General features: G+C 38.8%; 4 protein-coding genes, 1 long non-coding RNA gene and 1 other non-coding gene across 13 annotated transcripts; 5 read left to right on the forward strand and 1 right to left on the reverse strand.

Annotated features, from left to right (window-relative positions):
* The first annotated feature begins 7,376 nt into the window (after positions 1-7,376).
* On the forward strand, positions 7,377-10,316 carry LOC122042922. 8 transcript variants are annotated; one of them, XM_042603322.1, is made up of 5 exons: positions 7,377-7,502; positions 7,594-7,680; positions 7,944-8,583; positions 9,741-9,885; positions 10,134-10,316. In XM_042603322.1, exons 3-5 carry the CDS (start codon positions 8,019-8,021, stop codon positions 10,138-10,140), a joined length of 717 nt encoding a protein of 238 aa, XP_042459256.1. In that variant the 5' UTR covers positions 7,377-7,502; positions 7,594-7,680; positions 7,944-8,018; the 3' UTR covers positions 10,141-10,316. The 8 variants fall into 8 exon arrangements, with proteins under 8 accessions (XP_042459256.1, XP_042459258.1, XP_042459255.1 ...); XM_042603324.1 differs by having other exon boundaries at positions 7,424-7,468; positions 7,559-7,684; XM_042603321.1 differs by having other exon boundaries at positions 7,424-7,468; positions 7,559-7,680.
* Positions 10,267-11,169, forward strand: LOC122044183 (probable carboxylesterase 8). The gene is made up of 3 exons (XM_042604712.1): positions 10,267-10,302; positions 10,396-10,455; positions 10,690-11,169. The coding sequence occupies exons 1-3, from the start codon at positions 10,267-10,269 to the stop codon at positions 11,167-11,169; spliced, it is 576 nt and encodes a 191-aa protein (XP_042460646.1).
* Positions 11,170-14,113: 2,944 nt separating this feature from the next.
* TRNAL-CAA lies at positions 14,114-14,197 on the forward strand. The gene has a single exon. It is a non-coding gene; the product is annotated as a tRNA-Leu (tRNA).
* A 6,455-nt stretch (positions 14,198-20,652) lies between these two features.
* On the forward strand, positions 20,653-21,276 carry LOC122044184 (agamous-like MADS-box protein AGL62). The gene has a single exon (XM_042604713.1). It carries the CDS (start codon positions 20,653-20,655, stop codon positions 21,274-21,276), a length of 624 nt encoding a protein of 207 aa, XP_042460647.1.
* Positions 21,277-25,143: 3,867 nt separating this feature from the next.
* Positions 25,144-25,626, forward strand: LOC122042936. The gene is made up of 3 exons (XR_006129403.1): positions 25,144-25,171; positions 25,268-25,334; positions 25,611-25,626. It is a non-coding gene; the product is annotated as an uncharacterized LOC122042936 (long non-coding RNA).
* A 1,730-nt stretch (positions 25,627-27,356) lies between these two features.
* On the reverse strand, positions 27,357-44,886 carry LOC122044185. The gene is made up of 3 exons (XM_042604715.1): positions 44,424-44,886; positions 27,537-27,985; positions 27,357-27,488 (listed from the first exon to the last, which is right to left on the reverse strand). The coding sequence occupies exons 1-3, from the start codon at positions 44,884-44,886 to the stop codon at positions 27,357-27,359; spliced, it is 1,044 nt and encodes a 347-aa protein (XP_042460649.1).
* Positions 44,887-72,089: the final 27,203 nt, after the last annotated feature.

The raw sequence follows: 72,089 nt of genomic DNA on the forward strand, positions 1-72,089 counted from the left end.
GAGTACTATCAAAAGTAGCTAAAATAAAAGTTTCTCTTTCTTCAAGTAAATGTTGGATAAGTCTTCCAAGTGTAGTGGATAATAAGGGGATGGAGTCTACTTCGTGTATCCATAATTGATGCAAAAACCCATAAGTCATAAGTGAATCTGGAGTAATAAGTCTTCCTCTATAATTTTTTCTTTGAAACTTTTGTAGATGCTTATTGGCTTGTCTAATTAAGTATAGAAGTTGGCATCTACAACCCAAGTCTGTAAGTTTAGAGCATTGTGGAAACTATTTTGTACATGGGAGTTTGTTTGAGTATTTTTCTATGTAAGTAATCATTATCCCTGGGGTAGGGTTCTGATGAAACCAGTTAAAACATCTTCAAGTTCCAAGAAAGTTTTATACGAAGAAGTGTCTCCCAAGGTATGTAAATACAAAGTGATGTCTTCTGGAAGGACTTTTAAAGAGAAGAGATTATCTTTCTTCTTCTAGCCCTGTAGTATTTCTAAAGATTGATAATGTAGTGGTCTAAGTGGTACAGAAAGGATATCTGTATCTTGCCTTGGACTTGTAGTAGAAGAAGTAGCCGCCATTAAATAAGTTTTGTCTTCTTGTATTTTGGTATCCAAGTGAAGTGATGGGCTTATTATAAAGTTGGGGCCCAGTTTTTCTCGTAATAAGTCATAGGCTTCATTAAGTGAATAAAACCCCTTATAAGGTGGTTTATCTTCTTCTGGAAGTAAAACTTTCACTTCATCTCAAGTAGTATAAAGGTCGGCATAAGGCCCAGAGAAAATAGCATAGCATGAGAATTTCTTCCCAAGTGGTTTTTGAATAGTTGCAAGGAAGTAATTAGAGAGAGCATTGATAATGGTTATCTTTTAGCTGGCTATCTCAGGCGAAGTAGGAATATTCCAAATATTGTCAATTAAGTACTGTTGTATGCTATTAAGTTGAACTCGTAGAGGAAAGTCAAAAGTATTTCCCTTACGGGAGAATTGAGGAAGTTCTTGATTGCCAAATTCCATTGTCTTTTGGTAACCATAAGTGCGATCTCTCTTTTGTATATCCATGGCTACAAGAAATACTAAGTTAGTAATCGTGATAAAGTATCAACAAGAGAATTAGCACTGTCTTTGATATGTACCCACTAAATTTTAAGTCCTTTATTAAGAATAGCATCTGTAAATTTTACCCAACCTTTAGAACCTAATCCTTTTCACACTTCTTTTGTCTGTTGGCTATATTTTACTATAGCCTCACAATCAGTTCTTATAGTAATTTCAGGCTTATTACAAATAAACAACAGGAAAGCTTCTAAACAGTAAATTACTGCTAGTAATTCAAAATCCAAAGATGTAAGTCTCTCCCTTTCTTTATATTTTCTTGATGCATATCTGCATAATTGTTCTGAAGTTTTTGGGCCATACTTAGATTGTTTACTAAACAAAGCTCATCCCCATCCTATTTCACGACCATCTATTTCAATGACTAGGTAATCAGTGTCTAAGGGTAACGTTAACTGGGGTAATTGGCGGACCATTACGTTGATTTGTTTTACTAAGTCAATATCTTGTTGATTAAAATATCTTTGTCCTATTTAAGACATTTTATTATACAAGGGGCCACTAATTTTTTTTAATGTCTTTTAAATAGGATCTTGCATAATTGAGTAATCCTAAGAAAGATCTAAGTGTTTTGATGTCTTCCATTTTATCTGAAAATGCTAAGATTTTGCTAGTTATATGGGCTTGAAGTGTTATCTTACCTTAACCAATAAGACTGCCTAAGAACTCAATATAAGGAACGACTAGTTTCATTTTTCATCTAGAGACAATTAAGCCATGTTTTTCGAATAAGTTGAAAATCATATGTAAATGTGCATAATAAGTTGAAGTGTTATCTTTTGTTTCAACCTGAACCAAAGTTTTAGCCCATGAAATTATCTACATTTTGATGGTTCGTAACTCCAAACCGAGCCAAAAGTTATGGCGGTTTAAAGTTTGATCTACAATATGGGTGGAGGGTGTAACGTGGCCATTGTTGAGAGGCATGGTCGTGCCTTTTAGCATGGCTAAACCATGTTATTCTCTGTTGAACCCTGAAGTAAAGTTGTATATCTTAAAGTTAGCTACATTTTTGTATAAAGAACAACCCAAACTCTAATCGAGCACAAAGTTATAACTATTTCAAAATAAGTCTGCAATCTACCCAAATTTAACACAACTTTATTTTTGGAGTGACACGACCTTGATTCTATACCACACGGCCGAAGAGGCACTACCGTGCCAAAAGGCATGACCCCTCTTTGATTAGGCTCTGGAAATGTAGCACGGTCGTGCCAAATGGCACGACCACGTCTTGATGCAGCTTTGGAAGAAGCACATGATCGTGTTGTTTCACACGGCCTAAGCTTGATTGGCCACTGGTGGGAGGCATGGCCGGACCCTTCTTTGCTTCAGGAGAGAGCACACGGTCGTGCCTTTTGGCATGGCCAAGTTGCTGGTCTTCTCTATATTCACTCCCATGTACATTTTTGTTCCGTTTTCACTCCAAATGACGTCCTGTCAATCAAAATATACAAAAAGCATATCTCCGAACAAATAGAATGGAAGTATGACATAATAATAAAAATAGGGTGCAATAAACATAGATTATACTTATGAAATATAAATAGATATGCGTCAAAGAATGCATAAAAGTATATAAAATTTACACATATCAGAGGACCAGACATTAGGCAGGAAGTTCTAGTTACAGCTAGGCAATGAAGTCCTAGTAGGTTGGTTGAATCAAGGGGTAAGAAATCTTAGTAGGTCAGTTGGATCAAAGGATAGGAAGACCTAGTGGGTTGAGAATTGGACATCAAACGTATAGACTGTCCGCTTGAGGGGGGGGACCTGTGGTCCTTCATTTGAAAGGGGGAGGGGGGGTTGAGGTTGCAAGGTTGTAAATATAATCCCACATTAAAAACACATGAGAAAGATTATAGATTTATAAGAGAAAGATATCTCCATTGGTATGAGGTCTTTTGGATAGAGCCCAAAATAAAATCATAAGGGTTTAGACCCAAAATGGACAATATCATATCATTATAGAGATATCTAAATTCTTTTGGTCTTAACATTTACAACTTGCTTGTATAAAGAAATCGACTTCTAGGATTTTGATGGTTTGATTTGAACAATATGATTAAAGAAATTTAGTTTAGGGTGAGCAAATAACTTGATTAGATTGTGTAGAGTCTAAGCAAGTCAAGGTTAACTTAAAATTTGGATGTGAGTAAGAAGTCCAAGTAGCATCAGATATAGGTAGTGGAAGTCCTAGTTAGGAATCAGAAAGTGGAAGACCTAGCAGATCTAGGCAAAGAAAGGTCTGGTTAGGAACTAGATAATGGAAGTCCTAACGAAACTAGACAGTGGAAGACCTAGTTGAGAACTAGGCGATAGAAGACTTAGTTGAAAAATAGGAAAACCTAGTTGAGAACTAGGCTAAGTTCAAGAGGGTTAGCTAGGAGCTAAATGCTTAGTAGCGGAAGTCTCGATGGATTAGTTGGGAGCTGAAAACTTGGCAAAGGGAGAAGTCTTAGAGGAGTAAACTTCAACCAAGTGAACCTAGTACATTAGGTAAAATCAAGTACTAGGTTTTATATTTTTGCTTGTTGCTTGTGTGTTTTACCTTGCAGGAAGCAACAGCTAGACAAAGGTTCGGATGATTGATTGGACTAGTTGGAAACTAGTTCGGGCGATCAGAACCATGGTCCGATCGATCGAAATCTATGTGATCGGGTTGGCACAAGTTGACCCTCAGATAATTTTTGACTGGGCTCCAAGCAACTAGAAGGTGTTCTAGTCGATCAAAAGGTCAAGACTTAGTTCAAAGAGGATCAAGCTTGTAGTTGATTCAGCGGAAGTTCAGTCGATCAAAGGAGAGTCCGGTAGACCGGAGGAGTGTTGATCAAGCATTATATAAGGGGAGTCGAGGCAGCCTCTTCCATCATCAATTACAAGTAATCATTCTCATTCTAAGTTCTTAGAAAGTGCTCAAGTCTGCTCATGTGATCTTGGAAGCAGGAGGAAGAGTGTCACGACATCCAAGGTTTCCAATTGAACACGAGTTTGTTGTTTCTTATTTACTTATATTGTCTATCCTTCTTTTATACTTTTTGATTGCCTTACAAAACTTGTAAAAAGTTTCTCCTTTTTTCCTAAAAGGAGAAAAATATTAGTGATGGCGTTGAGAGTTAAACTTGGACGAAGCATCCCAAGGGGTGTGAACCAAGTACAATATTATGTTTTCCTTGTGTGTTTTTTATTATTGATTCTTTATTATTTTCGTTGTGTTTCTAACTAATTATAATAGAAAAGAAAAAATTTGATGAAAAGACGTTATCGCTATACCCCTCTAGCGACAAATAGATATTACATAATTATCTATTGTTGATCTAGAAATACAGTAATACTTTGCCCTCAAACTTTCAAAATCCCAATCTCTTCAAACATCCTTGAAACCCTCATTTATAGGGTTGTTGTCGAGCTGATTTCTACCTATCAAATGGTTGATCTTACCTGTCAATCAACTACTCTATTGAATCCAACTATTGTACCTGCAAAATGACTCTTTCTAACTCAGTTTGGCCACTATTAGTCGATTATTAAACCTTAGCATTTGAATGATAGTAGGTCAATTGAGTTTTCAATTAATTTTTAAACCTTTTGTTCACTACTACAGTGTTATCAATCAACTATTAAACCTCATTAATTGACAAACACTAACTGTGCATCTTCATATCTCATGGGAAGCGAGAAAGGATTGAAAGGTGAATCCAAATATTTAACCCATAAACACCGAGACGTAAGGGATGTAATCTAAACTCTTATGATGATATTATTGGCTATCACAAAGCCTAATGGGTTTATGTCGATTCGACATTGCAAAGTAGGAGATCCTAGAGGACCATCGAACATCATGATAGGAGCCTCCTTAAGAAAGTGGTCCTTTTAGTAAAGCTACCTTAAAAATAAGTATCGTGTATAAATAGGCATGCAGATATAATTCTAAAAGTTTATATTAGTTACCTTAAGATAGACCACATGCATGCGAATAAATATTAAAGTAAGAGAATGAATAGTATACAAAGTGTCAATAGTCATTATAGTGAAATTAAAATTTTAGAATTGCTCCTCAAGGTTGAATTTCTCCTCAGACTTCTTGTATTTTCTTGATTTAATTTGTTTTCTTTCTTTCTTAACTCTTATAATTTTCAATTATCTAAATAATCTACTTCATGATTACAACTTATGCTCGATTTTACAATCCTTTTGAAATCGATCTTTTATTATTTGATAATAACCATACACTTATATTTTCACCTATCAACCGTCAGCTCAACAATTAATTGATTAAATTCCATTGTTTCACTGATCCAAATTACAAATCCGAAATCCCAAACAAATTTTAAGGTTTTGAGTTTATCAATCAACTAAATGTTTCCATCAATAACTCATCCACTGGTCAACAATTAACTCATCCACTAGTTAAATGGATTATAATCCTAATCAATTGGATTTTCAACTGCCCTAACGATTAAATCTACCTAAATTTTGTTTACCCTTGCCCCCTTGTACAACTCACTCAATTCTCATAACTCACCATAAAAGTCGTCTGATCATCAAAGTTTGACTTTGCCTTGAGGTCATCTCCCATAAATCTTCTAATCTCTCGAGTACACCTAAGCCCTAGGTTCTTCCACGTACCATCCTTCACACTTTGTCTACATATAGTTCTCCTTCTTCAATTGTTGTTTTCAATCCTCCTCATCATGTGGTCCCTCAGTAGCTTCAGACAACCTTCTCCGATCTCTTCAAACTTTAAGCCATAGAGATCATGATCCAAAATTGTTATAATTCACCTCAGTATTTCTAGTTCTATGATCCCTTAGTTGTCTCATACAACTTTTTCCAATATTCATAAACCTCTAAGCTATTGAGTGTCTCACCTTTGCATCCTGAGTCATCATCCATATCATCACCCGACTTCATCTAACACAAGCTCTTTAAATTCTGTGTGTATCTACCCATGCATCCTTATACACTCAAACATATATATCAAAACTCAATGTTGCACCAGACGATCACATCACCGTTATTTTAATTTTTACCTTATTTAATCCAATGCAAGAGAATTAATATTGCAAATATAAGTCAATTTTATGATGTAGAATATGAGATAATTAATTATTAAAAGTGATTAATCATCTATTTTAAAAAAGGCACAAAATTAGAAAGATTTTTCTTATTTTCGTTATTATTAAAAACCTTCTACGCTGAAAAAACAAATCTTGAATGTATTTTTAATTATTACGCTTCTTAAAATATAGTGTCAGTGGATTCTCACCCAACATAAACCCCATTGAAACTATCACCCTGCCGTCCAAACTTTGTCAAAATTTTCACTTCGCCTCACATAAATTCTGAATATTAATTTTCCCTGCAGAATTTTCTAATTCAATCTCTATAAGGAATATTTTGGATTCATTTATGCACTAATCAATTGTAACTTTTCGATTTATCTTTTCATAGATGATTATAAGATCAATCATGTGAAATCGTTGGAATGACGAATTTCATCTTTTATTATAATTTAAAATTCATTTCAATCGTTAATGGCACAAGAGACGGTGAAGCGGAGGCATAATTGGTACTTTTTCTAAACTACAGGGGAGAAGTTAAATTTTGATAAATTCTAAGAGGTAAACCAAAATTGTTTTAAGATAAGTAAATAAATAAAAGGCGTTTTTTTATTGGAATTGTGAAAATGAAGACATTCTTTTTTTCATTTATTATCATAACAGTCCATTTCACCTGTGTATAATTTATTTTAAATAAATTTTCTTTTTTTTAGCACGATTATATGAGTTATAATCATAGTTGCTGTGTAACTACTATAAAATTAGTAGATATGATATAATATAATGTTGTATTGATAAAAATATAATTTGTAACGGTTATAATATGATATTGACCCATATTAATTAGATATGAAACATTGATATTATAAGAAATATGGAAATTAGTTGTTATAACACACTATTAATGAAAGTTGAAATGTTATTATAATATAATATTAACTAGAGTTACAGATGAAATATTCATATTATGACCATTATAATTTATATTTGCTATAATGCAATTTATTAGTGTTTATTTGTGTTACTAAACGTTCATATTATATTAATTATAAATCATAATTATTATAATATATCAAAAATAAAAATAATATTTTTTAAAAAAAATATTGATGTGGAATTGAATATGTTTTTAATAATAAATTAAAAAAGCGTCTTGGGATAAAATAAAAATGAACAAACTTTTCATTTATTTATTTTTTTAGGTTTTAAGGTTAATCCCAATTGGAATCGACGATAATATCTCGATATTAAACAAAAAAGGAAGTCGTTTGATGCCGTCGTCTTCTGTCGCCGTACGAGTTCTAATTTCATTTCGGCCAAATTCTGGTTAGTTTTTCCCATGTTCGATGCGCTAGCGTCATCAACCCTGGAATTCTTCTCAGGTAGCCCCCTAACTCGTCATCCTTATCCGCACCAGCGCCTCTCCCTTTTCCAGCTCGTGGACTTTGTGCCGGCGAAACGAATGGGAAGTTGTTGCCCTAATTTCGATTCGATCTAGGGTATTGTGAGTATGGATGATCTTCTCCTTTTTGGTTTGTATGTCATATTATAAATTCTAAGTTGCATAGCTGATGTAGCTTGGCGTCCAAAGTCGCCCCTTTTTGCTCATGCCTTATGAATTACGCAGGAAATCAGTTTATTGTTGTCACCGTTTTAAGCTGAACATATGTGATCTCTTCTTGCATGCTTTGGATGATGTTTTGGTTTGGAAAAAGTTGGACTTTTTTCTGCATCGAGCTTTAGTATTCTCAATCTTTCGGAATGCAGGTGGATAAAATTGTTGAAGCATAGGTAGTTTCAGATTCTCACATTTGGTTGGTGTACTTCATGTAAAATCTCTTTATGACCGGTATAAAGCTCCTAATTTGTGACAAGAAGGCTGAATCCGGCATGGCCATGGATAGGAATAATTCAACAGAACGAGACATTGCCTTGGATCTAGAAAGTTGCATGAATTCTGTGAAAAAAGAACAGGAAGGAGTAAAGGATATAGGAATTCTGAGTAGCTTTGACATTGATGCATTTTTAAAACCGGAGAGAGATGGGCAATCGGAACATAGTCGATCTAGCTCTTCTGAACATTCTTACACAGATGAGGAGGCTTTGGTTGACAAGAGGGTTGAACCAGAGGAAAATGTAAGCCTTTTGGAGAAGAAAATTGAACTTGAGAAGCCAAAAAAGAAAGGGCGCAAGAAGCCACCTAAGCCACCTCGTCCTCCCAACTCTCCGTCTCTTGATGCTACTAACCAGAAGCTGATGAAGGAGATCGAGGAAATTGCAAGGTTGAAGAGAGAGAGGATTCAACGAATGAAAATCAAGATGAAGAATGCTAAATCAACACATTCTAATAGCAGCCTTTGGGCCTTGCTCGTCACCATTCTTTTCATCCTTGTTATAATCTGGAAAGGTTTGATTCATTTTTTATTGCCACTAGATAATTTGTGGATTAAGTGCTGATATTTGTAATTTGAAATAACAAGGCCATTGGAAACTGATAGCCAATTTTCATGCTTCGTGATAATGTGGATGCACTGCCACTGTTTTAAATTGTATTATTGTCATTGATTGTATACACTACTTGTACAGAGCACAATTTAACTATATCCTATGGCTTGGCATTCTGTAGCTTAGCGACCAAGGCATATCGGGCCCAACTATTTTTTGGGTCACTACAGTTAAGCCTTTTGTCTTCTAAGCCAATTCCTCCGCATTGATGCTTGTATTTGCATCTTCGTTTTCCATCCTGGTGTTTGTATGCAGCTGGAGTTGAATGATGCAATAAGGGAGATTACTTTTCCAAATATTAAAATTTTCCCTCTCACAAACATTCTACGCATTCTACATTCAATTGCATTTCAACACATACTTTTGTATCTTGACATTTAATATATGTAATATTTAGCCTTTCTTCTATCTCACCATATTTTATGGTTTATAATCATTTTTAAGAAATCCTTGATGTTAAGTTTGATATACCTTCCAGTTGCATTATTTCAGTCTTTATAGTGTTAAGCTGATCATAGTCTCCTTAATGCTTATCAAGTTTGTTCTCTCCCATGTTATGCTTGGTGAGCTTGGTCTTTTTTGTTCGTCTTAAAAATTATTGTCAACCTCATGTTTCTTCAGATTCATGCAGAATCAAGTTGGACTAGATTGGACCCTAATTATTTGTGAAAGTTAGTGAATGTTAACTAGCTTAGTTTCATTTCAGAAGAATTTATGCTACTTTGTTCACTTCTTCAGAAGATAGTTATTGTGCATTAGCGACTTCACATTCAGGTTTATTATGGTAGTTTTAGAATGTGATTACTTCAGATTCACACATAATCTTTACGGTTTCCTGTTGTGTATCATATTTATTGCATATCTTAAATTTTTATCTTCATACCTGAAATGTCTTGCGATTTCCTCCTTTTACATCTGCCATTAATCTGGCTGATTTTTTTGGCAATAAGTGCCTGGATTAGTGTGCACATGATAGAGGAAAAGCATGTTATTACGACAAAAGGCATCAATTAGTTATACTAATGTCATTTTTGTGCTTGTTCTGCTCTGAACTCACAGGAGTCTATTCTCGAGGAAGCTACAGACTCGGCTTCTATGGTACACCTGAATCATCAGCACAAAGTAGAGGTGGATTTGTTTCCATTCAGTTTTACAAGAACGTATCGGCAAATCTTCATTCTCCGGCCTCATCAGCTTCCCCCAAGTATGTTCCCTAATCTTGTCTGTCAGTCAAACTACTTTATTAAAATGGGAAATAAGAGACAGCTTGCTAGTGCAATTTCTCTTGCTCTCCTGCAATATCAACAAACTTCTTTGCTCCAGACATGCAATTGTAGAATGCTAAGGATTTGCTTTCTCGAATCAACAAAATATCAAATCTTTGTTTCCTGTCTTAATTGCTCATTATATCTTTTCAAAGTTGGTGATCTTCGTGCTTTTTTCTGGTTGCAGTAACTAGAACATTAGTCATGATGGGTTGCAGATGGAAAAGCTATCAGGGAAGCTTTGAATAACAAAGTCTCAGAAATCATTTACATTCTTGGTGTTTTTTTCTTAGATTCAATAAGTCAAACTATGTACAGAGATGGACAGAAGTAGCCTCTTTCTTAATAGAACAGCCGTGTTTATGAAACAGATGCCTCGGAAATACTTTTGTGCATGACCACCACACACTTTTGTTAATGTGTCTCTTAACTCTTATCATACATTTTAGGTGGTTGCGAATGATAAACCTTTCTTTAAGGTGGTTGTGCATGATCGCCACACACTTGTAGTATGTAGAATTTATTTTAAAAAACTACTTAAAATCAGTAACTATCTAATGTATAATTTTTTTTTCTAAACATGCTCATGTATATAGCAATTCATGTTGATATATATATATATAGAGAAAGAATTGTTATCCTACGGATCTATTGCTGTGGAATGCTACAGATTTATTGATGTAGTAAAATTGCGTCATATTTTTTTCTAAAAATATCTGCATCATTTTTTCTCCCTCACCAAGGGCGCCGTCCTCCGATGCCGCCGACTTGACTCTGCCCGCGACACTGGTATTCGCCTCTTCCTCCCCTCACCCTCTTTGCCTCCCACCGGATCCAAGCTCTCGGTCATCGTCTACATCCACAGTGGTGGATTCATCATCTTCCGCGTCGCTTCCTCCCCCTTCCATGGCCTTTGCTCTCGTCTCGCGGCTGCCCTTCCCACCGTCGTCCTCTCCGTCGACTACCACCTCTCTCCGGGGCACCGCCTGCCCGCTGCCTTTGAGGACTCCCTCGACGCTCTCTTCTGGCTCCGAGCCCACACCCTGGGGGCCTCTGCGGAGGGAAACCTCCCCTTCCCGCTCATCGAATGCGTCGACTTCTCCCGCTGCTTCCTCATGGGCGACAGTGCGGGCGCGACCATCGCCTTCCACGCCTCTCTCCGTGTGGCAACGATCCAGGACTCCGTGGCCCCGCTGAGCATCACCGGCTTGGTGTTGGACTAGCCTTACTTCGAAGGAATCGAGCAGACTAATTCCAAGGAGAGGCTGAAGAATGGCAAGATCCTATCTTTGACGGAGAACAATTTAATGTGAGAGTTGGCGTTGCCGGAGCACGCCGACAACTGGGACCACGAGTACTCCAACCCGTTCAAGAACGAAGAGAAGCTATTCGTCGGACTATGTGATTTCCCACAATGCTTGGTTAGAGGACACACATGTGATTCCTCGCCTACGGAGCCCTGTCCTCTCCACGCCCTTTCCTCCCTCGTCGCGACATTAAGGCTCTGTTTACTTGGGAGAGTGGAAAGTAAAATTAAGGAAAAGTTTCCACGGTGGAAAAGTTTCCGTCGTTTACTTCATTAAAATTTTCCGAAGGAAAAGTAACGCAATCCATCAGCGGATAATTTTGGAGCCAAAATTGATCACCTCAAAATCGGACGGAAAACAGCGGATGGAAAAAAAAATGACGCATGTACCCCTTTTGCATTCACAAAATTACATTATATACCAAAAAAAATGACGCATGTAGTCTTTTTAACTCACAAAATTACACTATGTACCAAAAAAATGACGCATGCACCCTTTTTTATTTACAAAATTACATCACAAGTATTCACTTTCCTCTATCAAGGTAAACAAGTGTGCAAAGGAAAAGATTTCTTCACCCTTTCTTTTCTCTTCCTCCAAAGATAACTTTCTATCGTTGATTCTTTTCTTTTCCTCATCCACACTCTAGAGTAAACATAGCCTAACTCTCGCCGCACCCTCCTACTAGGGGTTTGGTGGAGAAAAATAAAAGGGGAGAAAAAAAGATTTTACCACATCAATAAGTCCGTAGCATTCCATAGCAATAGATCCGTAGGATAATATTCTCTCTCTATATATATCTAAAATATGTATTTCTTTTCAAATTTAGAGCATTCTCTCAGTGCAAGTAACTCAGAAAGTAAAATTTAATCTTTTCAAGTATCCAAGATATCTAAAATAGGTTATTGTGCTTTAAATTTGGACACAAGTTATGAAAATAGTCTTATTTAGCCTTTTTAGATAACCTATAACATTTCAAGCATTTAAAAGTCTAAAATTATTATTGTTTTTTTGCTTTAAATGTAAACACGAGTTGATTTACAAATTAATTTCTAAATTTAAATATAGATCTTTGAGATCACTAAAAGGAAATACCTTTGATAGGTTAATTTAATTATATGTTTGTACAGTATTTGACTTATAAAAGGCAAAATAGAAGATTCTAGATATTCAACAATGCAACTCAATGCTCTATCGATAGCACGTGGTACCATGCTCATGCGATGTGAATGTTGCACAAACATTGCAAAATGTTATGATTATGCAAAAGCATAAATCGTTGAACATTTTAGATGCTCGCAATCTTATTATTGCTATGCAATCAATGTTGTGTTCGCAACTTGCTTGGCCACAATACATAAATTTTTTTAAAATTTTTATAATTTAAATATTCAGCTCTTCGAATTGATTAATTTTGAAGATGATTAATTTAATTCCATGAAAAAATTTTATTAATCATCAGGATAAATAAAAAAGTGCTCACATAGGTTCATCCAAACGGCTAATGTTTATAGGTTTATCATCACAATGAAAAAAAATTCTATAATATATCACAGTTAAAATTCATAATATTTGATTAATCATTTAAAAAAAATAACTGATAGCCCCGGAGATTCCCCAATGCACAACCTTAATTGGACATGGAATTGTAGGCATGATATACCAATTGACACAACTTAATGTAAAATCATCATTATAGAGAGCGATTTTGAAAAAGTTTATGTGAACAAGTTTAAAGCTATTTTAAAGAATACCTAAAATATTAAAATAGGTATCTATGACTTAAAGAAATCTCCAAGAGCATAGAACAGTAAGGAAGAAAAATATCTTAATAGGTATTTCACAACTAAAGAAATTAATCATTCTCTTTATGTAAAGAATACCTAAAATATTAAAATAGGAAAGGAATACATGACAAACAAAGAGCTGCACGAGAATGGTTTTTTTTTTTTTTTTTTTTTTTTTTTTTGTTGATATAAGGATGAATAGGATAAGAAGGAAAATATATTAGATAGAAAATTAGGATTATAGATATTGAGAAAATTTTAATATATATATATATTTAAAATAGTATGAACATTTACTAAACATCCAATAAATACCTCAATTAAGAGATATAAGACTATAACAAATATACATATTAATAAAGAAAAAAATTAAAGAAGACTTAGATAGTAATATAAATAGTAGTTCGGTACACAAAACCCCATTAATATGAGGTCTTGAAAAAGAGCTGAACTATATTAGATTTATTATACATAGTCTTATTCTTTATTACAAGAGATTACTTTCACAACTCAAATATATAAACTCCATATCACACAATAATTTTATCGTTATATCAAACATCTTTTTAATAATAATAATAATAATAATAATAATAATAAAATAAATGATATAAAAGGATTTATATGTTGACAATGACAATTTCAAGATGGAGGTCTAAGGAATTATAGTAAATGTCCTCACATTGAGAAGTGAAAATAATAATAAATTTAGTCAGTCTCATTGACTATCTTTAAGATGATTAATCCGATCTCATGAATTTTTTTATCGATCATCTAAGTAAATCGACCTCATATGGAGAAACAAGCACTCTATCTATACATTTATCAAAGTTGATGTATGAGATAATGTTAAAATATGACTCCTTACATAATAATAATTCTATCGAGAAATAGTGCCAAGATGAGTAGCTCTTGTTAATCAAAATGATGTACAAAATTCCGTTTACAAGAAGATCAGCCGTTTCGTCAAATGGTCCACAACTGAATCATCCTCACTGATTTAATGGTTATCTTGACTGTTCTTTTAGATAATATATATTCATATAAAATGTACGTATTAAAATGAAACAAAAGTCAGGATGGCCGAGTGGTCTAAGGCGCCAGGCTCAAGTTCTGGTCCTCTAACGAGGGCGTGGGTTCAAATCCCACTTCTGACATTATTTAATTTATTTATTAATTTTCTTTTTACAAGCAGAGCGATCTCGATCAGCTGCAGCATCATTAATTTGGACACAAGTAGTCTTAGCCATTTTAGATAACCTAGAACATTTCAAGCATTTTAAAGTCTAAAATTATTATTATTTTTGCTTTAAATGTAGACACGAGTTGATTTACAAATTAATTTATAAATTTTTGAGATCACTGAAAGGAAATACTATTACTAGGTTAATTTAATTATATATTTTTACTGTATTTGACTTATATAATGCCAAGTAGAGCGCTCTAGATATTCAACTCAATACTCCATCGATATCACGTGGTTTGTAAACTCATGATTCTAAGTCCCAAAATGATTCAATAATGTTATATTTAAATGATTTTACATTTTAAGATATCATAATTTTTAATTCAGATAGAATTATGAGATCCATAATATATTAAATCAAATTTAATATCTATATTTATTATTAGGTATAACATGTAACAGTCTAATTTTAAATTAAAAAAATAATCTTTAAAGTAGTTTCCAAAGTTCCTACTTTATATTTGAGATTAGTTTTTTTGTCTTTTGTAAAGTTATGATTTCGTCTTTTATCGAGTTAGAGACTATTTAAAATATTTATTTAAGATGATGTTTGACCATTTTAATCATTAAATTTTTTTTTCCTTTTTAAATATTTATTTTCTTATATTCTATTGGTATTCATGTTTGAATTAATGAAATCAATAATTTTTTTATGCATTGATCTTTAAATTGAGTCATCTTATGATATTTTTTTTTATGCCAAGGGTCCCAAACCTTAAAAATCTGATCTACCAATTCAATTTTTACCAATTTGATCTTGATCAAACTGTATCATGATGATAAAAGGTGAATACGCTCGCTCCCAACGTCTTCGTCAATCTGTTCAATGGTCAACACGGAAGAGATAAATCACGAACGACTATTAATCTTTGGAATAATGACTAGGACAAAGGTTGATCCTACAAACTATGTGTGATACCCATGCTCCAAACTATGTGTGATACCCATGCTCCAAACTATGTGTGATACCCCTGCTCATGCGAGTGAATTGTTGCACCACAAACATTATGATTATACAAAAGCATAAATCGTTGAACAATTTAGACCGTCTCAATCTTGCGACTTGGCCCATGCACAACCTTGCTTGGACAGGAATTATTGGCATTGTATATTACCAATAGACACAACTTAATGCTAAATTAGGGAGATTTTGAAAAAGTTTCTTTGGAACAAGTTTAAAGCTATTTAAGTCAGAAAGGCAGGGAAACTACCTTTAAAAGCTATCTATGACTTACAGAAACCTCCAAGAGTATAGAACAGAAAGATTAATAGGTATTTTCACAAGTAAAGAAATTTGTAAAGAATATCTAATATATTGGAATATGACAGGCACACATAACTAAAACAAAGAGAGTTGTGTGAGGAGGGATGCAAATGTTAAAATGTTAAGATGAATATATAAATATATAAGAATGAATATGATAAAAAAAATTAAAAATATTAGTGAGAAAATTGAGATTATATTTTTTTAAGAGAATTTTAAAAAAATATATTTAAAAATGATATGAATACATATTTAGGCATCTAATAAATATCTCAATTACGATATGAGATTATAACAAATAGGGATGCAACTGAACCAAACGGTTCGCGAGTTATTCGGAGCTCGATTCGGTAAAAAGTTCATTCTAATTTGTTCATTTATCTTATCGAACCGAGCTCGGACTCGATTTCGAGCTTGATAGTTTTATAGAGCCAAGCTCGAACTTAAGGATATTCAGCTCATGAGCTCGCGAATATATTCGTTTATAAGCTCACGAGTTCAAGCTCGAGCTCGACTCGTTTAAAGGACTTGAGCTCGGCTCGTTTAAAGGGCTCGAGCTCAACTAGTTTAAATGGCTCGAGAATATGTTCGTTTAAAGAGCTAAAGCTCGGCTCATTTAAAGGGCTCGAGAACATGTTCGTTTATAGGCTCGTGAACTCGAATTCGAGCTCAGCTCCATTAAAGGGCTCGTGAATATGTTCAATGATGTGTTGAGTTTGAAAGTTTAATGTATTAGTTTGGGATGTTTAATGATATGTTGAGTTTATATTATTTTAGTTGTTAGGTTTGTTGAATATTTATTCAAATGAGTTTTCGAACAAAGAGAGTTGTTTAATGTATTAGTTTGGGATGTTTAATGTTAAAATGTGGCTCCTTACACAATAATAATTCTATCGAGAAACAGTCCCAAGATGAGTAGCTCTTGTTAATCAAAATGGTGTACAAAATTCTATTAACAAGAAGATCAACCCCAATTGTTAATCTTTCTGTGTTGTTGCGAAAACACGACAATCAATTATCCTAATCAATTGGTGAAAGCTTGAATCGATTGCCCCCAATTGATTCTAAGCCCTTCCTCTTTCGCGAAAACTTCTCTAGCTCAATCAATTACCTTAATAAATTACCTTGGGCCAATCAATTACCCTAATCGATTACCCAACCAAAACTCTCCGAGTTTAAGGTTCCTTTGCCCAACCTTCGGTCAACCTTGACTTATCACGAATTCTTCACCAAATGTCTAATTGACCCTTGACTCACTTGGACTTTTTATCTCATGCTAACTTCTCATTGGACTTTCAATCACCAAATCTCCAATTAACCTTTGACCTACTTGGACTTTTATCTTGCTTAGCCCTGCTAGGACTTCCATTACCTAGTTCCCAACTAAGTCTTCACTGTGTACCCTTGCTAGGATTTCAATTGTCTAGTTCTCAATTAGGTCTTCATTGTCTAGTCCTGCTAGGACTTTCACTGCCTAGCTTCACTCACTAGGCTTTTTTCATTGTCTAGTTCTCAACTAGGTCTTCACTGTATAGAGCCCTGCTAGGACTTCCACTGTTTATCTTCACTAACTAGGATTTTTCCGTTGCCTAGTTTCCAAATAGGTCTTCATTGCCTTACTTCACTCATTAGGGATTTTCCATTACCTAACCACCAGTTAAAACTTTCTATTACTTAACTTCCAATTAGGACTTTTCTAAACAAGTATCGGGTCTCCTCTTGACTTAATCTCTCATATATTGTAAAATATCGAAACTCAAACTCGAACCAACTTGAGCTTAGTCAAACTAGTCAAATTTGAGCTAAGGATGATTGCATTAACATTTAATTTAAAAATATTAGATAAAACTCATTAATAAACTTAGACTTATCAAATTCAATCCAAATCCAAATTTATGTATTCTCGAGACTTCTTGAATATAACAATGTGTTTTCATTTTAATTCCACAATCTATTTAGCTCCCATTGTGAGTATTTTTTTTTTTGAAAAAAAAGTTCTTTAGTTTTAATACTATAATCCAAACCCTAAGGGCGTGTTTGGTTCAGGAAAATCACAAATAATCAAGGTTATCTGCCTACGGTAATCCGGGATAACTATGTTTGGTTCGAGGTTTTTCTGGATTCTGAAGTTTTTCTCGATTTTGAAATGTCAGTAAACGTCATCAATCTCGGCATCAAACCCGGAATCAAAAAACCAAGTGCCACATAAGGTTTTTCTCGTTTATGGAGGCTAAGCAATTTTTTTTCTGAAATTATCCCGAAGGATTAGAGCGCAACATGGCGGTGAGATGAGGAGGTTCGCTGCGGAACTTCATGTGGCATGTGGTGGAGTAGCTGGAGGTGGCAATAGCGGGCGACACTGTTGGGATATGCCCGATGCGATGTGTGCTAAAACACGTTTCATAAACATGCGTAGCAGAAAATAAAATAATAATAATTCCTAAATTATTACATCACATGCACCACACGCATACAAAGATACAACATGTCAAATATGATCACATAATTAAATTTTTACGGAAAGTAAATTTACGCTAGGTGTACTTTACGGATGACCTGTAAATGCATCAACTGTAGTTTTCGTGTAATGTTCTGAATCATAAGATATAAAGTATGTGCAGAGTCCTTACAGTACATAAACTTACAAGTGTTTGCATAGTTTTGTATTTGCGAGAAACATTTTAGTTTTAGGTCATCATCCCCCTTTTTTATATCACATATCATAACTTTCGCAATAATGAGACAACAAGAAATATTCGGTGCCAAAAGATGTCGGGTAATAGAAGGTGTATAGTCTTCCTCCAAGCAATTTTTCATTACACGTGTACGAATAGTCTTTTGTAACCTCTATAATAATGATAGAAACTGAGTGACCACTCTCATAAGAATGCTCCTTTACATGTATATATTAGATATCATAATACTCCCTGGTGAATAATTGTTATAATCTGACGGATTGTTGTGATTCCCTGACAATTGTGTCCCTTGGAGGTAATCCGACCGGATCTGTATCCAACCGACTATATGTAATAGGAGACTGGTAATAAAAAATAGCAAACTAAGTCCTTCCACTCTAAACGACTATTAGGCTGACCAGGCTATATGCTGAGCTGTATTGTAGTAGTGAGAAATGAACTATCCTCTAAGTTCGAACAGCACTGAGTCCAACCAGTTGTATACTAAGAGTTATTTTTGCTAGGAAGTGAGGAGCTCAACCTTAGTTCCATCTGACACTTTAAACCGAGTAGTCATATGTAATAAGACTTGCTCTTGAACAGTTATGCTGGGATCTGGAAGTCTGATCGAATCTCATCCTGGCAGGTTGTATGCGAGGAGATTGTCTCTGTTGTGTGCTGAGAGGATTCTTCTAGAGGATGAGAAGTTAAGCCCGGTATACCTAGCCTACATTAGGGTCGTTCGGGTTTGTCTTTTATATTTTGACATTAAGTGGAACGATAAGTCCTCCCAGTCCGGTTGGTCCTTAGGGTCGGTCGACTGTATGCAGAGAAATTTGTACCCAAAGAACGGGGAACTAAGTTCTTTAAATTTGACCTGCTATTGGGTCGACATGCTTTATGCAGAGAACCATAACGCTAGTCCCTGTCAAGCCCTCAATTATGACAAAAGGTGATGCCTCATCCCAAGTGCCCTTCCATGTTCGTTCCAAGATATTTGGAAGTGAAGTAAATCATGATGATCGAACAACATCTCTTTAAATGAGAGGAATTTTATTTCTCAGGGGATTATTTTTTCAAGGATTCGATCTCTGCTCTCTTGTGGTAATCTACCACCTGAGTATCAATTTGGTTATGCCCGTGGGGACCTATCAAGTCCTTAATGATCCTATAGTTTTTTTTAGAAAAATGATTTGCAGAAGGAAAAATCTTAAGGAAAAACTCAATGATAAACATATAAAATGATAAGCTCATAAAAGTGAAAATGGTAGATCATAAATTTATATGTCTATCCCTGAGATTTTATCCCTCTGCGTATCATTACTCTTTTTTTTAATTGACATCAGATATCCAGTTTTTCGAACTAACTAATTTTGGGGTGACCAGACCGGTCTCATAGAAGTTTTTCACTGACTATCAGGATAAATTAAGAATTACTAATAAAGATTCATCTAGATAATCAGCATTCTTAGACCTACTTTTCACTAGATAGAATTTTTTTTTTTATAGTGTGTCATAATTAAGAATCAAACTTTAAATTCCTTGTTAATGATCCCATAGTCGATAAGAGTAAGATTCCAATTTTTTTGATTTACTATCATTCAATGTGCAAAACAAGCCCATCTTTCTTTGATGAGATACATTTTTCTTATTGGAAATATCAATAAAAAAAAGTGTTACATTCATGTAAGTTGACACATTCAAATATGTTTTTTTCTTCTATGAGTAAACATTTTCTTCCTTATTATTAATAGTCTCTGGCTATTTTTTTATTATCGTATTAATGAAGTGATGTATCAAACACAATGAAAATAATAATTACAATTTTGAATAAAATTAATATAATTAACTTCTAATTATAATTTTAGTGATTTAAATGATGATTCTTACCTCGGAATTCTGAAGATTATTTCAACAACTAAATTTTGGAAAAAGTTTTAATAATAATATTAATAATAATAATAAAGAAAAAATTATTAAAAAAATAAAGAAAGAAATACAAGATTTGATGGTATTTTCTAATTAATCATGATGAAGGGCCACTGTATTTTTTTTTTGGATTTACTTAGCTTTTAAATTTATTTGATGAGTTGAATGTTGAGTTGAACTATCTAATCTAAAAGTAATCCGATTATAAATAATAATAATAATAATAATAATAATAAAAGGAAAAGAAAATTGGGTCTTCCATGTGGTCTATATGTACCTTCTCAATTTAGTGGAAAAATATATGGAGAGAGAGTTAAAACTAATTCCAAATATTATTTATTATCACATAAACACGGTTTTTTAAAAAAAAATCCTCCCGAATTATATCATTCCAAGATTGCAATCCAATTCAGATCTGAATCGGAGTCTGAATACTATATATAACTAACTTGTCTCGGGTTGGTTTGTTCTTGAAGGAAAGGGAATTTGGGAGTGGCGATGAAGAAGACGAGCAGAGGCCGTCAAAGGATCGCGATGGAGGCGATCGAGAATGCGGCTGCGCGGAAGGTGTGCTTCTCCAAGCGCCGCGCCTGCTTGTTCAAGAAGGCGGCCGAGCTCTCCGTCCTCTGCGGCGCCGAGATCGCCGTCCTCGCCTTCTCCCCCAGCGGCAAGCCCTTCTCCTTCGGCCACCCCTCCGTCGACTCCGTGCTCGCCCGCTTCTTCTCCGCCTGGCCTGCTCCCCCTCGGCACCACCGCCTCGCTGGGGCCCTGCTTCAGGAGCTCGGCCGGCAGGAGTCGCAGCTCGCGGAGCGGCTCGAGGCGGAGAGGAGGAGGAAGGTGGCGCTCGAGGCGGCGATTTTCCGGCCGTGGGGCACCGTGGCGGACCTGCTGGACGCCGACGTCGAGGCGCTCGGGATGCCGGAGCTCGGCCTGCTGCAGAGAGCGCTGGAGTGGGTGCGGGCGGAGGCGGCGGGCAGGGCGGAGCAACTGGCCTTCGAGGCTTTGCAGCCGTCGAACGTGGCGGTCAACGCCGGTGTCTTTGTCACCGCCGACGCCCCCACGGCGGCGGCGAGTCCAAATTTGTTGGAATTTGGCTATGCACCTCAAGGCTATGGCTTCTAGTGTTGTTAATTAATTACTTAATCTTGGTTATGTTTTTTAATAGTTTCTACATTTGAAAGTCATTTGTAAGTTTTTTTTTTAAAAAAAAATAGATTGTCACAACTTCATCTAATTAATCATAAAGATAGATGACCATCAAGGTTCGTTCTTATCCGAAAAATAAAGCAATTAGCATTCTTCACTTGATAGTATTAATATATAAACACATCGATGAACACGAAATTAAAAGCAGTAGCTACGATGACTGACCCTCGACAACTTTAGCCAAGTTTACATCGTTTTATTGGAACCAAACTGATCTACTCATGTGACAACCTAACACTGTCAAAATTTACTAGTGACACCTAGTGTTGTCAAAATTAAGAGTTTAGATAAAATTATTAGAACGGTCATTAAATTGGATTGTAAAATCGAATCGGAAACATCATACATTAAATTAATTTTAAAAGAAACCTGATATATTCTTTTTAATTGATTATTAAATATTTTAATTCAAATTATAACATAAATCTACATAGAGAACATTTTAATTCATATAATCATAAACTACTTGTAGTTTTAAAATTTTAAACAACCAAATAATTACCATGAAAACATAACATAAATAGAAATTCAAATCTAAACTTAAGTTCAAAATAAATAAAAAATGAGATAACAAATTAATATAAATTATTCATAGGCAAGTACAAATTTAAAATCGTCCCAAAAGGATATAGTTTTATCTAAAATAATTTCATTTTTTTAACGACACAAAATCGATAAAAATATCTCAAAAATTATATTTTTACAAATTTAAATACGATTTTACTATTTTAATCCGATTTTACGATTTTACTATGATTTCATTCCATTTTTATAAGTAAATTCATTATTTTATATGAGTTTATGAGTCAATTCATAATTTTCATAACATTGATGACACCATTAGTTAATTACTGACAAATTATACTGATTCAATTGAGGTCAGATTATGTTGGTCAAAAGAGTCTTCAGCATCAACTTTCAATCTACTGGTGGTAAAAAGTGAAATTGTCACTTTGGCCGTCCGACCTCCACATATGACCTTCCTAGACGATAACATGACAGGGTGCGTCATCTCTCAATCTATAAAAGTAATAGGATTTGATTGATGATCAAGATAATTGTGTGATGTTTAGTTCTGTATCATCCCGAGATTTGAACTTCGACCTTAAGTCAATATTCTTGATCCGGTAGTAAAGATGGGGGATCCCCTTTGAGGAGAGTCAATGACACGTAGAGGTCAAACGTTAAAAGGGTCAGCATGAGGTCCGGCCGACCGGAGAAGGGTTGGGTCGACCGGCCAAACGGGTCCGGGCGGAATCAAAGACAACTCGACGGGGAGTCGAGTTTCCGACGCTCGTGGTGGACAGGGTCGTCGGACCGAGCGGGAAGCCCGCTCGGCCGAAGCGCAAAGCATCATTGCTGTGGAACAGTCTCAGCCGAGCACCCGGTCGGACCGATACCTACGCCCAGTTGGATCGATGCCTGCCGAGCGGACGGACACTCGGCTTCAGGAAAAAGGAGACAAGGACAAGGGGGCATTGGGGAACATCATCTTCTGACAGCAGGCATATTCGACGACCAAGCCATACGCAGAATCGTACGACGGAAGGTTCTGTTGTCCCATCAGAGAGGTGCTCAGACTGTAGCAGTATGGTGTCAGGCATGCTCCTCTGGCAAACCCATACTAAGGTATGGTACAGGACACGTGTACGCCTCGGTAGGTGTGCACAAACCTTCCCACAGCTCTATATAAGAGCCCTCAGACTTCGCCAGAGGTACGCGATCTCTTGTCTTTGGAGCCACTTCATCATTTTCCTCTTGCCTGACTTGAGCGTCGGAGGGTCGTCGCCGGGAACCCCTTCCAGCCCGACTTCTTTGCAGGTTCGTCGAAGATCCATACGGCCGGTCAGAGATCCACATCATCACCTGGAAGAGCGCCACGTGCCCAGCGTCCATCGACTCAGCGTTCGGACAGGATCAAATTGGCGCCGTCTGTGGGAACGCACCTGCATCCGAGCGGAAGCGATGGACAAAGCTAGATGACCACACACCGTGAGGCTCTCCCAGGAGGAGCTCGACGCTTTAATCGAGGCAAGAGCAGCTAAGCTCGTGGAGCAACAAAAACAGAAGGCGCAAGCCGAGAGCCAATGTATTGTATGATGTATACTTTCCGTTCGGCTGTATACTTGAAATGCAGGAGTAAAAAATCGGGAAATTAGCACAAGTATAGGGCATCATCAGCCGAATCGAAAGGTCGTCGAGCCCCGACGTTAAATATCGAGAGTCGCACCGGCGACTATAAACCCTCCGGCCGGAAGACCGTCGAGCTCCGACGTTAAATATCAAGAGTCATACCGGCGACTATAAACCCTCCGGTCGGAAGACCGTCGAGCTCCGACGTTAAATATCGAGAGTCGTACCGGCGACTATAAACCCTCCGGCCGGAAGACCGTCGAGCTCCGACGTTAAATATCGAGGGTCGCACCGGCGACTATAAACCCTCCGGTCGGAAGAACCGTCGAGCTCCGACGTTAAATATCGAGAGTCGCACCGGCGACTATAAACCCTCCGGTCGGAAGAACCGTCGAGCTCCGACGTTAAATATCGAGAGTCGCACCGGTGACTATAAACCCTCCAGTCGGAGGACCATCGAGCTCCGATGTTAAATATCGAGAGTCGCACCGACGACTATAAACCCTCTGGTCGGAAGAATCGTCGAGCTCTGACGTTAAATATCGAGAGTCGCACCGTCGACTATAAACCCTCCGGTCGGAAGAATCGTCGAGCTCCGACGTTAAATATCGAGAGTCGCACCGGCGACTATAAACCCTCCGGTCGGAAGAACCATCGAGCTCCAACGTTAAATATCGAGAGTCGCACCGGTGACTATAAACCCTCCGTTCGGAAAACCGTCGAGCTCCGACGTTAAATATCGAGAGTTGTACCAGCGAATATAAACCCTCCGGTCGGAAAACCGTCGAGCTCCGACGTTAAATATCGAGAGTCGTACCGGCGACTATAAACCCTCCGGCCGGAACGAAAGACGTTTGAAGATAAGCGGCAAGGGAAAGTAGTGACAAGTCGGATGCCGCCTACATTTTGCGGAATTTTTGAAAATTTTTTGGGAATTTTTCAGAGCTCGTATGGACGAGTTCACGGGGATAAAAATAAGGCCCGGAAAAGCCTGTTTTGGCTACCCCAGTTAAGCGAGGAAATATTTATAATTACATTTCCTTTTTCCTATTTATTTTCTTTATCTGTTTTCTTTTTCTTACCTCGCCGAAACCCCTCGACGCCGCGACCTTCTCCCCCTTGCGCCGACGCCTCCGAGCCCTAACCGCCGGAGCATTAACCGCCGGCCGCGGCAGTTTCTTCTTCCCCTTTTTGTACAATAGCCCTCGGCTAAGGGTTTCACCTCTTTCCCTCGTCACTGTCGTCGCCCTAGCCGTGAGATTTCGATCACTGGCTACCGGCTCTCGGTCCCCGATCGCGACCTCGCCGGCCTTTCCTTCTCCTTTTCTTCGAGCGCCGGCCACCAGGTCCACCTGGCTCTAGCCGCGTCACTGTCACTCCGACCCGACGCCGAGCCTAAGCACCGACGCCCTCTCCGACAGCCACCTCTCGCCACCACCGAACCTCCTCCTCTGCCGTGCCCTAGGTTTGAGCTCACCGCCGGCCTTGCCTCTTTTTTTTTTCTCGGAGACGCTCTGTTCACGGAAGAAGCAAGCCCTAGACGAGCCCTGCCGATCTTCGGTTGCCAGCCATTGGAATTTTTCCTAGCCGACCAAACATTTCTGCCCTAGACATCACCACTGGATCCTCCTTCGCCACCAGCCGCCGGCAGTGAGGAGAACAGGGTGTAGCGAGTTAGGTAAGGCAAAAAGGGGTATTTGGATTTTTGATTTGGATCCTGTGCTGAATTTGTTGGTTGATAACTATGGTACTTGTCACTGTTTTCCCACAGCAGCTTCTCCGGGTCTCGACAGTAAGTTCTTCAGGATTTGAGCAGCACTGAGGCATCGGAAAAATTTGAGGTAAGGTTTAGGGTTTTTGAGCTTCGTGTATATTGATTAGGTATATGTTGGAGATTGGTAGATTGGATTAGCTTTAGATTTTTAATCTCATGTTATGATTAGGGTTAAGGAACTAACCCTGGTGGACCCACTGATTTTATTTAATTAGGGTTCATTAATTTTGTTGGATGAATTAGTTGGATCCAATTTAGAACTTCTTAAATTGGATTAGAATTTAATTTGGCTAATTGTGGTATGATAGAATTAGCTAAACTAGACCTTATGTTTAATATACAGGACCTTGACGCGAGACGAGTATCTCGGAGTCAGATTTGGACCATTTTATCGGAGGCGGGTACTTTTGACTTATGTCATTTGATATACATAGTAGTGAATTTAACAAGTTGCATTAATTATGTCCTTTATTTGTTTCGGTTAGTCACTACCCAATATCTGCTACATGATTGATTGATTGCTTGATTTGCATCCCATGTATACTTTATTTGTTTATACATACTTATAGGGGGTAGTGATATACCATGCTTCACCATGTTCAGGACCTAGGTTTTTATACCTTCTGTGTACCTTTGATTCGATATGATTCATTGATCTAGGGTGCACTTTTCTATATATATGGATTAGGCCAGGATGTTTTTATGGATATTTGCCATGCACCATTTGCATGATTGCATGCTGTGTGATAGCCCGCTCCATTATTGTTGAGCACATCGCCAGTTACATGGATCTGCACACACCACCACTCATGAGTTAGTGGTCGATTCAGGCAGAGTGTGTTGCAGCAGGGACTCTGTTAGGCACCGTTGGTCCGCTCATGGGTAGTGTGACACAACGTGTTATCCGGCAGGGATTCCTCCCCGTCATCGTGTACCGGGAGTTGAGAGCATTGCGCTCCCCCATTTATGATTTGGGGTAGGAGGATAGGTGTACTCCGACAACATCCCGTCCACTCGGTCACTCATCAGGAGTAGTGACGACAGAGTGCACGGTTGTCACAGCCCTACCCACTCGGCCTCACTATTCTGTGAGATGATCGACTGGCGTCAGGGGTGACCAGGACGCATCATTGGCATCATATGCACGATGCATTTATTGCTTGTGTTTGTGTTTGCTGCATTTATATGCTGCATATTGTTTGGATACCTATGTTTGACATGCATACAGGATTTCCCTATACCACTCGGACTGTTTGACCTTATACTCAGGACCTGGTTAGTACAGTATACTCCGGTTATTTCAGTTTGCATTTACCTTTATTTCATCAGGAGACTGTACGCATAATTAGTGCTAGGTGTTATTTCCTTACTTTGTATATCAATTGTACCTGCTGAGTGTTGGACTCACCCCGCCTCCATTGTCGTTATTTTCAGGCTGATGCTGACAGGAGGGAGTTCCAGTCGCTAGTCCCCACAGCACGTAGTGCTAGATCTCTGCAGACCTCGATGGTTTATATATCGTTTAGTTTTGTTTTGCAATTATTGATTATGGGTGGACTTGGTTTGTTTGGATACTTGGTTGTTGTATGGATTTTTGTGATTATGATGGATTTTTTTATTCGATGTGTTTTTTTTTACTACGTGCCTGCCTGGACGGCAGAAGAGGTGAGTTCGTCGGTTTTGAGCTTTACGAGTGTAGTTGAGTAGAGTGGTTTTTGAGTCAGAGTATTACTACTTTGTTTGATTATATATAACTGCGTGGTGATGTTTCATTTTGTTGTTATTATTCCAGCCGCCTGTGGCTGAGGTATTTGTGAGATGTAGAAAAGTTTCAGATTGTCCACCGTACATGGGAGATGCTGTCGAAATTTTCTCGGACAGGGACTCCTCTGGGGCGTGACACCCGCTCGGGAGGCCTAGTTGGCCGAGTTGTGTATCATAGGCCCCGACCAATCACCCACAAGCATGCAAAGTAAAAACGAAGTTGCACAAAGATAAATTTTTCATTGAAATTAGAAAAATCAAGGCCGAGCAGCCGAATTACAAAAAAGGAAGTTTTTGGCCAAACAGCCGAATTACATAGAGACTTCTATTCCAGAAAATCATAAAGGTCCCTAGGGATGTTGCTAAGGAGCGCTGCATAGTCTTGGGTCGGGATGTTGGCGGAGTCAGGGAGCTGACCCTTGGACTTCAGATAATCCGTCGTGGTGGTGATGGCAAGCTCAAAAGCAGTATACATCCGCTCGCATACTTTTTCTGAGAATTCGACCGAACGGATGTAATTTAGCCTCATGGCGGCGACCCGGCCTGGCTCAGCATCCTGGTATTCTTTAAGGGCCGCTCGGGAGGCGTCGGCGGTTGCCTGGTGTTCTTGCAAGGTAGCCTCAAGCTTCGCCACCTCATCCGATCGGGCCACCTTCTCGCCGGCCAGCTGATCCATCAGCTCCTTAACCCGTTGCTCCAGGCCCCACGCCTCGACGTTCTTCTTCTCTAGGTCAACGATGGCTGTTTTCTTCCGATCGGTGGCAAGACTTATCTTCCGATCGAGCGTCTTCACATGTCTTTCAAGTTCTCCCAGAGTGTAGGCCTGATCAGCCGTCTTCTTTTGCTCAGCCGACAATAGATCTTGGGTCTTCTTGAGCTCCTTCTGCAGCTCGGCGTATGAAGGACCCTGGGAGGGAGCGCCGCCCAAACTCCTTAGCTTTTTTAACTCTTCATCTGTAAAATACCGAAAATAGGTGAATATTAATAAGGGAATTTTCCGAAATTTTTGGAAATTTTTCGAGAATTTTTCGGAGCTCGTACAGACAAGTTAACGGCGATAAAAACGGGGTCCAGAAAAGCCTGTTTAGGCTATCCCATTTAAGTGAGGAAATGTTTATATTTACATTTCCTTTTTCTTTTATTTTCTTTATTTTTTTTATTTCTTTCTTTTCCCTTCCTCGCCGAACCCTGCGCGCCCCTTCTTCCCCGTCGTCGACTCCTTGCCCTAACCGCACTCGGCGGTTCCATCTCCCTCCGAGCGTTTAAGCTGTGATCAAGGGAGAAGCCGAGCACTCCTCTTCATTTTCTTTCTTCTTCTTTGCCTTCCGACGTCGATTCCTTGGCCACAGGAGCTTCGAGCGCCGACCACAGGTTTGCCGAACCATTGCCGGTCTCCCTCTCTGGATCACGGCCAATAGGGGCTCGCCAGAAGGAGGATCAGCACCGCTGCATCGCGTCGCCACCACCACTGTGTCTGCCGAAGCCGCCGTCGGCACTGAATCGCCGCTGTGCCCTAGCTAGTAGTCGGCGTCGCACGGAGCAGCGCCACCCCTCACTGTTCCGCCTCTCCTCTATTCTTGAGCAATCCTTCGTTGTGGTGGAATTAGGTCATGGTTAAGCAAAGCTTGGGATTCCAGCAGCAATTATTTTGTGCTGGCAGCAACAGTCCTGGTGTGGATTGATAATGCCTAAAATCTATATTAAATGTCACAAATAGGCTTATCAAATTAACAATTTAATATTTCACTGAACCCCTTAATTTTGCAATAACGTTGTAGTAACGAGCCCAGGATCGATCCGAGGAACCAACAGTATGATGTAATTTAGGATTGTCTTTTTATTCCTATTTTTGGGGTTTTCGATATAAAAATGGAGTTGGGGGGATTTAAGCTTTGAATTTAAATCTAACAAATGAAAAGCACAGCGAATAAAAAAACTAATCTAAAGCAAGAGTAAAACCTAACTATGTGTCAATAATCAAACCTCAATGTATTGTCACTCTACGTTGTGATTAAACCATCGACACACACTTAAACTAAAGATAAAAGAGCAAGACACAATTAAATCTGATCTACAACACCAATTAAAACCCTAGCTTGAATTTAAACTCTAAACACTTAACCAAGCAACAAATTAAAATTAAACTAAGCTTCAACAAAGAAAGAAATGCTAACTACTTGCATAAAAAGATAACAAAACATAAAAGTAATCTGTGATAAGCTATAAAACAGTAACGAAGCTAAATAAACCCTAACCAATCCAACTCACAACCAATCTCACCAACTTCACACTCAAGCCATCACACAAGAGTGCCAAAGTCGAGATCACCCAACTCTGGACCTCAGTGGAGACTCTCTACAGCGTATCAGTTCCAGGATTGCTCAAGAACGCCGACGGACCACCCCCGACGAGCTAAGAACATCCCGGAACCCATAAATGCCGAAAATCTGAAAATCTGGTCTCTGGATCTGATGGGAAGCTGTGGAACGCGGATGAACGTCGAGTGAAGCTCAGGAACACCGGAAGACCACCTCCGAATGTTGTTGATGGGAATCGGAGCTCGGATTTGGAGGACCACCTCCAAATCTGAGGTGAAATAGGGAGATACCGCGAGCCAAATTCCACCGGAGAGAACACCCCCCAATGACTCCAGAAGATCGGGATGATGCCGCCGAGATGCTCACTACCGAGATTGAAGCTCGGGAGATTGATTGGAGAAGGAAAGGTGGTCGAAATCCGCTGGAAGACGCGCGCCGGAACTGAGCTGCGTGAAGGGGATCGACGAAGGCACTGTAGCTACTGTAACTTCTATTTAAATCAGATCTGGATCTGATTGGACGGCTGGGATTGATTTGGAGCTAAATCAACGGTGAAAGCTTACCCAAAATCTGATCCGAAAGTACTGATCTTGATCTAGAGTCTGGATCTACCCTCCCTTAGGTCGGATCGATCAGATCATCACTGGATGGCCCAGATCTGCCGATCTTCAATGAACGGCCCAAATTAAGTTGGGCTGGATCAATAGCTAGATGAACTCAGATCTGCATCAAAACTTCTGGATCTTCGTCAATTGCTCAGATCTGCTCCCCATTAGGTTGGATCGGCCAGATCTTCAACGGATGGTACAGATCTCTCCTATTCTTGATAAACGGCCCAAATCGACCCAAAGCTTGATCTTGTCTTTTGAACTCCGATTCGAGCCCAATTCCGGTCCAAATAGATCCAAATCTAAGATCCTTTGATGCCTACAAAATAAGAATCAAATATTAGCATCAAATAACACCAAAAATAATATAATTTGTAATTACGTCCAAAATCTATGCAATGAACAAAAATGTAATGTAACCATGATTTAAACTATGAAACCAACATCAAAATCATGCATAAATGAATCAAAATAATGCAGTAAAATCATGGTTATCAAATCCCCCACACTTAGTCTTGAACGTCCCGTGCAAGTAAAGAAAACTAAAAATCATCTCCATAGAAATTTCTCTAGCAATACCTAAAAATGGTAAAAAGAATTTAAGTAAGATCATCTAAAGATCACTAACAATCATGAATACAATCCAAACAATAATCAGTAGGTATAGTAATTTCAATCCAATTGAAAAATTAAGCAAATTGCACTCTTTCAAGGGATTTACCTATTCTAACTCTCACACTCAAAATTGCATATATGCGGAGCTCACTAAATACAACTCACAACATTTCACTACCATAAGCTTGCTTATTTTCTAATTCTCGACCACTATAAACATAGCATACATGAATCAAAAGGAATTTATCATGAAGAATTGAAATGGAAACAAAAAGAACGAGTGAAGTGAATGTAGTAACAAAAGAAAAGGCATCAATGAAGAGAATGAGAGTATGGAAGGAATTTACTTGATGAGTTGACTCATTTGATGTAAAAAGAGATGAATACCATTTGTTTCAACCAATTCAAAGTATCAAGCTAACCTCCCCTTCAATTTGATGGTAATCCGAAATTCTTGATACTCTATCTCCACATTTGATACACTCTTGATTTGCCAACATTTTTTCTTCACTGTTTTTTTTTCATTTCAATTTCAGCATTTTGAAAGCTCAAAAATAATCTCAAATCACCTCATGGAGAAGAGCTTCCTCCCCCCACACTTAAAGTATTGCCCGTCTCGAGCAATTAAACACAACATGTATCCAAAAACTCAACACTCTTGAAGCCACTTCATACTGCATACTTTCATCTTCTTCTCTGTTTCTATCTTCTCTTTACCCTTTTCTTTCTTTAGAACTCAAATAACTAAGAAACTTGATTCAAAACCTCAAATTCAGCAAGAATTCATATCATTACAGCTTTTCCTGATCATTACAGCTAGGCTCTGATTCCATATCTAGCATTCCACATCCAATTTCAAAATTCTAGATGTGCCATTACATTCTAAATGCTGCCATTTTACAAAATTCCAGCAGTTCAACAATTTTTTAACATTCCCAACTCTTTTCCTTTTCTAATCACCAACAGTTTTGCTCTAGCATAGTAAATGCAATTTAGAATTTCAGTTTCGGAAATTTGATACTCATAATTGAAGGAATTTTACTTGAAACAAGAAGAATTAAGTTTAGCAAAGGGTATCATTCACATCAGATCCAATCTGATAAGGACAGCATCAACGTTTGGCACACAGAAACAGCTCACATAGCCCTTTGGAATCAACATCATCAGCACAAGTTTGCCACTTAAAATGCATTGTCACTTACTGATTTAAAAACTGAAATGCAGCTTCTACATAAAATCCAGAACTGACCAGTGTAAGAATTTTCTAGACCTTCAATTCTAGCCAATGTTTTCTGAACATTACAGCAACTTGAGTTCAACTAAAAGATTTTGCTAGATTTTCTTAAGTTTCAGTAACTTGATAAGATCACAAAATCCTTAAAATTCTGATATCTAACTCTCCATTTCTGAACATTACAGCTTCTATCAGAAATTTGGAAAGAGAAATCAACTTCAAAAGATCTCAAGAAGGTTGTTTCAAATTTCAGATTTAAACTCAAAAACTTCCTGCATTACTGATAGTTAAAGATATCTCAAGTTAGCTTATTTCTGGGAATGAAACAGTAAGAAGATGCAGAAACAGATTTTTGTTTAATTTGAACAAAACTCCAGAAGCCATTTCTGAAATTTCAGCACATAATAGCATAAAATCTGCTGTGCACATACTAGTATCCTGCTCTCTTCAAAATCTGCAGACCCAGAAATTTCAGAATTGCAGCTGATTCTGCATTCTGTTATTCATTCTCCACGTTTCAGAATTCTGAATTTGGAGATATTTGGGCTTGGTTCAGTAGGATTGGAACTAGGTAAGGAACTCATTTGACACTCAATTGTTTTGAACTTGAATCCAAAATTTCAGTAATTCAAAAACAGCACAAAGAATTGGCACAATTCAGCATTCCATTTCTGATTTCTTTGAATTCATTGACCAATCCTTGAAGTTTTAACCTCCCTACAACATCTTATTAAGCATTCAATAAACAACATCTAAAATTCAGTTCATTCCAGCTCAAATAATTCAAATTGCAGATTGGCACCGCTCTTCAATTCAACCCTTTTACAACTTTTTTTCTTTTCTAATCTCTTCCAGTATTGCTCTTGCCTAGTAATGAAGAACAAACTGAAGAAAATTTGAGAAGACAACTGCATGCTGCATTAAATTAAAACTGCAGGAAAACTGCAGAAAACTGAATTTGAAGAAAATTGCACCAGAATTGAAGCTTTAAGTTCAGGTATTAGCTTGATTCTGGTTTTACTTCAAAATCTCTCTTAAAATTCGTTGCAACTTAGGATTCACTCCTTACATAAGAATGGAGAGTCAAATTCCAGCTAACTCACGGCTCAGATCTCCTTGACGGCAATACCAACTCAACCTTCAACAATTTCTGCATTTCCAAGTTCAGTTCTCATCCTTGCAGCAGAATTTCAGAAAACTGATCCATTCTTAGGCACTTCAACTTCAGAAATTCACTCTTGATACTTTCATTAGTTAGGGCTTCCTCTATTGGACATCCTTGTTTGCATTTCATCAGTTCAAAAATAAGGTTCAGAAACTAGTCTCATAAACCAGATTCTAAACAAATAGTTGTTCAGATAATTAGTTCAAAGCTTCAGTTTCAAGAATTTTATTCAAGGTAGTTTCAAGAATTGACATCTACACTTCCATAATCTTCCATAATTTAATGTAGATTTGCAGATATTGTACTGTCATTCCTGCTTTGTGGAGATTCCAACTTCAAGCTTGATACCATTTCTTTCCTGAATTCTGTTTCCAGCTTTTAACCTCTCTGTTTTGGAGTGTCAAATGTTGCCCTTTTCTTCAACTTTTCAGAGTAAATGATGCAATGCTCAAGTGCTTCACTGATTAAATGTTACCCACCAATTGAATTCTGAATTATGGTCCATTTAAGTCAAATCTCAGTAACTACAAAAACCTCCTGTTTCTGCATTTATGTGTCCAGAAAAAATTTCTGGCTTCCATTTTTTTTTATTTTGTTGATGCCATGGCAGGTATAATACCATTTCTTTCAGCACAAAACAGAACTTAACATGAGTTTCACATTGGTTTTAAGGCTATTCCTGATTTCCGGCACAACGTTGATACTAAACTCATCATTCCCATGTTTCTGCAGTTTTTCAGAATTCTGCAGATTTCATTTTTCTGCATTTGCAAATTTCTATGACTTAAGCTAGAAATTGCTAGGATTCTAATTTCAGAAATCTACTGGAGGAAGCTGTCTTTAGATCTTTAATTGGCAATTCTTCATCTCAAGTCTTTTTGTGCTGCAATTCCAGAAGGGGTTTCTGAAACTCTGTTATGAAATCTGCTGCTGATTTAAGAATTCGAAATTGATGAAGCAACTGTGTGCCAAATTTTAATACAGTTTATGATCAACAAATTTTTCCATCTGAAGTTTCTATCCATTGCAGTACTAGAAGCTAATTAGGACTTAAGCTAAATATTCAGTGAATGCATTGTTTCTGGAATTGAAGTCTGAAGTTGAATTTGTAGAGGTCATAGAAGGCTGAAATACCATTTGTTCTGCATCATCCAGGACTTAACTCTGATTTCTTCCTTGTTTAGATGTTGCTCCTAATCTTTTGATACACCTTTGATACGAAGTTTAGAATTTCTCATATCCTGCAGTTGTCCTATTTCTGCACTTTTACTGCATTCCAGCAGATTTGAGACTATAAGAGTAGTTCAAGTATCCTAAATCTCCAATCCAGATTCTAAAATCAAATTCAGATTCAGAAACAATACTAGTAATCTCAGGAACCATTGTACAGATATTACACAATTCCAGAAATCTGATTCCAGCAGGGTGTTTTCCAGGTTAAGTGTCAGAAATCTGATTTCTTGCACCATTGCATTCCTGCACTTTCCCCTACTAATCAACTTAGAAATGTGGAAGTAATGCATTCCTATTGTATGAGTCGAGATTGATGCAGCCATCTACAGCTCGTTAGACAATTAACTGAATTCAGTAACTTCTACAACTTCAGTTTTGGAAATCAGGGAATATTAACATCAATCAGCAGCTAAGAATTTCAGCTCATCTTAATATCAGTTCAATAAATACAGAATTAGATTTCTGATTCAGTAATCAGTAACTTCACAAAATCAGACTTTCTTCATTCCAGAGATAAAACAGATTTCTAATACCATCTATACTTCTAACTTCATCTTAATTTTGATGTGTATATCTCAATTGGTCCACCCATCAATTAACTCCCAGCAAGTCAGAAATCTTCACTGGATCGGCTTCAATGAAATTACAGAATCCAAAATCAGCATCTCCAAATAACTACAATTCATGTCCCAATTTGGCACAAATCTGTAATATCACTTATGCTGTATAATTCTGCATTTCTGTATTCTGCCTTCTTTTCTTGATACTGCTTCTGAATTCTTGATACACCATTACTTCCACACTAGCTGCATTTGTTTTCTTTTCTATTTCTGCAATTTCTTCAGCTTTTCATTCCATTTGTTTCTGCACCCAAAAGAGCTTCACTTAGGCCTTTTCCTGATTAAATTGCTACTCTTGATTCTTGATACAAATCTGATACACATTCAAAACTGCATTTCAGAATTGCTTCTTTAAAACTGTCCATGCATCACATTTCGAATTTCAATCTGTTCATAAAATTTCCACAGCTAAATATTGAAACAATGCCAATATTGTAACACTGACACACCACAGCTTTAATTCACTGAGCTTCCTCAACACTGCAGAATTCAATTCCTCCATCTAAACAAAAGAATTCAATCAACTAAACACCTCCCCCCACACTTGTTCTTTTGTCCATCATCAAACAATCTAACTCATCAAGATAACCAACCAAAACTCTCAAAATTTGATAAGCATGGATAATCAAGGGATTTGAATGCTAGAAAAGAATATTTTAAGAAAATTGTGGAGAAAGGAATTTGAAATTGTGAGAGAACAAGAATGACAAATATCCTTTATATTCACGCATACATATGCTATTATGGCTTTGAAAAGAAACTAAGCAAGTTCTAGAGTTTCCATTGCTATGAGTGCATGTCACACAAGGGAAAATAACGAAGTATAGGCTTTAGTGGTCCTCTCTAGGTATTTTTCTTGCAAACAAGCTCAATCAATCAAAATGGAATCCACCACCAAATTAACCAATATAATGCAAGAAAAACATCCAATCATGTCAAATGACCTAAAATTGATGATCAAATTTAAGAAGTTTTTACCATCTTAAAAGTATCACTAAACAATTCATGGAGACTTTTATTCAAATCGAAATTGCTATGTAAGATAACTAAATGCAAAGTATGAAAATAAAATGCAAATTGCAAAGTATGGAACTAAAGAACGTATAAAGAATTTATTAGAGAAAAAACTAAACACAAAGCATGAATTTAAAAATGCAAAAGAAAGCTAAATTGGAACTAACTCCCCTTTCATTCCCGGTGGTTGAAGAAGGTTTAGAAGTAGAATCCACCCCGGAAGTGGAGTAATCATGGTTCTCCTCAAATTCTTCTTATTACTCATTTTTCCTTTCAAAATTCTTTCTGGAGGTCTAAGTCGGTTCAGTGTAAGCATCCACTTCGGACGCTTATGTTCTCCTACAACATCAATCAAAGAAAACACCTCCCACACACATGTGGGGCAAAAAGAAAATAGGAGAAAATTAGTGTGGGTAAAAGATATTTCAAGAAATGATTCACATCTAATAAAATCAATAAATGGTACCTCTATGAAATTTTCTGAAAAATTACACAAAATACTCACCTTGTCATCTTGAGAGGTACCTGGAGTGGTGTTTGTTACCTCTTTCTCCTCAAATAAATGCTCAGACTCCAGTTCTGGCGAATGTTCAACTTCATGTAGTGATTCTTGGGTGCTTGGCTCCATAGCACAAGTCCCTACACTTACATCCTCCATTCTTGGTGATTCTTGAGGTAATGCTTCCAGTAAGCACTCCCCTACACTTATATCATCTTCTGCAACAATACCTGCATCTTCAACAACATCTAAAGCAACACTATCAGTAGAATCAGAAATCTGAACAACTACATCATCATCACAAATAACATTAGAAAATTCTTGTGAAGAAATAGAAGTAGTGTCAGGCCTGACAAGATCTCCACAATCCACCTCTTCACTGGCTCTTTGTGCTTGTAACTGATTAATAGATGATGCTATCTGATCTAACTGACTCTGTATATTCTGTATCCTTGCAAATTGCTGCTCTTGATGCTCTCTCATTTGATGCATAACTTCATTGCATTTCCACATTGATTCTTCAATTTGTTCTTGTGCATCCTCATACCTATTCCGTTGCTCCATAGGTAGGTAGTACTGAGGCTGATAATAATAGCTCTCCCTCCAATCTCCAAAATGCTGATATGGATCCATGGTCAAATAAATTTCCTGTTCTTACACTGAAACACTAGCAAATAAAATTAGAAGACTCAGGAACAAATAAAATCAACACATGAATATATATTCATGAAAGAAATCAAACCAATCCTAAAATTACTAAACATTGCATTTTTTTTCCCCGGCAACGGCGCCAAAATTTGATGAAGCACAAAATCTATATTAAATGCCACAAATAGGCTTATCAAATTAACAATTTAATATTTCACTGAACCCCTTAATTTTGCAATAACGTTGTAGTAACGAGCTCAGGATCGATCCGAGGAACCAACAGTATGATGTAATTTAGGATTGTCTTTTTATTCCTATTTTTAGGGTTTTCGATATAAAAATGGAGTTGGGGGGATTTAAGCTTTGAATTTAAATCTAACAAATGAAAAGCACAGCGAATAAAAAAACTAATCTAAAGCAAGAGTAAAACCTAACTATGTGTCAATAATCAAACCTCAATGTATTGTCACTCTACGTTGTGATTAAACCATCGACACACACTTAAACTAAAGATAAAAGAGCAAGACACAATTAAATCTGATCTACAACACCAATTAAAACCCTAGCTTGAATTTAAACTCTAAACACTTAACCAAGCAACAAATTAAAATTAAACTAAGCTTCAACAAAGAAAGAAATGCTAACTACTTGCATAAAAAGATAACAAAACATAAAAGTAATCTGTGATAAGCTATAAAACAGTAACAAAGCTAAATAAACCCTAACCAATCCAACTCACAACCAATCTCACCAACTTCACACTCAAGCCATCACACAAGAGTGCCAAAGTCGAGATCACCCAACTCTGGACCTCAGTGGAGACTCTCTACAGTGTATCAGTTCCAGGATTGCTCAAGAACGCCGACGGACCACCCCCGACGAGCTAAGAACATCCCGGAACCCATAAATGCCGAAAATCTGGAAATCTGGTCTCTGGATCTGATGGGAAGCTGTGGAACGCGGATGAACGTCGAGTGAAGCTCAGGAACACCGGAAGACCACCTCCGAATGTTGTTGATGGGAATCGGAGCTCGGATTTGGAGGACCACCTCCAAATCTGAGGTGAAATAGGGAGATGCCGCGAGCCAAATTCCACCGGAGAGAACACCCCCCAATGACTCCAGAAGATCGGGATGATGCCGCCGAGATGCTCACTACCGAGATTGAAGCTCGGGAGATTGATTGGAGAAGGAAAGGTGGTCGAAATCTGCTGGAAGACGCGCGCCGGAACTGAGCTGCGTGAAGGGGATCGACGAAGGCACTGTAGCTACTGTAGCTTCTATTTAAATCAGATCTGGATCTGATTGGACGGCTGGGATTGATTTGGAGCTAAATCAACGGTGAAAGCTTGCCCAAAATCCGATCCGAAAGTACTGATCTTGATCTAGAGTCTGGATCTACCCTCCCTTAGGTTGGATCGATCATATCATCACTGGATGGCCCAGATCTGCCGATCTTCAATGAACGGCCCAGATTAAGTCGGGCTGGATCAATAGCTAGATGAACTCAGATCTGCATCAAAACTTCTGGATCTTCGTCAATGGCTCAGATCTGTTCCCCATTAGGTTGGATCGGCCAGATCTTCAACGGATGGTACAGATCTCTCCTATTCTTGATAAACGGCTCAAATCGACCCAAAGTTTGATTTTGTCTTTTGAACTCCGATTCGAGCCCAATTCCGGTCCAAATAGATCCAAATCTAAGATCCTTTGATGCCTACAAAATAAGAATCAAATATTAGCATCAAATAACACCAAAAATAATATAATTTACAATTACGTCCAAAATCTATGCAATGCACAAAAATGTAATGTAACCATGATTTAAACTATGAAACCAACATCAAAACCATGCATAAATGAATCAAAATAATGCGGTAAAATCATGGTTATCATGGATCAACAAGCACAGCTACGAGATAGGTAAGGAAAATTAGGTATTTTTGGTTTGTGATCTCATCTTGAACCGACGGTGAGGAAGAATTTCTTAACAGGACTTGTTGTGGGGTTTTCTTGGTTCAGCAATTTAATCCAGTAGTTGTTTACATTAGATCCAGCAGCAACTACAGTTGTGAATTGAGGTAAGAGGTAAAGAATTTGATCATCTTGTAGATGATTGGTTGATAGGTCAGCAAGGAATGTTAATTTAGGTTATGTTTTGTATTTGGTATGAGTTGGATTCTGGGTTAGATTTATGTGATTGTTGATTAGGGTTTTTGCCCTAATCTAGTGTAGGAAATTTTTATTTAGCTATTTATAGGTGTGTAGTTAAATAAAAAGATTTATTTATTTGACGCAAGACTCTGATTCGAGACGGTATCTCGACGAGTATCTTGATTACCAGATAGGATCATTTTATCGGAGGCGGGTACTTTTGACTTATGTCATTTGATATACATAGTAGTGAATATAACAAGTTGCATTAATTATGTTCTTATTTGTTCCGGTTAATCACTACCCGATACTTGTTACATGATTGATTGATTGCTTGTTTTGCATCTTATGTATTCCTTACCTGTTGATACATGCTTATAGGGGTAGTGATATACCATGCTTCACCATGATCAGGACCTAGGTTTTATACCTTTTGTGTACCTTTGATTTGATTTGATTCGTTGAACTATGATGCACTTATATATATATATGGATTAGGTCAGGATATTTTGTGGTTAGTGTCATGCACCATTTGCATGATTGCATGCTGTGCGATAGTTCGCTCCATTATTGTTGAGCACATCGCCAGTTACATGGATCTGCACACACCACCACTCATGGGTTAGTGGTCGATTCAGGCAGAGTGTGTTGCAGCAGGGACTCTGTTAGGCATCGTTGGTCCGCTCATGGGTAGTGTGACACAATGTGTTATTCGGCAGAGATTCCTCCCCGTCATTGTGTACCGGGAGATGAGAGCATTGCGCTCCCCCATTTATGATTTGGGGTAGGAGGATAGGTGTACTCCAATAGCATCCCGTCCACTCGGTCACTCATCAGGAGTACTGACGATAGAGTGCACGGTTGTCACAGCCCTACCCACTCGGCCTCACTATTGTGTGAGATGATCGACTGGCACCAGGGGTGACCAGGACGCATCATTGGCATCATATGCATGATGCATTTATTGTTTGTGTTTGTGTTTGCTGCATTTATATGCTACATATTGTTTGGATACCTATGTTTGACATGCATATAGGATTTCTATATCACTCGGACTGTTTGTACTTATACCCAAGTCCTGGTTAGTACAGTTTCTCTCCTGTTTACTTCATATGCATTTTTATCTTTCTTATATCAGGAGACTGTACGCATGATTAGTGCTAGGTGTTAGTTCCCTACTTTGTATATCAGTTGTACCTGCTGAGTGTTGGACTCACCTCGCCTCCATTGTTGTTATTTTCCAGGTTGATGCTGTCAGGAGAGAGTTCCAGTTGCTAGTCCCCTGCAAACCATGAGGACTTATTGATCTTTTGGTTTTCTTCTTTATTAGACTATGTTTTGAACTTGTTATGTTTTGGATTGTTTTACTTATGGATCTTGTGTGGATTCTTATCGTTGATGGACTTTGTTGTGGTTTGGTTATGTTTTACTCCATGCCTGCCTGGACGACAGAAGATGTGAGTTTGTCGGATTTGAGCTTTACGAGTGTAGTGGAGTAGGGTTGATTTCGAGTCAGAGTATTATTCTTCCGTTTACTTGTTATATAAACTGCGTGGAATGTCTGTGTATTGTATTTTATTTCTGCTATTATTTCAGCCGCATGTAGCTGAAGTATGTGGATATGTAGAAAGTTTCAGATTGTCCGCCGTACAGGGGAGATGCTGCAAAAAAATTTTCGGACAGGGACTCCTCCGGGGCGTGACATCGTCCACCATGGCCAGACGATTGGAGACAGCAATCTCCTCTACCCATCTCTGGCATGAATAAGGAATGTTAATAGCCGATCAGAATTACGGCATAAAAAACTTCGGAAGAAAACACACTTACCCCAGTGGCCTGCTGCACGTGGCTATTGGCCAGATTGCCGAGCGGAATCATCGCGACATGTGCCGGAGCGTCGACCCACATCTCGGCTAGGGGCCCTTTCATGGTGATCATGTGCTCAGGCGCGGTTGGCCGCTCGGACTCAGGGATCAATTCTGCGGTGGGGAGATGCAGGGAGACCCTGATGGTACGGTGCCGACCGGGAGTCGTCTGGGCGGAAGCTGGGGAAGGATCGGAGGCCGGTGCAGAAAACTGGGACAAAATGGTCGAGCGTTGGACTCGACGGGGAGAGGGCGGAAGAGCGCTGACAGGTATGGCCTCGAGGGGATCCGCGGACACGCCCAGTTGGGATGGGGTCCGATCGGACGAGATCGCCTCAACCGCTGGGGCTTTGCCGCGAGAATCGACGGTGGTCCGCTCGGACGGCTGGACCGGGAAGTGACCGATCGAAGTGGTGTCTCCGCTCGGCGCCTCTTTTGTCGAAGAGGGCGCTCTTCCTCCTGAGCGAAGCCTTCCTCCCGGACGGAAGGCCCTCGGCTAGAAGCTATGCCAACCGTCGGCTCCGGGAGAGAAGCCTGAGCGGCCGACTCCCCCGCATTCGTTTCGCTCTCTCCTTCGTTAGAGCCGACCGGGGTGATGCCCAGTTGCTCCATCTCTTTGGCAGCTGCGGCCTCGAGCGCCGCCGCTTTCCTCTTCAAAATTCCGGCCATCACGGACTTCATGACAATGTCCGCTGCAAAGAAAAAAAGGAGAAAATCAGTTAGCAATCAAGGCGAATGCACAAGTAAAATTCTTACCGAAGCCGCTCGGGAGGGGAGTCCGGATCGGACTCAGGCCAAATATGTACATCACCCCTTCAGGTAAGAACTAGTTGATGTCGAACTTCAGACCGGCTAGCATGTTGGCAGCGTGAAGATAGTCCGGTCGGGTCTTGAACCTCTTTAGTTCAGGGGAGATTGGCGGTCCGACCTGCCACTGGTTCGGAAGGAGGCCCGCTCGGGAAGACGAAGATAGAAATAATACTCTTTCCAATGTTTATTGGAAGAGGGCAGTTTATTAAAGAAGACTAAACCGGGCCGAGCCTGGAACATGTAAGTGCCCAGCTCGGACTGGTTAGGATAATAAAAATAGTAGAAGACCTCCGGTCGGAGGGGAATGTTGTGGATTTTGAACAAGACAACAATGCCGCATAGAAGGCGGAAGGTGTTAGGGACTAAGCTTCCGAGCGGAATGTCGAAAAAATTACAAACTTCTACGATAAAGGGATGGATTGGAAAGCGCAGACCGACTATGAACTGGTCGCGGAAAACACAGAAAGCTCCGCGCGGCGGTTTGTGTGGCCGAGTGGAGGGGGAGGGTAAGATAAGTTCAAAATCAGAGGGGATGTCAAAATTGTCCATCAGAATATCGGCGTCGCACCGATCGAAGCGCGACTCCATGGTGGTATACCACGGGCCGAGGGCTGGGTCTTGAGGCTGAGAGGAACTAGCCATTGTCCGAACGGACGAAACCACAAAAGGCGAGGAAAAGCAAATGACAGAAAGAAGAAGATGACAAGCAATACAGCGACCAGAAAGCGAGAACACGGCGAAAAACACGAGGATAACAGAGAAGGGTTAAGGACCTTACAAAGAAGCTGAGGATCGAAAGGAGGAGGCTGGAGATCGTCGGAAACAGAAAAGCGGGATCGCCGGAAGTCTGAAACGACAGGGAAAGCTTCTGGGCACGCGAGAGCAAGAATGCGGCGGAGGAAGAAAGCGAAAGCTTTATAGGGTTGGGCCCGAACGGCCTCAGCCGTCGGATGCAGGTCGCAAAAACCAAGGACGCTATCGGGCCGTCCATTTCAAACCGCCTCGGTCTCGTCACCCGCGCCGCCGCCGCCGTACAATGATGACAGCAACGCCACATGGCATTAGGCCACTGGAGTGCATTTAATGAGCGCCTTCACGAGGCACAGAGCGCGTGCCCGGCATTAATGTAGAAGATTGGCGCAAATTTCGAAGAGATCAGAGGAAGGTTGGCGTTGACTAAGGTCTTAGCTACTCCCGTGGGGATCGAGCAGAGGATAGTTTCACAGAGACACCGCTCAGCGTGAATGGCGGTCCAGTCAGTCGGACTAATCGCCTCCTTCGACTGGACTTGAAGGGGAGGCAAGTGATCCGACAGTAAGGACGGGGGACCCCCTTTGAGGGGAGTCAATGACACGTAGAGGTCAAAAGTCAAAAGGGTCAGCATGAGGCCCGGCCGACCGGAGAAGGGTTGGGTCGACCGGTCGAACGGGTCCGGGCGGAATCAAAGACAACTCGATGGGGAGTCGAGTTTCCGACGCTCATGGTGAACAGGGTCGCTGGGCCGAGCGGGCAGCCCACTCGGCCGAGGCGTAAATCGGTAATACTATGAAGGAACACTCTCAGTCGAGCACGCGACCGGGAGTCTTCTCGGTCGGACGGATACCTATGCTGGACGGAAGTGATGTGCCAGCTGAGCGGCTGAACGCTCGGCTCGGGGAAAAAAGGAGACAAGGACAAGGGAACATCATCTTCTGACAGCAAGCATATTCGACGATCAGGCCATACGCAGAATCGTACGACGGAAGGTTCTGCTGTCCCATCAGAGATGTGCTCAGACTGTAGTAGTATGGTGTCAGGCATGCTCCTCTGGCAAGCTCATACTAAGGTATGGTACAGGATACGTGTACGCCTCGGTAGGTGTGCACAAGCCTCCCCACAACTCTATATAAGAGCCCTCAGACTTCGCCAGAGGTACGCGATCTCTCGTCTTTGGAGCCACTTCATCATTTTCCTCTTGCCTGACTTGAGCGTCGGAAGGTCGTCACCGGGAATACCTTCCCGGCCCGACTTCTTTGCATGTTCGCCGGAGATCCATACGGCCGGTCAGAGATCCACATCATCACCTGAAAGAGTGTCACGTACCTAACGTTCATCGACTCAGTATTCGAATAGGATCAATTACCTTATACGCTAGTCACTAGCTAGTAGCGATTGGACTATTATAGCATATTTCAAAGCCATATTAATGTAGTTGATTTAACACGATGATATATGATTTTGAAACTGATGGGTGTTCTGATTTTACAGGTGTGCAGGAATAAAAAGAGAAAGTAAATTCATTGTGGAATGTGTTTTGCTTAAATAACTGTTGTCTGCTCTTTATAATATGAGACTGGTTATTAATTAAGTTGGCTATTGTTACCTAGAAAAAAAAAATCTTTCTAAAGAGACTTTAGCTTACGTTTGGTTGGGTGTAATGTAATTTTACTTATAATGTAATCAAATTTATAATGTAATGTAATGTAATCTTGATTATATTACTAGCATTTGATAATGTAATGTATAAAATCTTTGATTACAAGGATAATTATATTTTTTTGTTTGGTGTCCATTATTTTTTATAAAGAATGTAATTCGTATTATTATAAAATGACAAAAATATCCTGCGACCTCTACCGATGGCCGCCATACTTCTACCGGAGTTTGCGGCAACCAACGGTCGTCGCCGTTGGCCTCCTCCGCCGGCACCCGCCACCGACAACCGGCGACGGCGATGATCGCCAGCGGCTACTATCGCCGGCGGTCGTTGGCGACGATCGTCGACAGCGGCGGTGGTCGGTGGGCGGGCGACGACCGACGGTTGTCGCCGGTGGCGGCAGCGGACGGTGGTCACTGGTGGCGGCGACGGGCGGTGGTCGCCTGCGGTGGTGGGCGGCGGTGGTCGGCGACCGGCGGTGGTCATCGTCGGCCGGCGGTCGACGACGGCCGGCGGTGGTCGACGACGGCCGGCGGTGGTCGACGGCGGCCGACGGTGGTCGGCGACGACGACTGGCAGGCAGGGCCGACGGCGGTGGGCAACGGCAACCGACGACAGTGGATGGTGACCAAGGTGGACTAGGGGTATATTCGACATTTAAATTTTAGTTAAACAGTGACCTCGTAATGTAATCCGATTACATAGTATTACTTTGTAATCCAAATTACAAATTTTCACTATCTTTTATAATCCGGATTACATTATATTATAAGTTTAAAATTAAACTAAATAAAATAATTAATCTTGTAATATAATCCTGATTACATTACAAAGTAGATTACACTCTACTAAACATAGTCTTTATGTTATTGGTATGTCGCTATATGAATTAGTTTTATTAATTGTCAAGATATTTCTGTTGTTCCTAACTTTATAGTGCAAAGGGGAGCCATTAATTTGAGTAAGGTTTATCAAATTGACTGCTCCGTCAAATAATTTAAATAATTTGTGGATCCAGATGGACGGATACACGATGAACTCAAGTTGACTCACAGATTGAAAAGAATATTTGTTCTTTTAACACTTAAAAGTAAAGTAGAAAATTTAATGGGTTTATAATCTCATCCATCGAATTCACAATTCAAACTTAAAAATTTTTAATTTTTATATAATTTTTTTTTTATTTTCTGCCGCTTGGAGCTGACCCGATAGCCATAGTGCAAAGGATTTTTATTTTTTTTTACAAATTCAAAATAATTTTATGACCTTTGGAAATGGTGGCTGACTATCGCACTTGCAATGACAAAAGCTTTCATAATGTTGTCGTTAATGAAGTTTAAAATAAATATTATTTAAATTTTTTAGTTCAAATGAGTCACAAAAAATAAAGCTAACTAATGGGTTAGAAATCATCAACTAATCGTGATGAGTCGACAATGTGAAATAAACAATGGCTGCAATTGCAAAAGGTTTAGCATCAAGTCAATTGATTAGAATTAATTTTAGTCGATTAAAACAGAATAAAAGAGAGCCATTAGAAGCTTACTTATAAAAACCTTAGAGATTGTTTAAGTGGTCAAGAGAGTCCAAAATATTGATGCGGAAAGCATCCGACGATCGACTGTTGTTTTGATAATAACAAAGGAATTCAAAGTTAAGTTGTTTTGTGATCTAATGCACTTGATTGAGTATTTCAGGAAAGTCCTAGCTGCGGTTAGGCAGGTGGAAAATCTTAGGGGGTGGTAACCCAAGGTCATAGGGGGTTACCCTATACGGAAAGTCTTGGTGGGCCGAGAACTTTAGGCAAAAGTCTTAGGGGGGTAACCCTAGGTGGAAAGTCTTGGTGTCGCGAACCAGGTGAAAGACTGGACCAGCCGGGAAGCAGAAGTCCAGCAGAAAATCCTCACCTTCGAACGACTGGACTGCACTGGAAAAAGTCCAGTCGATCTGAAGGATCGCACTGGCAACAGGTAAATCTCCTGAGTGGAGTAGGTGAGGATGCGTTCCCCGTAGAGGAAATAGTAGGCGTCAGGTCGACCTAGGGTTTCCGGTTGGAAATCCGAAGTCAGACCCGGACAGTCCGACGACTGTCAAGTTTATCTATCATATTATTTCTATGCTAACTTTGTTTTGCAGGGTTTGTGTTTGGGACTAACACAATTTGTAGGAACAAAGGAGCAACTCAAACCTCGGATGAACAGTGTCTGAGGCGCCTCCATGGGGCTTGGAGGCGCCTCAGGTGCTAGCCGAAGCCAGCTGTTCAGAAACGCTGGAGGCGCCCTATATGGACTTGAAGGTGCCTTGGAGCTGGGGTTCAAGGCGCCTTGGACTGGCCTTTAAGGCGCCTTGAGGAGGATAAGCGCAGAAGGAGTCTGCGCTAATCTACGCGGCTGAATCGGCTCGTTGGAGGCGCCTCGGACAGTCTTGGAGGCGCCTCCAACACTGTTTATAAGGGGACTTCAAACAGCAGCTCAGAAGAACTTCTTCCAAGCGATCTTTGTGCTACAAGCTGCTTACGAGACGATCCCGACGACCCAGAGCCTCAATTTTCTGATGGATCGAAAGCGCTAGAGGGGGGTGAATAGCGCTCGTGGCTATTTCGTTTTTCGAAATCGCAAAAGCTTGTTCAGAAATAACGCAGCGGAAAGTAAATAAAGTGGACACGAAGGATTTACTTCGTTCGGAGCCTGTGACGACTCCTACTCGAAGGCCCGCGATCCTTGATCGCTTCCGGTGGGCAACAACTATAATTCGTAAAAGCTATTACAAGCTAAGTACAATTTAAGCAGAAAAAAATATTGTACCGACAATAAAAAGACTAAAACTGAAGCTCCGGGTTGTCGTTGCAGCACTTCTGAGTCGAGACGTTAGCAGCTTGTCGCACGGAGAATGCTTAGAAGATTTGTTTTACAAAGCTGCACCTCAACCCTCCTTTTTCCAGGATAAAAGTTGGTCCCGGGCGCCCGGACCTCCTTTTTCCAGGAGCCGCTTCTCCTGCAAAACAAGGTTAGTCCGAGCAATTGCATACCCTGCAAGACAATGTTAGAATCTGATAATTCATAAGTGAAAAAGAGCTGACAGCCTTCGGACTATCCGAGTCTGACTTCGAATTTCCAACCGAAAACCCTAGGTCGACCCGACGCCTACTGTTCCCTCTACGGGGAACGCGCCCTCACCTACTCCACTCAGGAGATTTACCTGATGTCAGTCCGGTCCTCCAGACCGACTGGACTTTTCACCTAGGGTTACCCCCCTAGGACCTAGGGTTACTGCCCCCTAGGGTTTTTCTCCACCTAGGGTTACCGCCCCCTAGGACCTAAGGTTACCGCCCCTTAGGGTTTCCCTCCACCTAGGGTTACCACCCCCTAGGACCTAAGGTTACCGCCCCTTAGGGTTTTCCTCCACCTAGGGTTACCGCCCCCTAGGACCTAAGGTTACCACCCCTTAGGATTTTTCACCTGCCTAACCGCAGCTAGGACTTTCCTGAAACACTCATTCAAACATGTTAGATCACACACTAACTTAACTTTGAATCCTTTGCCATTATCAAAACTAAGGTTCGATCGTCGGATGCTTCCCGCACCAACAATCTCCCCCTTTTTGATAATGGCAACCGAAATTCAATGTTAAGTAGAAAATATGCAGTTATGTATAAGCACAAGAAACAAGATAAGCGTGATAGCAAGATAAGCATAAACATAGCTCCCCCTTAATATAAGTTATTCTCTTTGAATTTTTTACTAATAGTCATAGCTCCCCCTTAATACAAGCTCCCTTTAAAATATTTTCTTTGAATTTCTCTACTCTCCCCCTTTGCCATATATCAAAAATGAGCTAGTTTTAAAAAACTTAACTTTTCAAGACAGAACTTAGCAGAAAACATTTTAACTTAGGCAAGGAGCAAGTGAAAGGCAATACCTTAGAATAGATTTTGCTTAAAGAGATATAGCAAAAATGAGCTCTTTTTAACTTAGTGTATTTTGAGGAGTTTCCAAAAATTTTCACAGAAAAATTTCCAAAACACAATTTTCAACTTCAGAAATTTTCCGAAAAAATATTCAGGTTTTTTAAAGAAAATTTCCAAGGAAAATTTTCAACTTAAAGAAGTTAATTGTAGCTTAACAAAATTTTCCAAACTTTAAAGAATTTTCTAACTTAAGAAAAAAATTTTAACTTAACGAATTTTCGAAAAAGTTTCAGCTTAAATAATTTTCTAACAAAATTCCAAACATGCTTAAACTTATTATTTCCTTTAGTTTGAGAGATACTTTTAGCTAAGATAAGGTTATTTTTGTCTTTAACAAGTAACTAAGCAAGTGTTTGTGATATCACAACACTTTAATTTCTTAGTTTTTAAAGAGGGAGTTTAGCAAAAAAAATTTGATCAAGACTCAGTTTAGCTAAGAAAAATACTTTTATCAAAGACTTAGCTAAACATATGAAGATAATAGTTTTGTTAAGTATTTAACCTTAAAAAGGCTTCGTTTTAAAAAGACTTATGAAGATAATTGTTTTGATGAAATTTTGAGAATGCTTTGGAAAATACTTAGCATTTTCAGCACAACTTAGCATGTGAAAACAATTGCTTTGAGAGACACTTAGCTAATAATTTTTTTTTTTAACTTTAAAAAATACTTAGCTAAATTTGAAAATACTTAGCTATATATTCAGCTTAAAAATGATTGCATTGAGAAAACTTCTTGCCAAATAGCTAAGTTTAGAGTATAGTCTAACTAAGCTTAGTTAAAGAAGACTTGATAAAGTACTTAGCTTAAAGAGGTTTTACATAAAGGCTTAGCTTTGAAAACATTCTAGAAGAGTTATAATTTAAAAGCCAGGTCATAAATAATTTCAATTTTAAAGTTAAGTTAAGAATAACCTTAATTTTTGAAGATAAGTAAAAATTAGTTTTTAATTTTGAGGTCAAGTTAAAATTTTTTAACGAAAAACTAATTTTAAAACCAATTTAAAATCACTTCCCCTTAATAAATGTCTTAATAAATTCTTTGAGTTCAGGAGTCCAAGCATGAGAGGTTAAAAAATAATTTTCCTATCTTTCCATCTCACTCATTCTAGATAAACAAGCATGTTTAGCATATGAGTGAACGTGAGATGGAGTTAACATTTGCAATCATAATTTTATAATATGATTTGAGAATTAAAGATTTTTAAACCCTTTTAAATTAATTGAATAACATTCTGAAATTAATTGATTTAAAAAGATTTTTCAAGTAATTTTGAAATTAAATTTTAAAAGATTTTTAAATAATTTTGAAAAGATTTTTAATGGAATTTTTTAAATGATTTTCAAAATAATTTTTAAAGGACTTTAAAGGAATTTTAAAATGATTTTCAAAATAATTTTTAAAGGACTTTTAAAAGAATTTTAAAATGATTTTCAAAATAATTTTTAAAGGACTTTTTTAAATGAATTTTTAAAATGATTTTCAAAATAATTTTTAAAAGATTTTTTAAATGAATTTTAAAATGATTTTCAAAATAATTTTTAAAAGATTTTTTAAATGAATTTTAAAATTAAGTTTTGAAGTAATTTTGAAATTAATTTGAATTTCAATTAATTATCAGTTTGTTTTTAATTACTTAGTCATCTCACCCGATCTGAATTTTCAATCAAGGAATCCTATAATTTTTGTGAGATGAATTGAGGTTCAATTTAAGGGTTTGGTTTAACTTTGTGTTAGATTCAGGTTTAGCTTTGGGTTCAACAAGTAAGCATTCTTTGGATAAACTTCTGGGCTATGGTGAGTCACAAGGAACTCATTAAAGTAACCATGCCTTCGAGGTTTTCCAAATAGTCCTACCCATTGAACTTAATACTAAACCTTGGTCTAACTAGTTAGGATCCATTTAAGGGTAGCTTCGGTCAGTTCCACTTGGCCAAATGCACCAGGTCGAAGTCATATCTTCCTAGACATGCGATGCCCAAGCTTCCCTAACTTACTATCATCCACAAACTTCACCAGTACCGTGGGTCAAGTTAAACCTAGCCCATTTTTTCTAACCTTAATTACCCTGTCGGGTAGTCTACTCTTGTTTACCCATTTCGGGTAGATTAGTTAGGGGTGCCAGCTATTCTGGATCCTCCTTCTAAATTTTTATTTGATTTTGAATTTTGAATTTTGAGTTTTAATAATTTTGAATTTTAATAATTTCAAATTTTTGAATTTTGAATTTTAGTAATTAATTTCGAATTTTGAATTTTTAGTTTTAAATTAATTTTGAATTTTGAATTTTGAGTTTTAAATTAATTTCGAATTTTGAATTTTGAGTTTGAATTTTAAATTTTAATTACGAATTTTGAACTTGAATTTTAAATTACGAATTTTGAAATTTAAATTTAATTATTAATTTTAATTGTTTTTCTGCTAGCTCCCCCTGGATCATAGCCTCGATAAGGTTTATCGAGGTAATGTATTTGATCCTTAGGAACCCAATAATGTCCAAGTCCTACTTGATTGATCAGGTTGGACTTGGCAACCCAAGCTTGAACCGATTTACTATTTGGTTTGTTTATTAAGGATAGGTAAGATTTATATTTCTTTTTATATCCTAGTCCAGTTCGATTGTAGATTACCCTTTGTGTTCCAAGAATCAAGTCAAGATTCTTGGATCCCAAGGAAAATCGTTCTAGGGTTGTTTTCAAATCCTTTACCTAACTTTTCAGATTGGAATTCTCTTCCTCAAGTTTTTGAACTTGAGTTGAGGTTCCAGTCTGAACTTGATCAGTTAAGGATTCGTTGTTAGGCGTTTCTTTAAGGAGTGTTACCTCCTTTAGAAGCGATTTGATTCGAATCTTGGACTTAACTACTTTATGCATTAAATAATTAATTAAGCTATATAAACGATTTTTACTTACAGAGGGGTTCGGTCCTTCGGAAACGGATGCGGATCCGTGGCTTCTCTCGGACTCGGCTTCCGATTCGTCCTCACTTCCAGATCTGTTGGTGTAGTCCCGGGCTGTCAAGGCGAGAAAGTTCGTCTGTTCTTGTTCTTCATCGTCGGATTCCTCGGAAGAAGACTCGTCCCATGTTGCCTTCAATGCCTTCTTTCTTTTGGGTTTCTTTGGATCCTTCTGGTTCGGGCAATTTGCCTTGATGTGACCCTTCTGATTGCAGAGCTTCTTTACTAAGTTGACTATCTCGGTTGTAAGTTCATCGTCGTCTTCCGAATTTGATTCTTCTTCTGACTCAGGTTCGGTTCTCCGCTTGATTTTTGACTCACGCGATCTCCCTGTTCCTGCAACCAAAGCCAACCCTTTCTCGGTCGGGCGTGCATTAGTCTGTTCGTGAAGTTCGAGTTCTGCAAAAAGTTCATCTAGTTTAATGGTAGATAAGTCCTTGGAGACCTTGTAGGCATCTACCATGGATGCCCACAAGGTGTTCCTTGGAAAGGCGTTTAGAGAATACCTTATGATGTCCCGGTTGTCTACCTTCTGTCCAATTGCATGAAGACCATTGAGCAGATCTTGAATCCGGGCATGGATTTGGGCAGCTGTTTCACCTTCCTGCAATTTGATGTTAAATAATTTATTAAAAATTAGGTCTCTTTTACTTACCTTGGTGTCGGATGTCCCTTCGTGAAGTTCAATTAGCTTCTCCCACAACTCTTTGGCACTGTTGAAGGGGCCGACGCGGTTGAGTTCTTCTTTTGATAGGCCACACTGGAGGGTGCAGGTTGCCTTGGCATTTGCTTCCACCTTCTTGATAAAAGATGCATCCCAGTCCTCGTACGGTAGTAGTTTGCCGACGCTATCATATGGTAGTTGGAATCCGGTTTTGACAATCATCCAGACTTCAAAGTGAGTCTGGAGATATGCCTCCATCCGACCCTTCCAGTACCCGAAGTCGTCTCCGGTGAATAGCGGAGGGCGGGCTGTACTGTAGCCTTCTTGAAGGGCCATTTCAGATTAACCTAAAACGAAAAACAACCAACAAAATGTCCCAGGACTTGGTCCTGGCTTAGTAGTGCGGAAGGAAAAAAAATGGATCACGAACTCGGGTGGTGTTGCACCAATTCCGAGAAAAACCGATTCTGGGGAAAAAGAATTAGAATATAGCTATGAGGCTAAATTCTAATCGACTCCGAAAATCTAAAAAAATACCACGAAAAAATATTTTGAATGGTGGTTGCACCGATTCAAAATGACCCCGCTCTGATACCAATTGATGGATCGAAAGCGTTAGAGGGGGGGTGAATAGCGCTCGTGGCTATTTTATTTTTCGAAATCGTAAGCGGAAATGAAAGTAAATAAAGTGGACACGAAGGATTTACTTCGTTCGGAGCCTGTGACGACTCCTACTCGAAGGCCCGCGATCCTTGATCGTTTCCGGTGGGCAACAACTATAATTCGTAAAAGCTATTACAAGCTAAGTACAATTTAAGCAGAAAAGAATATTGTACCGACAATAAAAAGACTAAAACTGAAGCTCGGGTTGTCGTTGCAGCATTTCTGAGTCGAGACGTTAGCATCTTGTCGCACGGAGAATGCTTAGAAGATTTTTTTTACAAAGCTGCACCTCAACCCTCCTTTTATATGAGGTTCCGGGCGCCTGAGACCTTTCCGGGCGCCTGGAGTGTGACGTGGCCAGCCAACCAGGTTGCTCCACGTCGCGAAGTCGCGCAGGGGATAAAAGTTGGTCCCGGGCGCCCGGACCTGTTCCGGGCGCCCGGATCCATCTCGGGCGCCCGGACCTCCTTTTTCCAGGAGCCGCTTCTCCTGCAAAACAAGGTTAGTCCGAGCAATTTCATACCCTGCAAGACAATGTTAGAATCTGATAATTCATAAGTGAAAAAGAGCTGACAGTCTTCGGACTGTCCGAGTCTGACTTCGGATTTCCTACGACCCGACGCCTACTGTTCCCTCTACGGGGAACGCGCCCTCACCTACTCCACTCAAGAGTTTTACCTGATGCCAGTCCGGTCCTCCAGACCGACTGGACTTTTCGCCTAGGGTCACCCCCCCTAGGACATAGGGTTACCGCCCCCTAGGGTTTTTCTCCACCTAGGGTTACCGCCCCCTAGGACCTAAGGTTACCGCCCCTTAGGGTTTTCCTCCACCTAGGGTTATCGCCCCCTAGGACCTAAGGTTACCGCCCCTTAGGGTTTTCCTCCACCTAGGGTTACCGCCCCCTAGGACCTAAGGTTACCACCCCTTAGGGTTTTTCACCTGCCTAACCGCAGCTAGGACTTTCTTGAAACACTCATTCAAACATGTTAGATCACACACTAACTTAACTTTGAATCCTTTGCCATTATCAAAACTAAGGTTCGATCGTCGGATGCTTCCCGCACCAACACTTTCAGTATTTCGTTGTCGGTATAAAGTTTGTTTACTGCTTTTACATTGTACTTAGTTTGTAATATCAACTTTCGAGCTTATAGTTGTTGCCCACCGGAAGCGATCAACGATCGTAGGCCTTGGAGTAGGAGTCAACACAGGCTCCGAACCAAGTAACTCCTCGTGTCCTTCTGTATTGCTTTATTTTCTTTTCATTATTCCACTGCATTTAATTACTCGAACGATTTACAATTTCGAAACGTACGAAATAGCCACGAGCACTATTCACCCCTCCCCTCTAGCGCTTTAGATACAACAATTGGTATCAGAGCAGGGTCATGTTGATCTGGTGCAACCACCAATCACGTAATCTTATTTCGTGGTATTTTCAGTTTTACGGAGTCAATTAGAATTAACTTAATAGCTATATTCTAATTAATTTTTTGAATCAGTTTTTGGTCGAGACTGGTGCAACACCACTCGAGTTCGCAAATTCTCAACTTTACTTCCCGCACTACTAATCCAAGATCTAGTCTTGGGATATTCCTATTTTTTTTGTTGTTGCATATTGCTAATGGCCCAACAAGAAGGGTTCAGCACCGTTCGCCCCCCCACTTTTCTCCGGAGAAAACTTCGCATATTGGAAAGGGCGAATGGAAACCTTTCTCAAGACACAGTTCGACACGTGGATGATTATCATGACTGGACTAGAACTGCCATTCGATGAAGACGGCAAGCCGACACCCTGCGAAAAATGGGAACCGACCCTAATCAAGAAGGTGGAAGCTGATGCCAGAGCAACCTGCACCCTCTAGTGCGGACTGACCAAGGAGGAACTCAACAGAGTTGGACCATTCTCCAGCACAAAAGAACTTTGGGAGAAGCTGATCGAACTCCACGAGGGAACCTCCGACACTAAGGTAAGCAAGAGAGATCTCTTGTTCAATAAATTATATAATTTGAAAATGCAGGAAGACGAGACGGCCAGCCAACTTCACACTCGTATACAAGACATCCTAAATTCCCTCCACGCGATCGGGCAAAAGGTCGAGAACAGGGATATCATAAGGTACGCACTTAATGCTTTTCCGAGGAGTACATTGTGGGCATCAATGGTAGATGCCTACAAAGTCTCCAAGGATTTATCTTCCATTAGATTAGACGAATTATTCTTTGAATTTGAACTTCATGAGCAGACTAATACACAGCCACCCGAGAAAGGTGTTGTCTTGCTTGCAGGTACCAGTAGAACACGCGAACCAAGATCACGATGAAGAACCGAGCCAAAGTCGGAACCAGAACCAGACTCAGATGATGAAGATGATGAACTGACAACCGAACTCATGAACTTGGTAAAGAAGCTCTACAAGAAGAAGAAGGGCTTCAACAAGAAAGACCTAAAGAAGGCAGTCCAATCCAGGGAGGGTCAACCGAGCTCAAAGGTCAAGTTTGAGGTGACCTGTTACGGATGCAACCAGAAGGGGCATATCAAGGCCAACTGCCCCAATCAAAAGGATGCAAAGAAGCAAAGAAAGAAGAAGGTACTAAAAGCAACCTTTGAAGAATCTTCAGAAGAGGATACCGACAACGAGCTCGAATAGACGAGCCTTCTTGCCCTGATGGCCCGAGACCATATCGATGTGTCCGAGAGCGAGAGCAAGTCGGAAGCAGAATCGGAAAGAAGTCACGGATCCGTATCCGTTTCCGAAGGGCCCGATCCCTCTGTAAGTATCCCTCGGCTTAACAACCTAGTTAATTATTTGTTACGAAAATTAGCTAAGTCTAATCTTAGAATTAAGTCACTTCTAAAGAAAGTAGCTGTCCTTAAAGAAGTGACTAACTCCGAATCTTTGACCGAACCAGTTCAGACTGGAAACTCGACTCAAGTCCAAAAACTTGAGGAAGAGAATTCCAGTATGAAAACTCAGGTCAAGGATCTGGAGAAAATATTAGAACAATTCTCTTTGGGTTCCAAGAACCTTGACCTACTTCTTGGAACACAAAGGGCAATTTACAATAGCACTGGACTAGGATTCAAATCGAAAAAGAAATATAAATCATATTTATCACTTATACAAAGAACAAATAGAAAAATGGTCCGAGCATGGGTCCCCAAGTCCAACCTGATCAATCAAGTTGGACTTGGACAATATTGGGTCCCTAAGGATCAAATACATTACCTCGATAAACCATATCGAGGCTATGATCCAAGGGGAGCTAAAAGAAAAATAATCAAAATAAAATTAAATTCAAATTAAATCCAAATTAAATTAAATTAAAATTAAATTCAAATAAAATAAAATCAAATTAAATTCAAACTAAATCAAAATCCAAAGGAAGGCTCCAGAATAGCTGGCACCTCTGAAATTAATCCACCCGATAAGGGTAAACAAGAGTAGACTACCCGGCCGGGTAATTAAGGTTAGATTAAAATAGGTTAGGTTTAACTTGACCCACGGTACTGGTGAAGTATTGGATGATAGTACATTGGGGAAACTTAGTCATCGCATGTCTAGGAAGATATGGCTTCGACCTGGTGCATTTGGCTAAGTGGAACTGACCGAAGTTACCCTTTATGGATCCTAACCAGTTAGACCAAGGTTTTGTACTAAGTTCAATGGGTAGGATTATTTGGAAAACCTCGAAGGCATGGTTACTTTAATGATGTCCTTGTGACTCACCATAGCCCAGAAGTTTATCCAAAGAACGCCTACTTGTTGAACCTAAAGTTAAACCTGAATCCAACACAAAGTTAAACTAAACCCTAAAATTGAACCATAATTCATCTCACAACAATTATAGGATTCCCTGATTGAAAATTTAGATCAGGTGAGATGACTAAGAAATTAAAATTAATTTAAAATTAAATTTGTAATTAAAATTAATTCAAAATTAAATTTGTAATTAAAATTAATTCAAAATTAAATTAGTAATTAAAATTAATTCAAAATTAAACTCGTAATTAAAATTAAATTCATAATTAAATTCGTAATTAAAATTAATTCAAAATTTAATTAACTTAAACTTATTTTTCGAAACTAAATTTATTAACTTAAATTATCTTTTCAAAATTAATTAATTTAGATTATCTTTTCAAAATTAATTAACTTAAATTATCTTTTCAAAATTAATTAATTTTATTATTTTTTCAAAATTAATTAACTTAGATTATTTTTTCAAATTAATTAACTTAGATTATCTTTTCAAAATTAATTAACTTAAATTATTTTTCAAAAATAATTAACTTAAATTATTTTTCAAAATTTAATTAACTTAAATTATTTTTTTAAATTACTATTCAAATTTATTAACTTAAATTATTTTTTAAAAATTAATTAACTTAAATTATTTTTCAAATTAATTGACTTAAATTATTTTTTCAAAATTAATTAACTTAAAATTATTAAAAAAACGAAGGCGCCTCCCACAAGAGGGAGGCGCCCTTAATCTTGTGGGAGGCGCCCTTAATCACGGCGGGAAATTTCTTGCTGCCTTAACCAAAGGCGCCTCGGATGGTCTCTGAGGCGCCTCTAACCTCGCAATGGAGGCGCCTTAAAAACTGTATAAGGCGTCTCTAACTCGAGATTTCAGAAACGAACAGAAGCTTGTCTGTTCATTCTTTGTCTCCACAAATCCCTCTCCTAAGCGTGCGATTTCATCCTCAAAGGCACCCTCGGCCCACCTTTTTCCTCCTCTACTCCTAGCAATGCCTCCTAGGTACATCTCAAACCTTCCTATTGTCCTTATTTGTAGTCACTATGTATTTTTTATATTGTCAAAAATAAGAAGCGTCGCATTGTGGATCCTACACCGGCTAGGGCCCCTTCCACGGACCCTAGATTCCCCTTGGAGCAACATAGGATAGATTTTGCTAGGTTCACCTTTGAGTCCATTAAACCTAGGTATATTGGTAGGGAATATTTTGCCCAATTTTTGTCTCCCCGCAGTCCAGATGATAAACTACTATCATCTAGATAAACTGGTTGACTGCACCATTACAGTGAATCAAGACTTGTGTGCCCAGTTCTATCACAACCTTGAAAAGGTGGATGGTAGCACCTATTCCACCAGAGTTGGTGGCACTGGCCTTCAGTTTACTCCCTCCCTGCTTCGCACTAGCTTAGAGCTTAGGGAGTCTCAGTGTACATTTTTATGTTACCCGAGTAGGGAGCTACCTTTCGGTGATCCCTATTCCCACATTACCTTAGATGACATCTACATGCATTTTTTGGGGAGGAGAGACCCTTTGGCCTGACTGAGTTCAGGTCTACTCTTCTTCGAGTTCAGGACTATGTTATGTACAGAGTCCTGACAGCATGCATCCTACCCATCACATCTCGAGACGTCTCGAAGATGCGATCATCTCACTCATTCTTTTTGTACGCTCTTAGCCAGCGCCTAGATATAGACATTGCACTGCATATGTTTCATAACATTATTCAAGCATCTAGTACAGTCACGACTGGAGTGATCCATATGCCCTACTGTCATATCCTGACCCAGATTTTCTCCTCCTCTAGGATAGACACTACTAGAGGGACACTCATACCACTTACTATATATGATGAGTTAGGTCAGCGTAGTCTTAGATTAGTGGGTGCAGAGGTCACTGCCAAGGGGATTTTGGCCTGAAAGGGTCGACCACCGCCAATCGCTGCTCCTGCAGGTGCTCCAGAGGCCGAGGACGTACCAGGTGAGGGTGAGGAGTGGCCTAACTTCCTGGCAGAGGAGTTTTTCGTAGATCCTTCCACCTCTGCCGGACCCTCCACATCAGCCGGGCCTTCAACTTCGGCTCCTCCTTCCGTCGAGGACAGACTTACTCGGCTTGAGATCCAGTCCATTCAGACGCGACAGGCTATGCTAGATAGCCATCGCTTCCTCTGATCTCTCTAATCCGAGATAGATGCAGGGTTCGCATCTCTCCGAGGTGAGATACGGCGCCAGGGACAGCCTCAGCCGGCACCCGAGCAGCCTCTTGTACCACCTCCAGCTGACGACTCTCCAGCTGATGATCCCGCTCTTAATGATCCTGCCTTTTCAGACAATCACTTGATGTATCTTGGACAAACACCTATTTGTCTTCTCAGATTGTATTAGTATTTGGTTGACTTCTACTTACTCATGTTTATTAGTTTTTAGTTGTTTGCTGAAATAGGTATGTGCTGGGTAGAATAGTTTCTGATTTTCAAATCAGCTTCGTACAATTTTCAAAATCATCGTATGTTCTAAATTCTAGGAAAATATTGTTTTTAAAATTCCAGTTTTACTAGATTTTCAAAAATATGGAATTAGCTTAGGTTCTACCCTAGAAATCTTACTCCCCTAGAATTCAGCCAGAGCATCTCACAAACACCTAGGCTTACCTTGCTTGTGTTTGAAAAATATAGAACGACGTGAGATGCATAGGGTATAGCCTGGACTCAAGAATGCTTATATCTGTGCATCAATATGAGTATGAGCGTTAAACACCTAGTCAACAGTAATCAAGTCAAGTCTTCCAGCACTAGTCAAATCTAATTGAATCTAGTGACTTAACTTAACTAACCAAGTGAAAGCTATTGCCCTCTAGGTAATCAGCTAGTAGCTAACTGGTTAGACATGTGGCCGCGAACCCAAGTGCTTGATTTTTAAACCTCTTTGTTGGCATGAACATTAGGGCTCTGATACCTTATTTAAAGTGAAATTAACTAATTAACAATCAATCTATGCCTGGACATTAAGGATTAAAGCTCCTCCCTAGCCCTCAAAAGCTTTAAATTAATTATTTGACTAAAAGAAAAATTTAAACTTTAAGCTAAGTTTTCAAAACCTTAAACTTTCGAATCATTTTTTTTTACTTTTTGAAAATTCGAGCTAAGTATTTTTAGACTAAGATTTCAAAATTCTGGCCATTTTAAAAAGCTAAAGTATTTTGAAAATTTAACTAAGTACTTTTCAAAGTCAACTTTTTAGCTTTTTGAAAGAAAAATTACTCTTTAGACCTTGGTTTCACTTAGCTAAAGAATGTTATACAAAACCAAGTGTTACCAAAATACCTTGTCCCTTATTAAAAGCCTAATGTTTCAAAATCCTAACTAAATTGCTTAAAACTAAAAATATTTTTTCCTACAAAAGAAAACTCTTTCTCCACAAAATTAATTGATAAAGTTTTTTAACCAAACTTCGAACTCAAACTGTTTTAACATAGTGAATTTGAAGTTGCTTTTAGAAAGTTCAGATTTTTTTTCTCTCTCTCCTAAAAATCTAAGATTTTTTTCAAACATGCTTAGTTTTTGATGAATGGTAAAGGGGGAGAGTAGGGAAATTCAAAAGAAAGGTTAATAAAAATTTTTAAGAATGTCTTTATTAAGGGGGAGCCTGACAAAGTTTAAGTGTTTAGTTTAACCATGCGTGCATTTAAAATCAATTAAGCTTGCTTACTTAAACTTTATGTATCTATTTTACTTAGCTTTGAATTTCAGTTGTCATAATAAAAAAGGGGGAGATTGTTGGTGCGGGAAGCATCCAACGATCGACCGTTGTTTTGATAATGGCAAAGGAATTCAAAGTTAAGTTGTTTTGTGATCTAATGCACTTGATTGAGTGTTTCAGGAAAGTCCTAGCTGCGATTAGGCAGGTGGAAAACCCTAGGGGGTGGTAACCCTAGGTCATAGGGGGTAACCCTATGCGAAAAGTCTTAGCGGGTCGAGAGCTTCAGGCAAAAGTCCTAGGGGGATAACCCTAGGTGGAAAGTCCTGGTGTCGCGAACCAGGTGAAAAACTGGACCAGCCGGGAAGCGGAAGTCGAGCAGAAAGTCTGGAAGCTTCGAACGCTGAGCAAAAGTCTAGTCGATCTGGAGGATCACACTGGCAATAGGTAAATCTCCTGAGTGGAGTAGGTGAGGACGCGTTCCCCGTAGAGGGAATAGTGGGCGTCGGGTCGACCTAGGGTTTCCAGTTGGAAATCCGAAGTCATACCCGGACAGTCCGACGACTGTCAAGTTTATCTATCATATTATTTCTGTGCTAACTTTGCTTTGCAGGGTTTGTGTTTGGGACTAACACAATTTGCAGGAACAAAGGAGCAACTCAGACCTCAGATGAACAGTTTCCGAGGCGCCTCCATAGGGCTTGGAGGCGCCTCGGGTGCTAGCCGAAGCCAGCTGTCCAGAAACGCTGGAGGCGCCCTATATGGACTTGAAGGTGCCTTGGAGCTGGGGTTCAAGGCACCTTGGACTGGCCTTTAAGGCGCCTTGAGGAGGATAAGCGCAGAAGGAGTCTGCGCTGATCTACGCGGCTGAATCAGCTCATTGGAGGCGCCTCGGACAGCCTTGGAGGCGCCTCCAGCACTGTTTATAAGGGGACTTCAAACAGCAGCTCAGAAGAACTTCTTCCAAGCGATCTTTGTGCTACAAGCTACTTATGAGACGATCCTGAAGTGCTGCAACGAGATCCCGACGACCCAGAGCTTCAACTTTCAGTATTTCGTTGTCGGTATAAAGTTTGTTTACTGCTTTTACATTGTACTTAGTTTGTAATATCAACTTTCGAGCTTATAGTTGTTGCCCACCGGAAGCGATCAACGATCGCGAGCCTTGGAGTAGGAGTCGCCACAGGTTCTGAACCAAGTAACTCCTCGTGTCCTTCTGTGTTGCTTTATTTTCTTTTCATTATTCCGCTGCATTTAATTACTCGAACGATTTACGATTTCGAAACATACGAAATAGTCACGAGCGCTATTCACCCCCCCCTCTAGCGCTTTCGATCCAACACAAAATTTATTGAGATTTTGTTGTAACTGAATGCTCAAGTAAAAGATCACTTCAAGGGTTTGAAATCTAAGACTACAAGCTCTTTGTAATTAATCTCCCCTCTTTAGCTATTCATTTCAGTCTTTTCATTTCACTTTTTATTGAAAAGAGCACTACCTGTAAACTTTGATTGAAATGATACTATTTTGATGTCATGCTCTCATTTCAATATATATATAAAAAAATAATCTTAGTTAATCTTATTAATTATTCTTGGATGATCGACCCGGCCCCATGAAAGTTTCCCACTGGCCACCAAGGTAAATTAGGAAATGCACGCAGTGGCTAGCCGAGAAGTCCAACATCCTTTGGTTGCAACCCCTATTTGGAGGAAAAATTCTTACAAATACGCCATAATTGGAATCGAACTGTGAGTGCCTGGGTGATAACTTGGATATCCTACCACGCCACCATAGCCCCGGGGACTCTCATTCCGATGTATAGTATTAGTTGGAGGTTGGAAAGAGAAAAAATGACTAATATAATCGACACAATAACAATAACAATAACAATATATATATACACACACACTCTGTGAATCGTACATTGTGTGCCCGTGCATAACAGTGGTCCAGGTGTCTGGATTCGATTTTTTTTTTAAAAAAAAATCATCATTTCCTTAAAGAAACATGTACCCGTAAGCATATAACATTTTTAATCTTGAACACTATAGCTCAATAGGGAAGCCTGAACCCTATAGGGAAAATCTTATTAACTTAAGTTCATTATAACCCAACCTTTAAATTCTAAAATTTTAAACCCTAAATACATATAATATACCCTATGACTATCTAAATTTTTTAATTTTGAATACTACAACTCAAAAAGAAAGCTATTTTAAACCATGATTTGGGAGTATAAAAGGCTTGCTCCATTGCCTTGTCTCAAGGAGTGACAGATAATGGAAATATCGTGAGTGACTCACATTCAAAGGCCAAGCTTAGGCCGGCTAAGCCACGGTTGGCCCAGTTGAGGCCGCCTAAGCTAAGGCCATCCTTGGCAACACCAGGGCTGATGCCGAGAGCTTGGCTGGCCTAGCTGAGGTTGCCCAAGCTGAGTAGAGCTGTCAAACGGGCCGACCCATGGCGGGGCGGGTCGGCCCGTGGCGGACCAACCATTTGGCGGGGCGGGGCGGGCCGACCCATCAACTTGGCGGGTTGGGAAATCTCCAACCCAACCCAATCAAAGGCGGGTTGCGGGTTTGGCGGGCCAACCCGCGGGCCTATAAAATTTTTTAAAAAACTTTCATATTTTTGACAACCTTCTACAGCTTGATATGCAACCTTTAAAAGGAGAATAAAAAATTACAGCTTAAGATAAATTCACAGAAAATGTTGCTTGAAGAAGAGATTTATGATTTGCAAGAGACAATTAGAAAGATCAAAGCAGCGAAGGGTGAGATAGATGGATTGTGGGCTATACAAAAGTTGATAGTTGTTGACTACCAGAAGCAAATTTAAATGCTTCAAGCTAAAAAATACTCAACCATATATGAACTCAATCACATGATCAATAAAGTCAATAGTCAACTAGAAAAACTTTCATATCTTAAACCATATCGTGTCCTTCTCCACGTCCACGAGTATGTGTTTCTCAACCCACGGGCCAACCCAAGCCCGTCGCGGGCCAACCCGAGCGGGTTGCGGGCCTAGGTGGGTCGGCCCGCGGCGGGCTTGGGTTGATAAAATTCCAACCCAACCCGCTTAATTGGCTTGGCGGGGCGGGCCAACCCAACAGGCCCAACCCAAATTGACGGCTCTAAAGCTGAGGCCATTCTTGGTCGTGGCCAGGGTTGAGGCTGCGAGCTTGGCCGACCGCAACCAAGCTCACGGCCAGCCTCACTGCTAGGACCGAGGCATGTCATCCACGCAGCCTGAGGCTGTGGTAGGAGAGGAGAGTAGATTGGCGACAAAATAGAGGAGGGGAAGTTGAGAAGATTACTAGTGCCAAAGAGGAGATCATGCCGGAGGAGATCACGTTGTCGCCGAAGAGGAGAGGAGAGCAGATTGGAGGGGAAGATCGGGATCAACAGAGGGAGGGAGCGAGAGAGCACACGATTAGGGCTTGATAGGGGGTCACCATTTTTGGAAATTAGAATAGCTACCAAAATTTAATTCTGCCCCTAATTTATGGATTGAATTTAAATTTGATCCTTAATTAGTGACCAAATTTAAATTCGGTCACTAATTTACTTTAAATCCTAAAATTTTTACCCACCAACTTAAATTAAATTAACAACTGAATTTAAACTTCAATCCCTAAATAGCGACCAAATGTTACCAAATAACATTTGGTCGCTAAATCCTTATCATAATTTTCAGTCCATCGCCCTATCCCGAATTTAGCCACCAAATTTTAATTTCAATCCCTAAATTAGTGACTGGATAAATTTCAATCACTAAATCCTTACCCTAAATTTTTAGCTTGTCGACCTATTCCCTAATTTAGGTACTAAAATTAAATCCGATTTCTAAATTAGGGACAAAATTTAATTCGGTCGCCAAATTCTTACCCCATAAACACATGTGGCATTCCTATTCAACATCCTAACCTCTAAGGTATGGACCAAATTTATTTTCGATTGCTAATTAGCTATCGAAATTAAATTCGGCCCCTAATTAGCGACAGAATTTAATTCGGTCGCTAATTAGTGACTGAATTTAATTTCTATCTCTAAATTAGCGATCGAATTAAATTCAGTTGATATTTCCTTTACTAATTGAGAGTTTTCTTGTAATGTTATGAATCATAGGATATGAATTATCTGCAGAGTCCTTATAGTACAAAACCTTTCAAGTGTTTGCATAGTTTTGTTTGCTAGAAACATTTTAGTTTTAGATCATCATCCCTCCTTCTTATATCACCTATCATAAGTTTCACAATAATGAGACGACAAAAAATATTCGGTGCTAGAAGATGTTGAATAATGGAAGGTGTATAGTCTTCCTCTGAGCAATTTTCTGTTACATGTGTACGAACAATTTTTTATAATCTCTACAATAATGATAGAAACTGAGTGACCACTCTCATAAGAATTTTTCATTGCATGTATATATTAGATATGTTGTTATTATCTGACGAGTTGTTGTGATTCCCTAATAATATTGCCCCTGAAGGTAATCTAACCTGACCTGTATCCGACCGACTATATGTAATAGGAGACTGGTAATAAAAAATAGGGAACTAAGTCCTTCCAGTCTAAATGTTAGGTTGATCGGGTTATATGTTGATCTTGTATTGTAGTAGTAAGAAATGAGTTGTCCTCTAGGTTTGAACGACACCGAGTCCGACCGATTGTATACTAAGAGTGTTTTTTGCTCGGAAGTGGGGAGCATAACCTTAGGTCCATCTGACACTTTAGATCGAGTTGTCATATGTAATAAGACTTCCCCTAAACAGTTATGCTGGGATCTGGAAGTTCGATCGCATCCCATCCTAGCAGGTTGAATGCTAGGAGATTGCCTCTGTTGTGTGTTGAGAGGATACTTCTGGAGGATAAGGAGCTAAGTCCCATATGTCCGGCCGACATTAGGGTCATTCGGGTTTGTCTTGTATATCTAGGCATCAAGTGAAACAATAAGTCCTCCTAGTCCGGCTAGTCCTTGCGATCAGCCGATTGTATACAGAGAGACTTATACCCAAAGAATGAGGAACTAAGTCTCTTAAATCTGACTAACTACTTGGTCGACCAACTTTATGTTGAGAGCCTTAGTGCTAGTCCCTGTCAAGCCCTCAATTATGACAAAAGGTGATGTCTCATCCCAAGTGCCCTTCCTTGTCCATTCCAAGATATTTAGAAGTGAAGTAAATCATGGTGATAGAATGACGTGTCTTTAATTGAGAGGAAATTTATTTCTCAATGGATTATTTTTTTAGGGATTCTATCTCTACTCTCTTATGGTAATCTACCACCTGAGTATCAACTTGGTTATGCTCGCGGGGGCCTCTCAAGTCCTTAATGATCCTATAGTTTTTTTTTAATTGATACCAAATATCTAGTTCTTCGAACTGACTAATTATGGGATGACCGGATTGGTCCCATGGAAGTTTTTCATCGACCATCAGGTAAATCAGGAATCACTAATAGAGGCTCATCTAGATGACCAACATTCTTAGACCTGCTTCTTACAAGAGAATTTTTTTATATAATGTATTATAATTGAGATTCAAACTTTAGATTCCTGGTTAACAATCCCATAGTTGATATTAGGGCATCCCAATAGGGTGTTAAATGGGCATTATAAGAGCATCCATAATGGTGGACACCCTTAAGGAGTTTCTTCAATATCACGTCAATGCCACGTCAAAAGTAAAAATCCCTATATATCTCTCCACTATTAAAAAGTCTCTCAACAACTTCTTCGTGGGTCCCGTATTCATTATGTATATTTTTTTTAATCTCTCATTCCTATTTTACCTTATATATAATCAAAAATTTTTTTTAATTTAAATCCATAAATGGCTAACCCTCATAATAACATTAATAATTTAAAAACAAATAAATATTATCATATATCAAATAAACAATATAATATTATCACAATTAATAAATTATTTTTTTACTAACGTGCCCAGATATGTTCAACCAAGCCAGCTCGAAGTTGATGATGCAGTTGATTATCACGTAGCTCATAATTTATCTAGAGGTATTCTTCGAATTCTTGGGTGGATCCTTTAAATATTTGTGACAGAGGATCTCCTTCATCATCTGACCAATTTACTACTGCATCTCCCTAATTCTCAATAATCATGTTATACAAAATAATACATGTATACATGATATCCTTCAAATTATCATTATACCATCGTACTGAACCTCTTATCATTGCTCATCGAGAGGAGCACTCCAAATGTCCGTACGACATCCCTTCTAGCGATCTCCTGTCATTCCTTAAATAATTTTCTCTTGGGATCCTAGGGGCACTGAAAGCTATTGATGAAACTAGCACATTCCGGATAGATCTGATAAGTCAGATAGTATCCTTTTGTATATTGTATATTGTTAACCATAAAATTAACCTCGAGTGTAATTACTTGCAAGACGTTGTTAAATAAAGGTATGCGACCCTGAAATCCCAAAAAAGGCATACCATATCCATAAGTCTATAGATGTAACTGCTTCAATCACAATTGTTGGAACGCCATGATCTCCCCGAGTAAACTGGCCTTTCCAAGTGACGGGTTAATTTTTTTTATTGTCAATGCATACAATCAAGACTGCTCAACATGCCAAGGAAGTCATGTCTCTGTTCATGCATTTCAAGCAAGTGTTGGATATCGACATCATTAAGTCTTCTCAAATATTGAGCCCCAAATACTTCAATTACACATCGATAGAAGTTGAATAAGCATTGGATGACAGTTGTTTCAGCAATCTATATGTACTCATCTTAATGATTAGTAAGAACTCTATATGTCAATTGACGAATAGCCGTTGTACATTTCTGAAGTGGCGACAAACCTTTTTTCCCATCGCATCGACCTTCCATTGAAAATATTTTGAATGATTTTTCAAGGCATTGACTATACGAAGGAATAACCTTCTTTGCATTCAGAATCGATGTCGAAATATATCATCATGATATATTGGCTCATCAAAGAAATAATTGTTAAAAAGATGAGCATATCCGACTTCACGATCTTTATTTAAATACCATCTCCTCTGTATTCTGTTTGAAGAACTTTGAGCTCTTTTACATACCATTTGTTGTTGCTCATATAACTGGAGCATTCTTTATTCATCTATATCCTCTGCATCTTCCTTAATTGATTTATCCAGAATTCATAGAGCATAAATCAATCTGAATTTTTAGTATTCTAAGATATTTTTGTGATTGACAGAAATCGAGAATTGAGAAAATGATAAGAAGAATGAAATATTGAGAGTATATTTATAAAAAAAAATTTAAATAAAAAAATTAATTTGCTCAACGGTTCAAATACAACCTTCATTAAAACATTCACTGGCACTTACTTTTTAAATATTTTAATTATTTTAAAAGAAAAACTTAAAAAATGAACTTTGAAACAGTAAAACTCTAGACGTTATTAGGTGTGTATTATTTTTTATAATAAATATTTAAAAAATAATTAAAAAAAAAGACAACGACGGAGCGGCTCCACATTTGTAGAGCCGCTCCGTCACTATGGGAGAGAGGTTCCTCTCTCAAGCCACGTCACCAGTGAGAGCTTCGAAGATGATGCTCTAATGCCCATTTAACATTCCCTCTCCATTGTGAGTAGGCATTATAGAAAGAGAGGGGGGTGTTAAGAGGGATGAACACGTTCATCCCTCTCTCTCTCTCTTCTTTTTTTTTTGTCAATTTTTTTTGTAAATGGTAAAAAATATTTTAAAAATTTTAATATTATTTTTTAAAATAATGAAATTATTTTTTAAAAAAAATTATTATTAAAAATAATAATAATTTAAATATTTTAAAACATAGTTAAATTATATTTATTTAATATGTATTAATTTTAAGAAGATTGAGTAGATTGTGGAACTCATAAATAATAAGTGTTAATGTTAAAATGAGGGACCCTTTTATTCACTCTGAGAAGGTACGAAACACTGCTTCGCTAGCGAGGAAACGCGTCTCAGTGTCGCGTTCGCGTCCCTTCCTCACGCGCGTAACAAAACCGAAGTCCGCGTCCCTTCCTCACGCGCGGAACCAAACTCTGGTTTGGTTTTGAACCGGAAACCAAACTGGTTTGGTTCAGACTGAACCAAACCAGCAAAAACAGACCGGGACACCCATGAGCGCAAGGCCCACGGGCTGGGGATTTGCACCCCGCCTGCGCGCGTTAATCGCGCACGTGACGCCCGGTTTATGAATTTTCGGCTCGAACCCCCCAAATCCACTCGATTTGGGCTTGGTCCGCGCATGCGTGTAGGTCCTCTTATCATTGCTAAGCAAGGATGGAAGGGCTTCCTATATAAGCCCTTCCAAGCTTCTCCACTTAGCAATGTGGGACTAAAAACACTACAAAAAATGCTTTGAATTTAAAACAAAATTCAACAGATCCATCTGATACTTTAGACCGAGCAGTCATATGTAATAAGACTTGCTCCTGAATAGTTATGCTAGGATCTGGAAGTCCGATCGGATCTCATCCTGGCAGGTTGTATGCTAGGAGATTATCTCTGTTGTGTGATGAGAGGATACTTCTGGAGGATGAGGAGCTAATCCCCGTATGCCTAGCCGACATTAGGGTCGTTGGGGTTTGTCTTTTATATCTTGGCATTAAGTGGCATGATAAGTCCTCCGAGTCCGACTGGTCCTTGGGGTCGGCCGACTGTATACAGAAAGACTTGTACCCAAAGAATAGACAACTAAGTCCCTTAAATTTGACCTGCTACTGGGTCAACATGCTTTATGCTGAGAGTCATAGCGCTAGTCCTTGTTAAGCCCTCAATTATGACAAAAGGTGATGCCTCATCCCAAGTGCCCTATGTCGGTTCCAAGATATTTGGAAGTGAAGTAAATCATGGTGATCGAATGACGTCTCTTTAAATGAGAGAAATTTTATTTCTCAGGGGATTATTTTTTCAAGGATTCGATCTCTGCTCTCTTGTTGTAATCTACCACCCGAGTATCAACTTGGTTATGCTCGTAGGGGCCTATCAACTCCTTATTGATCCTATAGTTTTTTTTTTTAGAAAAATGATTTGCAGAGGGAAAAATCTTAAGGAAAAGCTCAATAACAAAAACATAAAATGATGGCCCACAAAAGTGAAAATGGTGGGCTATGAATTTATGTGTCTATCCCTGAGCTTTTTCTTGAAATTTTATCCCTCTGTGCATCATTACTCTTTTTTTTTAATTGACATCAAATATCCAGTTCTTCGAACTGATTAATTTTGGGGTCATCGGACTGGTCCCATAGAAATTTTTCACTGATCATCAGGATAAATTGGGAAGCACTAATAGAGGCTCATCTAGATGACTAACATTCTTAGACCTACATCTCATTAGAGAGAAAATTTGCTATAGTGTGTCATAATTAAGAGTCAAACTTTAAATTACTTGTTAACAATCCCATAGTTGATATTAGAGTAAGATTCTAATTTATTTGATTTACTACCATTCAATGTGCAAAACAAGTCCACCTTACTTTGATGAGATACATTTTTCTTATTGGAAATATCAATAAAAAAAGTGTTACATTCATATAAGTTGTCACATTCAAATACATTTTTTTTCTTCTATGAGTTAACATTTTCTTCCTTGTTATTAATAATCTCTGGTTATTTTTTTATCATCGTATTAATCAAGTGATGTATCAAACACAAGGAAAATAATAATTACAATTTTGAATAAAATTAATATAATTAACTTCTAATTACAATTTTAGTGATTTAAATAATGATTCTTAACTCAAACTCGGAAGAATATTTCAGCAACTAAATTTTGGAAAAAGTTTTAATAATAATAATAATGATAATAAAGGAAAAAAATATTAAAAAACTAAAGAAAGAAAAATTGGTCTCACAAGACTTGTGGTATTTTCTAAGTAATCATGATGGTGAGCCACTGTATTTTTTTTGATTTACTTAGTTTTTAAATTTATTTGATGAGTTGACGTGGGGCTGGATTATCTAATTTAAAATTAATCAGATTATAAAATAATAATAATAATAATAATAATAATAATAATAATAATAAAGAAAAGAAAATTGGGTCTTCCTTAATCTATATGTACTTTCTCAATTTAGTGGACCGTTGATGGAAAAATATATGGAGAGAGAGTAAAAAATAATTCCAAATATTATTTATTATCACCTAAACACGATCTTTTAAGAAAAATCCTCCCGAATTATATCATTCCAACAATTTATTGGTATCGAAGAAGAGTTCACGTCGAAGGAGATCACGTCGTTGCCGGAGAGGAGAGAGGAGAGAAGAGCATATCAGAGGGGAAGATCGAGATCAACAGAGGGAGGGAGGGAGGGAGGGAGCACACGATTATGGCTCGGCAAGGGGTCAACATTTTTAGAAAATAGAACAACTACCAAAATTTAATTTGATCCCTAATTTAGGGACCAAATTTAAATTCGGTCATTAATTAGTGACCAAATTTAAATCCGATCACTAATTTACACTAAATCCTAAAATTTTTACCCGCCACCTTAAATTAAATTAGCGACTGAATTTAAATTTTAGTCCCTAAATTAGTGACCGAATAACATTTGGTCGCTAAATCCTTATCCTAATTTTCAGCCCACCGTCCTATCTCTAATTTAGCCACCAAATTTTAATTTTGATCCTGAAATTAGTGACTGAATAAATTTCGATCACTAAATCCTTACCCTAAATTTTTAGCCCACCATCGTATTCCCTAATTTAGGTATTGAAATTAAATTCGGTCCCTAAATTAGGGACCAAATTTAATTCGGTCGTCAAATTCTTACCCCCCTAAAGACACATGTCATTCATGTTCAACATCCTAACCTTTAAGGTATTGACCGAATTTATTTTTGGTTGCTAATTAGCTATTGAATTTAATTTTGGTCCCTAAAATAGCCACCGAATTAATTTCGATCATTAAATTAGGGACCGAAATTAAATTTGGTCCCTAATTAGCCATGAAATTTAATTTCGTCACTAATTAGCAATCAAATTTAATTTCACTTTCTAAATTAGCGATAGAATTAAATTTAGTAGCTATTTATGTCGCTAATTGAGAGTTTTCTTGTAATGTTCTGAATCATAAGATATGAAGTATGTGCAGAGTCCTTACAGTACATAAACTTACAAGTGTTTGCATAGTTTTGTATTTGCGATAAATATTTTAGTTTTAGGTCATCATCCCCCTTTCTTATATCACGTATCATAACTTTCACAATAATGAGACGACAAGAAATATTTGGTGCCAGAAGATATCGGGTAATAGAAGGTGTATAGTCTTCCCTCCAAGCAATTTTCCATTACACGTGTATGAATAATCTTTTGTAACCTCTATAATAATGATAGAAACTAAGTGACCACTCTCATAAGAATGTTCCGTTGTATGTATATATTAGATATCAGAATACTCCTTGGTGAATAACTGTTATTATCTGACGGGTTGTTGTGATTCCTTGACAATTGTGTCCCTTGGAGGTAATCCGACCGGACCTGTATCCAACCGACTATATGTAATAGGAGACTGGTAATAAAAAATAGTGAACTAAGTCCTTCCACTCTAAACAACTATTATGTTGACCGGGCTATATGCTGAGTTATATTGTAGTAGTGAGAAATGAGCTGCCCTCTAAATTCGAACGACACCGAGTCCAACCTGTTGTATACTAAGAGTGATTTTTACTGGGAAGTGAGGAGCTCAACCTTAGGTTCATCTTGTTGGTGCAACATCCCTTAGGTCAAGGTTGACCTGGTTGACCAAGCTTGAGTCTTGGTTTGGGTTTCGATGTTTGACAATGCAAGGCTGATTGAAGAAGAGTCAAGTAGGTCAAGGATGACCGGATACTTGACTGGAAAGTCCTAACTGGGATCTTAGGCAGAAGGAAAGACCTAGTGGGTGAAGCTAGGCAGTGAGGAAAATCCTAGTAAGTGAAGCTAGGTGAAAGTCCTGGTGAGTGAAGCCAGGCAGAAGAAAGTCCTGGTGAGTGAAGCCAGGCAGAAGGAAGTCCTGGTGAGTGAAGCCAGGCAGAAGAAAATCCTAGTGAGTGAAGCTAGGCAGAAGGAAAATCCTAGTGAGTGAAGCTAGGTGAAAGTCCTGGTGAGTGAAGCTAGGCAGGAGGAAAATCCTGGTGAGTGAAGCCAGGTGAAA

Source organism: Zingiber officinale, chromosome 2A (genome assembly GCF_018446385.1).
Source record: "Zingiber officinale cultivar Zhangliang chromosome 2A, Zo_v1.1, whole genome shotgun sequence".
Classification (NCBI taxonomy): domain Eukaryota; kingdom Viridiplantae; phylum Streptophyta; class Magnoliopsida; order Zingiberales; family Zingiberaceae; genus Zingiber; species Zingiber officinale.

Bases quoted from the DNA above. Each gene is read 5' to 3' on its own strand.
- LOC122042922 (XM_042603322.1), top strand. From the start codon at position 8,019: ATGACCGGTATAAAGCTCCTAATTTGTGACAAGAAGGCTGAATCCGGC. The intron at 8,584-9,740 runs GTTTGATTCATT...CTGAACTCACAG, and splicing joins CCTTGTTATAATCTGGAAAG to GAGTCTATTCTCGAGGAAGC.
- LOC122044183 (XM_042604712.1), top strand. From the start codon at position 10,267: ATGGACAGAAGTAGCCTCTTTCTTAATAGAACAGCC. The intron at 10,303-10,395 runs GTGTTTATGAAA...CATACATTTTAG, and splicing joins TCTTTCTTAATAGAACAGCC to GTGGTTGCGAATGATAAACC. The intron at 10,456-10,689 runs GTATGTAGAATT...TCCCTCACCAAG, and splicing joins ATGATCGCCACACACTTGTA to GGCGCCGTCCTCCGATGCCG.
- LOC122044184 (XM_042604713.1), top strand. From the start codon at position 20,653: ATGAAGAAGACGAGCAGAGGCCGTCAAAGGATCGCGATGGAGGCGATC.
- LOC122044185 (XM_042604715.1), bottom strand. From the start codon at position 44,886: ATGTCGAATATACCCCTAGTCCACCTTGGTCACCATCCACTGTCGTCG. The intron at 27,986-44,423 runs GTCGCAGGATAT...GGTATTTTACAG, and splicing joins TATGGCGGCCATCGGTAGAG to ATGAAGAGTTAAAAAAGCTA. The intron at 27,489-27,536 runs GTCGAATTCTCA...ACTGCTTTTGAG, and splicing joins GGCTAAATTACATCCGTTCG to CTTGCCATCACCACCACGAC.